Here is a 72,089-nt window from a genome sequence, read left to right as displayed (position 1 = left end):
GGTTCAACGCGTCATAGAGCGAGCAAGTCATTTCATTGGATGAGAGGCATACTACGAGAGCTGGTCAGAGGGATGCGTTCAAATGTAGTCAGTAATTTGAGGAACTGTCGAAAATTAATGGCGACCGCAGATAAAGTTGAGCTCGAAAATCCTCCAGCATCATTGAAGTCTCCGGTTTGAGAACATTTTGGTTTCGCAGTTACGTACAAGGATGACGGACAAAGACAGGTGGACCGAACCAAAGCTGTTTGTCGGCATTGTTCAACTAAAATTGGTTACGCGGCTGGCAATACATCAAGCTAGCACACTCATTTGAAAAGGCATCACCCGAACGTGAATATCACCGGTACCAAAATAAAACAGACTGAAGTGCAAACCCAACTCCCGCTCGTATGTTAGCCTCCACCACTCGCAGAGAGTTCAGACCGAGCCAAAGCTATTACAAACACCAAATATCCTTATGTTGCCATGTTAGCAAAGCGCTACCTGGCTGTATCTGCTGCCTCTGTCCCTAGAGAGGGTGTTCTCCACAGCAGGAGACATTGTTAGTGCCAGCAGATCTGCCCTTTCAGCAAGCAATGTGGACAAGTTCATCTTTCTTTAAAAAAACATGAAAATACAATGACAAGCAAGTCCTAATGTCAAGTTGGCTGCTTAGGAACTAGTACAGTACAGTTCAAATACAGATTATTTCAGTGAATCGAAAAGCTGCACCTTAATGTTTATTTTATTTTAGTGAAGATTCACAGTTTAATAAAAAATAAAAAACTAATAGTTTATGTTTTGTGAGTACTAGTAGCCTACAGTAAAGTTCAAATACAGATTATTTCAGTTCATCGAAATGCTGCACCTTAATGTTTATTTTATTATATTTTGTATTTATTTGAGTGAATACATTATTCACAGTTTAATAATAATAAAAAAAAAATATATATATATATGTTTTATTTTGTGAAAAAAAATTCTGCTGTACCGAAAACGTACCGAACCGAACCGTGACCAAAAAATCGAGGTACGTACCGAACGGAAATGTTTGTGAACCGTTACACCCCTAGTATATATGTATATATATATGTATATGTATATATATATATATATGTGTGTATGTATATATATGTATATATATATGTGTGTATGTATATATATGTATATATATATGTATGTGTATGTATATATATACGTGTGTATGTATATATATATATATATATATATATATATGCGTGTGTGTGTATATATATATATACGTGTGTATGTATGTATATATATATATATATGCGTGTGTGTATATATATATATATATATATATATATATATGCGTGTGTATATATATAGTTGTAAGTCACTTTGGATAAAAGCGTCAGCTAAATGAAATGTAATACCGTGTTAAATTCAACATGTATAGGTCTTGTTTATTTCAACAACAAGAACAAGAAACTGCATCCATCTTCTTTGTTGTTGTTGAGTGTGTGAAAGAACATTATATCACAAGATGGATGCCGTCGTGTTATTGTCACGTGTGTGAAATTACTATAGATGAACACACTCTTACACCAAATAAATAAGTAATAGATACAAACAGAGAGAATCCATACCTTTCCGGTGACGGAGGTTCATAATCAGAGTCATTACTGTCCCCTTCGTGCGTGACGAGATCACTATCTTCCGACGGAGAGTCCTGAAATACGATGTCCAATGCCTCCTCGACGGACAAAAAAGTCTTCTTTCTGGCTGCCATTGTTACAATGAAGACAAAGAAAACAAATCCTGCTGTTTCGCTGATCGATCTGCCGTTCTCTGCTCTCCTGTCGCCGCGGGACATGCTATGCTACGCTATAGCCTAGTATGCAGCGTACAAAGACTGGGTCGTGCGTAAATCAGCTGATACTGCCTATATTTATACTTACGCAAACTCCTATCTCTGGAACCCATTGGTCGATTTGGGTGATTGACACATTTTTTGAATCGTTAGAGCCAATCGAATCGAGTAGCAGTTTCAAATTACGTAAATACGTCATGCCTGCGGAGGGGGAGCTATGCGTAAAAAGCAGCTCCCGCAGCTGAATCCACGGACTGTTAATCGTTGGACCTACTCTTCTGCCGTGAACATGGGCGTCGCCTGGGGTAGGCATCCGGGGCTTTAGCCCCGGATGTTTTTTCTTTAGCCCCGGACAACTTCTCCCTCAATAATATAATACATTAACCTACTTTACCTATAGGACAGACGGCAGGGATGTAATTTCCCATGTTCATTGAATGCAACACAGAGGCAAGACGATGCCACCAGACCAATCAGAGAGTTGCATGGACATAAACGTGTTTTATTGGCTGACAGGTACGTACCTCTCCTCTGTGACAATGTTTAAACTTTAAACTGTCAGCCCCGGACGCGGAGATTCTGAAGATGGACATTAGACATTTCTTTAATAAAAAAGACGGCAATTCTCAGGTGGTGGCTCACACAACAACCCCAGAGCCACCACCTGAGCCAGATGAACAAGGTATGTACCTGTCAGTAAACTTACAAGTTATGCGAACATGTAAGCAAAGCATAAATTATAGCTACGTTGACGTTACTTTGAATCGCGCGGGTAAGCTAAACCGTTAGCAAGTAGCTATAGCTAGCCAGATATATTAAATAAACACTTTGTCATACAATCTAAATGTTGTGTTTTTTAGCGTTACCTGGTGATTTCAAAGAAAGCTCTCTGGGAAATGTTGACTTACTGTCTGTGTTCGACATGAAGCTAGAAGCTACCTTACAGAAAGAAGTACACAGTTGATCCTGATTCCGGAGTCCTGTCAGTTAAAGTGTTTCATAGTTAGCTTAGCTAAGCATCAACCTAGCACTGAAATATATGGATGTTATGTGACAGTATTTCTGAGGAAAAGTCAGCTGAAATGGTGGCATAGTTGCCACTGCTTTACGTGTCGACAGCATGTTTGAACGTATTTGCAGCAGTAAATGTGGCTGTCTGGCCACTGACGTTGCCATAACAACACCTGCATTTAAATGTGCAACCTCTTTTTGAGACAGATTTTGCATGAAAATATAATTATTCTGATTGATATTCCTATTGACAGCTAGTTTCTATGTGAACATTATGAGATGGACAGCCAGCTAACAAGCTTTTTATACAAATATTTCAGATCAAAGACAATCCAGTGGGGCTCCTGAAAGGGGGCAAGGGACACTATGCTCCCAAATATGAAGCCTTGACCCGCATCTTAAAATTGATATGATCAAAAAATGATCTGCATTGTCGGAGGCCTTTTTTCCTCATGATCATGTCAAATTGTACAGCTTTCCTTAGTGTTGAATGCAGAAAGATGACTATAGTAGAGTATTAAGTGAAAATGACTATATTAAAGTTTTAAGTAAATATATTAAGTGAATTACTCAAACTGCATTTGTATAGGAATGATTCTGTCCTATTGGCAGATAAATTCTCTTAATAGTGATATCTACAAGAGGTTTCCAATGTAAATTTAACTATTTTCAATTGGTTAGTATTACATTTTGTGACAGTGTGGTGACACTCATTTGAATGAAGACACATGTGTGTATCTTGAAATTCATTTATTTGACAGAGCTGGAAACTGATTGACTTACATACTTGTTTGTGTTTACCTACACAGTCATCACAGATGAGCCAAACAGAGTAGAGGATGAAGAAAGGAGAACAGGAGAAAGGGACACACAAGAAGGAGATGCAACAGACAAGAACAACAATGGAGACAACAATGAACAGGAACACCAGAACAGACAAGAGTCAATGAGTAACATGACTGATTTAGGGACTGCAGATACAGGGCCAAGGCAAGTGAGACATCACTGCTTTCCATCCAGCATGTTTGGCCAGCAAAAGAGATCATTTCAACCGCAAACAGCAAGAGATGAGGGATTATTATTTCCTCCTTCCATCCCTTTTTTCTGTTTAATCTGATTACTAACTACTTCTAATAATTTGACATAGTTTATGATTTAATTGGAAAATGAAGTGTGTTTAAATAATAAACCCGTTTCTGATTCTTTTATTTCTTTTTGACATATGGGTGTTGAGAGATGTATCCATATCTCTTAATGTTGCTCTCAAAGTGCACAAGATTGATGCTTTTGACTACAGTATTTAAAAAAAGTTCCTGGGGGAGCATGGCCCGGCCCCCCCAGCGGAGGTGAGTTCCCCCCAAAAGAGCACTTTATCTCTGCCTATGTAACTCCGGTGTAGTGTCCCCTCAGCAACAGATCACTCAGAGCTGATTACTTTCCTGCATTTCAATGGACAGCATATAAAAAGGACACGTGAGCTGCATTGCTTAAGAGATCCTCACATGCTATCTCTTTTACAAAATAACAACAAAACAAAACATCAGTGATCGTATAGTGGTAGTATATTTTTCACAAGCAATGTGAAACATTAAACTTATACAAACTGGTGTAGAAAACTCACATACCTGCGTTGATCTCCTGGAGTGTCTCTACTCTTTCTTCTCCACATCTCTTGTCCACCATCAGAGATTGCAAACATTTCAGAAACAGCTAGAGGTAGGGGACAAACAACTTGTTCGCTGGGCATGTCAAAAACCTCCCTGCTTTGATCAAGACTTTAGGGAGCCTTTCAGCCCCTCTAGTAAAGGGACTGGAAAGCAAGCTTTGAAAATGCAGTACCATCTACATGCTGTCATGTTCCAGACACTGCTCTCCACCACTCAGGGCCTGCACAAATACCTGCAGAAAGAAACAATTGACTTGGTGCAGGCAGTAGATTACAAAACAGCAGTTGAGAACACACTGAAAAGTTACCGAAGTAACGAGAAAGCACATGAGGTGTATGACAAGACCAAGGCCTTGTGCAATGATCTTGATATTCCCGAAACTGTGACACAGAGGAAGAAGCGTAGAAACATGGAAGACTTTGTAGTCAAGGCATCATGTGGAGCAATGTGAAACATTAAACATAAATAAACTGGTGTATAAAACTCGCATACCTGCATTTCAATGGACAGCATAAAAGGACTCGTGAGCTGGGTTCTGGTGCTCAGATTAACTCTTGATGATCACGTTGATAAATCATATAAAACAAATAGCCAATCACACTAAAAACATGTTGCTGTGACTGTGAGCATTAAACAATTAACATTAAGCTAAACAAACACAACAGTACGTTATTGTCCTTATAAAATAAAAACATACATTTTGTCCACCGATATAATACAGGCACCTTACCCTCAAGAGATCCTCACGTGCTCTGAGAATCTCCCACAATCCATTGCTGTAACAAAGCTAATGCAGGCACACGTTTGTGACACCAGATGGCGCAATTGTGTATGTGCATGTGGGGAGTCTTGCAGTAGAAAATTTGACTGTAGCGCCGCCACTGTGGGCTAAGCCCCGAATGTTTCCAGGTCCAGGCAACGCCCCTGAGCAGGACTATAGCAAAATGCAAAACAATTGTAAAATGCAGTGATGACCTGTTTATTATTTCAATCAGTGTGTTCCCTTTATAAGACACAATCAGGCTTTGATTATGATTTATGCTATACACATAGCGGCTACACAGATCACTGCATGACTGCTTTTACCAACCCAGTCTCACGGCATTTCGTGTTCACCAACACGATTTTTAATCTATTGATTCGTGTTCACCAACACGATTTGCTCCTTTTTTTCGTGTTGCACAGCACGATTTTAAAAGCAATGTATTTCTACTGCCTGCAGCACGTCTTTTTCTCCGGTCGGGTCGTGGGAGACCGGAAGCTGTGTGGTTCATAAAAACATGTTCTTACTCAATATCAAGCCACAATTATTGCTTTTATTTTAAATCGTATAATTTCGGACTTTTGTTGCCGTCTGTGAGGAAAATAAATGGGGCTCAGAGCCTCAGAATACGGAAATCTGTATTTTAAAATATTTTTTTCCTTCTAATTCGTTATTCTTTTCAAAATAACACACTGTTATTTACTCACCAATAACACACAATTATCCTTGCTTTTATTTATTGGTTTAATTCCATAATCTCTGGCTTTTTTGGCGTCCGTCAGGAACTGAATTTCAAAATAAAAATAACCGGAAACAGACGTAGGCATTTCGAGCGATTACCCAAGATCCTCAGCTATGGTTTTAAGCTCGCTTATTGGATGTTTTAGCCGCAATGCATGCTGGGATTTGGTGTTTGTATGATATGAAATCCGGAAAACATTTTAAAAGAATAAAATAATACTTAATTCCGAGCGCTCTTGCTTTTCTCTTTGAAAGTCATCACATAACGGCATTGTAATACACGGTTCGGCTGCATTGTATATTACAGATCTGCCGTAGTTCTTTATTTATAGAGCCCTGATGAGAAGACCTTTGGAAAAACTGAGAAAATGCCGCCGAAACGGAATACTTGACGTGGATCATAAATATATTCAACAATTAAACAACATCTTCAATTTCTCTTCACACAATACGTCTCCTTGCAGTATCAACACTAATTCGGCTGACTTTTACATTTGATCTAATTCACAGATAGGTTATATTTACACCATAACGGTGCACAGCTGATATAAAAGGACTGTAGTTTTTAAAGATATTACTGATTTTCTTTGAATGTAAGAATGTAAATACTGAGTCTGAAATAGTATAGCAATATGCTGTAAAATTATGTGAAAGCATGAATAAAACTACACATCTTCAGATGTTGTACATACATAAGTGTCCTACACTAATAATACAAAGTTATGGCTGTGTGTACCTTGTGTGCACCGCCTAGTGGTTAAAGCACGTTATTGAATTATTGTGTTTTATTTGATTAAAACAATATTAAGAGTACATACTTTCATAGGGGGAAAGTATAAATATAGAATATAAAAAATCAAGAAGATACTATAAGTGATCTCTACAATAAAACAGTTTAGTGCAGAATGTACAAAGATATTAATAGGAGGAGGTGTAAAACAGAAAAACGAATTCACCTTTATTTAAACATTAAATAACAGATTAAGGTCTTCTTTTAAATAAGAAAAAAACTTTGGGGGTATCTATCTACAGATAAATATTAAGCCTGACAAAGTACTTAACGTCTAATATATTGCTTTCCTGCAATGTTAACTATGTTGAAGCACTTATTTTAACTTATATTATACATATGAATGATACTCTTATGTATGTAGATAGTATAAGAAATGTGCAGAATATGACAGTTTAATGGTGGAGGTACACACATATTGATAGATGTCTTGTAATGCACTGTTGAGGAAGCTGTGACCCAAGTGTTTCATTCATTGCATAACTACACCGTAGTTGTGTATATGATATGTCAATAAACCTTTGAAAATCTTGAAAGGGATGTGCAAAATAGCCATAATATACAGTCTTTAATTAACTATTAGTAGAGAATAACGAGTAATGAATATACTTTATTACTCGTTTCCATTCATGTCAATTGCAGATACATGTTTAGTCTTCTCAAGCACCAACTATCAAATATCTCTCCTGATTGTTGGCACTTGACAATCACCTTACCTGAATTTTACTCAGGTGTAACTAAAGTCTGATTTAAGGGTTGTTATATTTCACATAATTAATCAGAATCTGCAAAGTAACTCAAATAAATGCAGTGGAGTAAAAATACCAGGTTAACCTCTGAATTGTAGTGGAGTAGAATTACAAAGTATCAATGAGCTGTCATGTGGGTATTAATGCTGCGCATTATGGACACAAGCGATTTTCACCCATTTATTAATTATATGTTTTACATTTGATAACACCAATGTGTTTAATACTGGCAACTTCTAATTGTGGGAAAAACTAAAACGTTCAGTAGAGACGTCCCATAGAACATTTTGCGAAACACAATAGCCAGCATGTGTAGTTCTGGGGGGGCGTTCAATTCCAGTTTTGGATAGTCTGGCGTGGTTTCGTTCCATTTCACACAGCTGTTTGACGCTCTCCGTAACCTTACGGGGACTGTAGTCCTAAACGATAGCTGGGGATTATGGGTAGTGTAGTGTTTTCGGCCATCCTAAACTCAGAAATGTTGACAATCACAATGATGCTCGAAATGTCCCTTATAGGCCTACGTCTGTTTCCGGTTATTTTTATTTTGAAATTCAGTTCCTGACGGACGCCAAAAAAGCCAGAGATTATGGAATTAAACCAATAAATAAAAGCAAGTATAATTGTGTGTTATTGGTGAGCAGTGTTGGGACTAACGCGTTACTTGTAACGCCGTTACTTTTGGCAGTAACTAGTACTCTAACGCATTACTTTTTTAATTCAGTAACGCAGTTACCGTTACTACATGGTGCGTTACTCCGTTAGGTTTTTTATATAGTCAACAGCCAGGCGAACAGAGATGAGAACTGTACTTAAGTACTTGAGTAAATGTACTTAGATACTTCCTGTGTCACATGCGGAGACGGGCTGTGGGCGTGTTTGTGTTGTTTACTAACAAGACTATCATGGCGGCGGCGGAGCTCAAGTCTAGTTTCTCCACCTGGAGATATTCTCACTATTTCACTTTTGTCGAGCACAAAGAAAATAACTTTCTGTTAAATGTAAGTTGTGTCTTGGCGGGTCAAAGATCCTATCTACGGCCCAAACCAGTAATTCAAATCTCTTAAAACATCTGCAAAAACAACATGCTGGGACGAAGCTAGTAGCTAAGACCACAGAGACTCAGCCGACGCCACTCCACCTCCACCTAAGCAACAGCGGCTGGATTTTAACCAAAGGGACTGCTGGCCAGGGAAAAGTCGATAAAGCCATTGCACGGTATGTTGTAGAACACATGCAGGCTATTGCTACAGTGGAGTCACCCGCTTTCAGGGAGCTAGTTAGCATGATAGCATGTCCGGGCGGCACACGGCATATGGGACGGAAAACTTTTTCCAACTAACTGGAGAAAGAATATACAAAAATGGAAAGCCAGCTAATATCGATGCAATCCAGATTGCATATAATGCATGTCAAGTTGATCAACAGGTTGTATTATTCTCCAATGCAATAACAGTAGGCTACTGAAATGAAGGCTATAAGGGCATTAATGGGAGACATTTGTTCAAGTAACGAAAACGTTACTTTTCACAGTAACGCATTACTTTTGGGTTTAAGTAACTAGTAAAGTAACTGAGTTACTGTTGACATGAAGTAACTAGTAATGGTAACTAGTTACTGGTTTTCAGTAACTAGCACAACACTGTTGGTGAGTAAATAACAGTGTGTTATTTTGAAAAGAATAACGAATTAGAAGGAAACAAATATTTAAAAATACAGATTTCCGTATTCTGAGGCTCTGAGCCCCATTTATTTTCCTCACAGACGGAAACAAAAGTCCGAAATTATACGATTTAAAATAAAAGCAATAATTGTGGCTTGATATTGAGTAAGAACATGTTTTTATGAACCACACAGCTTCCGGTCTCCCTCGACCCGACCGGAGAAAAAGACGTGCTGCAGGCAGTAGAAATACATTGCTTTTAAAATCGTGCTGTGCAACACGAAAAAAAGGGGCAAATCGTGTTGGTGAACACGAATCAATAGATTCAAAATCGTGTTGGTGAACATGAAATGCCGTGAGACTGGGTTGGCTTTTACACATACATACATAGCACCCTGCCCTTCCTGCTGAACTCTTCCTGTTGCTCTACCTGTGCCTGCTGGAGAATGAAGAGCCTGCAATGCATGCATCATGGAGTCGGCAAAAAGAGCAGCATCTTCCATACTGCCAAAGTTCAACCCCCACACGTGTTTGGGATCCCGCCACTGATGGAAGTTTGGAGTGGCTTGGTAGTACTTTATCCCTTTGACAATAGGATAGTTGATCACCACCTAACAGAGAGGAAGGATTTGAGACCTTGGGGGTCTTAGCTCAGTCTGTCACAAACACCTTACACATTAAGAGTTATGCAAACTAATTTGACTCAGATGTATAATGTATGATGTATCTGTCAGTTTATACAGATTATGACACCTCAAAGTTTAGGTAATGTTATTGTGGCAGCGGGTGTGGTTAGAGTGGCTCAGCTGATCAGAACCAGGTAAAGAGTCACTAAATAAAAGCATGCTGGTAGGGAGATCCACTGACACGGAGCAGCCTTCTTCCATTCTGCAAAAAAAACAACAACGTTTATTAAAAATTGCCGGGTGGCAGAAACTGAGGTATTCCACAAAGTAACATAAACAATACAGCCGTCCTTTATTTCTTGAGGCTGCTTCGTGTCAGTGGATCTCCCTCTCAGGACCCAGACTACTGCAAGGAGACCAGAACCAGGTTACCAGCATGCTTTTATTTAGTGACTCATTACCTGATTCTGATCAGCTGTCTGGCCTCCAGTGGTGACACTGTATTGGACAAAAGGAGCACATTCATTAATTTCCCAAGTAACATGTAATCTAATCGCAGGGACATACAATCATCCAATCAACCTTCAGACTGAGTCTTTAAGCAACCTCTGACAGTACGCCATGTTTGGTGTGAGATGTGAGAGCAGGCTGAAGAAGCCATATCTCAACAAAACTAAAAACTACAAAAGTATGGGAACAAGCTTTGATTTCTTATTTCTATTGAATAGCTGCTGGCATGTATGTATTGCATAGATAGACCAAATTCAATTATGAGGCTAATGTTGAATAGGTTATGCTGTGTTTTAAGCAGGGGACTAAGCAAACTTGAAATATTTTCATTGAACTTGGTGAAACTGAGCTAAACTGGAATTACAGCTGAGTTTGTCATTCTATTGTTTACCAAGTGAGTTGTTCCCTCAGAGTGTGTTGTACCTGCTGGTCAGCCTGCAGTTTGCGTCCCACCACTCTGAAGGTATTAGCCCAGGGTGATGATAGATGTGGACTCGGCTGATGGAAGGAGCCTCAGATCCCGCTGGCACCCATCGCTTGTGGACATCATCATACAGCATGACTGTTGCTCTTACTTGGCAGATACTAGACTCTCTTTGGGGAGGAGAAGTTATGAAAAATGATGACATGATGCTCATGCTCATTAGTAAAGAAAAAAAGGTTGCTAAATGTGGAGGGAAACAAATGTGTAGTGTAGTGGCAGTAATGTAGATATGGACACCTGGTTTTGAAGCGGTAATGCGTGAATATTCATATTTAGTCTATAGTCTTTGTGTGGAGGGCACTGCACTGTGTATGGTGTAACTTCCTCTCACTCAATATGTAAGGATATATATAATAATCAGGTATAATTCGAACACCAGACAAGAACATTGATGTTGTGCACATTTTTTTTTAAATGGTCAAGGTTTATATGAGCTGCTAACATTGTATAGCATAGTAAAAGTACAATACATAGTGTAATCTGTATTAATACATATTTTAAACCTTTAAATGCATTTTTTTTAAATCTAAATCAGCAACAATAATCAGTGCAGTGAAATAATACAAATTGGTTAGAAATGTATTGCCTTGAATATAAAGCGTTACAGGGAAAGACCATAGACTGTATATATAAAGGGGAAAGACACATCATTTATAATTTTACAAAAAAGTGACATCAAACCTCTTCTTTTAAAGCACCTCTATGATTTTGTCCGTTTGTCATAGAATATTCCTTTTACACTTATTTCATTACTTTACAGTCTGAATCATTATGACTATGAGTTATTTTGACTTAACTTGTTTTGCAAAGTCTGTAGCCTGTGGGAAATATTGACTTCCTGCCAAAATGTTTTTAATGATTTGACAACTTCCTGTGTTCGGCACAATGCTACCTAATATGGACTACTATTTATTTCTTAAAAACGTTATGTATAACTTACCGGGGTAATCAATTGTTAAAGCATCTCAGAACAGAGTCAAAAGTCAAATAAGAAAGGAAAAAGGGATTGAACGATCAATAACAATGAAACATGATATAAAAAAAATGCAAATAAACTACCAGAACAGCTAAGTGCATAATACACCTTTTACCCAATCCACAAATCATTGCACCTATGGTTTGTATTACTGTACTATATTATTATATAGATACAATTATAAATGTGTATATTAATATTAATGCATGTGATACAGTAATTGCTAAGGATTGATGTATTTGTTCCTTAGAGCTGGGTAATGGTGACAGATACATACTAGCTAAACACAATTTGTTAAAAACTATTCTGCTATGCACTCCAGAAATATAGCAGGACATTTGGTTGGAACGAAGAGGATTTTAAGCAGATAGGAAGCTTCATTTCTAGAGGTTTTTAGCTACGCGTGATGCGTTCTAGAGCAAAAACCTAACCCAAAAGCACAGCTTTGATTGCACTAACATTATCACCATTTTAAGACTTACCCCATAGTGTAGCTGTAGTCAGTATCCAAAGTTTCACTTGCTTTTCAACAATTTGTTTCTTCTCATGAAATGTAATCCTCCCTCCCAATACTGCACACCTCAATTGCTCTCTCGTGCACTTCTGCTTTTGTATTTTCATTTCCTAGACAGGGCCTTTTTCTCTTCCTGTTCTCGTCTTCAGCACATTTTGTTTTATTGTTATCTCCTCCTTTATCTGTCTGCATGTGACATATCATGTATTTCCTCCTGGTCCTTGGGTAGCAATGAAAGAACAACTGCAAACTTGTTTTGTTTTGAGAACACTGTACACATCTGTATTAAATATGATAAAAGTGAAATGCTCCACTATATATATGTATGTTTGCTTCAGTGTGTGTGTGAGTGAAACTAACACATTGTCAGTGACTAGCTGTGTCCCTTTAATAGATGTCTCTTGCGATCTAAGTGTCGTTAATTTCCTCTTACCTAACGATTACTCTACTGTTCCTCATTCTCCTAATACCAGGCTGAACATAATGTGCAGCATTTCACAATTTCAATAGATTTTAAGTTAACAACATAATCCAGTCAATTTGAGAAACATGAACACAGTCACTCCCAGTATTTCCCTGTTATTGAAATATGAATAATAGCAACACCAAAATCGCTTTTGGAAAAAATCCTCTGAGAAAGCTTCTTATTTTTATGTTTGTGAAAAAAAACAATAGGGTCCCTGACAATTTAAGCCCCAGGTTTACTTTCACACACTTGTATAGGACATTTTGAAAGTGAAGCAATACATTGGAAATGGTGGGTAGTGAGGGCTATGACAATACAGTCCATGGGTATGACAGGCAATGTGGTTGTGTGGCATACAGATGTACTGTAGCCATCTATTTGAGTAACCTTTGGTCTTTGTTTAGGCCTTGGTTCACACAGTATGTTTATATATAGACATTTGTATTCATTGGGATAAACCCCTTGAGATGCACCATCTTGTTTTGAAGGGGGTCCCGACAATAGCAACAACTTACAGACATACATAAACAAAAAGACAAAAAGCAAAACATGACACACAAGACAAACCAGTGAAGTGAAATTCAAGCAATGCACACAATCATTACAATTTGAGACAGTCGAGCAAATCAGTTTAATCAATATCAGTTATAACAAGTACAGACCAGTTGAAAGTGAGATAACAATGCATGTTTAAATAAACCCAATGATGCAAGAGATCTAATAGCAGCAGGTAAAGTATTCCAGTCTGTTGGGGCTTTGAAAATGAACGCTCTTCTGCCAATCAATTTGTTTGCAGAGGGGACAGAGAAATAAATCTGAACTGAATGTCTAACTTGATGATTTGGTGAGTAGGGTACAAAATACTGCTTTAAATAAGGGGGATAGTTAAGATAAATGCATTCAAATATCAGCTGAAGACAATGCGTGTGTCTTCTTACATTTAAATGTAAATGTTTCCTGGACTAACAGAAGTAGTTGTTACTTCAATAATGTTTGCAGCTCTGCTGTTGTGTTTGCTGAATAGCCTTTAATCCCATATTATGAATCCCTTATTTTCACACAGAAATGTAACACATTACTTTTACAATTTAGTTTTATTTATAATATTACACACATGCGAGCTATACAATTGTTTATTTTCTACTATTTTAATATTAGGTATGAAATTATTTTGTCTAATAACTAGAGCGCCGGGTCATGTTGTGACCGTCTTTTCTATGTTGCTGTGGGGTTTTTACATCAGTTTGGGGTTTAAAATATCAAAACAGTAATAAGTAATAAGCCAATAAGTAATAAGCCTTATCAGCCGAAATTATCAACAGCATTGCGTTGCCAGGCAACAGCTTGGGTTCATGTTCATTTACAAACTCTTCAACTAGAACCCTAGTTATATATATATATATTTTTTAGAAGGCCTCACAAAATACTTTAATGTAAATAAAAATAAAAATGTGAAGGAATGTGTGTATAACAAAATACATCAGTCATAAACAATACCGAAAACAGACGTAGGCCTATATATGGGACATTTCGAGCGTCATTGCGATACACCCACTGAACTGATTGTCCATAATCCTCAGCTATTGTTGAAGCTCGGTGATTGGATGTTTTAGCCGCAATGCACGTTGGGATAATGGTGTTTATGCGATATGAAATCCGAAAAAAAAGAAAAGTGAATAATACTTAATTCCGTGTGTGCTTGCTTTTCTCTTTGAAAGTCATCACATAACTGCATTGTAATACACGTTTCGGCTGCATTAAATATTACATATCAGCCGTAGTTCTTTATTTATAGAGCCCTGATTAGAAGACCTTTGGACAAACTGGAAGAACTGCTACCGCAACTGAATACATGACGTGGATAATAAATATATCAGCAATTAAACATCTCTAATTAAACCATCCAACACGAGCGTATAGATTGCAGTGGTGCGTCAAGGATCTGAGGTTTGTGATGAATCTCAGTGCACCGTGGTAGACGGTGTCCAGCGAGTGAAGGCACTGAGAAGATGCATTCATATAAACCACATCTCCATAATCCAGCACAGACAGAAAGGTTGCAGACACTAGTCTCTTTTTGGCCTCATAGGAAAAACAAGACTTGTTTCTAAAGAAAAAACTAAATGTATTCTTAATTGTTTCAAGAGTTCCACAATGTGTGGTTTAAAAGAGAGCGAATTGTCAATTATAATTCCAAGATACTTATACTGCAACACAGATTCAACCTCCGTCCCCTGCAAGGTGGTGATAGGAGGAAGGTTCAAGACCTTGGCTTTTGCTTTCGAGAACATCATTAGCTTTGTCTTGGCAGCATTTAAAACAAGTTTCAAATCACACATGTCGGATTGTACAATGTTAAAAGCATTCTGGAGCTGACAAAGAGCCTGCTTCGGGGTGGACGCAGAACAATACATAACTGTATCATCAGCATAAAAATGCAAATTTGCATTCAAAACATTGTTATTAAGACTGTTAATGTAAATAATAAATAACAATGGTCATAAAACGGATCCCTGTGGCACACCCTTGGATAGCAGAAGAGATGTTGAAGTTAAGCCTTCTGCCCGCACACACTGTGATCTGCATGAAAGATAGTTCTTGAACCAACAGACAGCCTTACCTGAAAGACCGATACTAACAAATCTTTGTAACAGTAAGGCATGATCCACTGTATCAAAAGCCTTTGACAAGTCAATAAAAAGTGCTGCACAATGCTGTCTATTGTCTAAGAAGTAAATAAGATAATTTACTACTTTTAAAGCAGCTGTTGTAGTGCTGTGTTTTTTCCTAAAACCAGATTGAAACTCAGATAAAATATTATTTATTGATAAAAACTCCTTCAGTCGGAAATTGACCAGTGAATCCAGTACTTTATTTAAAACACATAATTTGGAGATGGGTCTGTAGTTGTTTAGGTGAGTGGGGTCACCCCCTTTTAACAGTGGGAGAACAAAAGCAGATTTCCAAATAAGGGGAATTTTGTTTGTCTCTAAGGACAGATTAAAAAGATAAGCCAAGGGCAAAGCTATAAAATCAGCTGCTAACTTTAAAAAGTACGGCTCCAGGTTGTTAGGACCTGCTGATTTTCTTGGTTCCAAACTTTTTAGGGCTTTATGCACCCCTGAGACTGTTACTGGAATAAAATTAAACGGTTCACCCTCTCAGATACCACCGTCAGAGCGATCAGTGGCTCCTTGAGCTATGTTCTGTGAGGTAAACAGAGAACCAGAAGCAATAAAATGTTCATTAAAACAACCAAGCATTTCTGCCTTATCAGAGATTTGAACAGAGTCCTCCTTCACAATGCAATGTGGAAGCTCTATAACATTTTTGTTTCCAGCTAATGATTTAATAGTTTTCCAGAATTTAAGGGGATTATTTAGGTTGTCTGAAGTTTCAGTTAGGAGATGATCCGCTTTGGCATTTCTGATTTTAACGGTAAAGACCTGTACTCCTGGCTTTTGACCATGCCACATTGCGCTCGTGGAGTAAATCAGAAAGATCTGATGTGAACCATGCATTTTCTCTGCCTTTTACTCTGTAGTTTCTTAAGGGGGCATGCCTATCAACTATTTTAATAAAACCATCATAAAATAATGTCCAGGCAGTTTCAACATCTGCAATGAGATTGATTTTGTCCCAATCAAATAGAAACAGGTCGTGGAAAAAACCCTGCTCTACAAAATGTTTCATATCACGCTTTATGATGATACAGGGTTTTGTCTTAGGGACTTTTGGATTCCGTACCGTGGCAATGACACAGTGGTCACTGATGTCATTTGTAAATACAGAAGCAGGGGTGTATTTATGAGAAGCATTTGTAAGGATTAGATCAATTAAGGAGGATTTTTCAGGAGATTTCAGATTGGGTCTAGTGGGACTGCCAACAATCTGAAAGAGATTTAAGGAATTGCAGTATGTTTTAACATCATCAGATGCTGGTAGCAGCCAGTTCCAGTTAAGGTCACCCACAATGACAATTTCAGTATAGTTAAGACTGGACAAAAGCTGCATTAAAGATGGTAAAGCGTCGCTGACAGCTGAAGGTGGTCTGTAGCAACCAACAACAGTAATATGGAGCGCTTTGGATACTTCCAAGTCAAGAGCCAAAAGTTCAAATTGTTTTGTCAGTGACTTAGAGAGAATAATTGTTACATGAAACTTCGATTTAACATAGACTGCAACACCTCCACCCTTTTTAGGTCGATCAGTCCTATACACATTATAGCCATCAATGCAAATATCCTTGCTTGAAATTGATTTGGTTAGCCAAGTTTCAGATATCACTATTATATCAGCATCGGTTGAATGTGCCCAAATACGAATCATATCCATTTTAGCAATCAAACTGCGCACATTCAAATGGACCAGATCTTGATTTAAAATCTGCAGGGGTGTTAAAATTAACACAAGATTCTAGTCCAGGGTTAGGTTGCACATTTCCTGAAATCAACAATAAGAGTACAATTAGACACCTATAGACAGGCCTAGGTGGACTTTTTGACGGCTCTCTCTTAGTGTTTAAACCTAACACAAAATTATGAACATGGCTTGAAGAAATAATAAAGTTGTCTTGTAGAGCCATAAGGCTAATCAGACGGGCCAAGTCCACAGATCCGCACTTGACAGATGCGGGAGAGAGGGAGAGGGGGCTCAACATCGTGCCCAACGGACTGCAAGAGGAGCGCGTTCCCCGGCCTGGTAAAACCGGGGTTGGGAGAAATGGACGGGATATTCCGGTCCCGTGGGGACTTCCCACTGCTCAAAATTAAAAGGGATAGGACAGCCAAAAGCAGTGACATAATTAAAATCCCGCGAAACGTGGAGAACCCGACCAAAACAGCAGACTCTTGAGCTCCACGCCACAGAACAAGTTAGTGCAGAACAAAATCAGGGTCAATCCCATATAAATCCGTTCCGGGAATTTTCAACCACCCGATCAGCTGGGGACGATGCGTGTCGTGACGTCACATGTAAACAGGAAACCCGACCCGATGCATCGCTGGTTGCAAAGTAAAAAAACTGGATGAGTAGGGATCGTAACACAGTCAGATGCACAATTAAAAAAGCCAGGAACTTCCCTTTAAGATGAGAAAAAGAATTGGACCCATCAAGATCAACGATGTGTAGTCCGGTTGCCGAGTTGAACAGGCTCCAATAGTCCAATTAGCCGGTATTTCCGCCGGTAAGTCACACTACTACATTTATGATTAGGATTTGAGATGTAGCAGTTGAAAAATTGAAAGTGTCCGCCAAACAATTTAGATGTAATCACTCAATCATACAGACATACGGACACAGAACGAGACCATCTTGGGAGTGGACCAGAGAGCAATACAGAGAAATACACTGGACCATGTTTATTCTCCTTTCCGACATAGATATAAAGCTCTCCCTCGCCCTCCCTTCGGCAAATCAGACCAAATCTCACTGCTGCTGCTGCCTGCTTACAAGCAGAAACTGAAACGGGACAGACCGGTAACACGGAGTATACAACGATGGAGTGAGGAGTCAGACTCAGCTCTGCAGGATTGCTTTGCATCTACAGAGTGGAGTGTGTTTGAGGACAATAATATCAACACACACACGGACATGGTCATTTGCTACACTGGGAAATGCATCGATGACGTGGTACCGAAGGTTACTGTACGAACATTCCCGAAACAAAAGCCCTGGATAAATAGCGAGGTGCGTACCAAGCTGAAAGCACGCACTATCACGCACAAAGTTGGAGATTTGGATGTGTACAGCTCAGAGAGCTCAACAGCGCCCTCTGTGACTGGATCCTGAACTTCCTGACAGGCAGACCCCAGGCAGTGCGGGTGGGAAACATCACATCCCCCACCCTGATCCTTAACACCGGAGCCCCTCAAGGCTGCGTGCTCAGCCCTCTCCTCTACTCTCTGTTCACACACGACTGCATGGCCACACACAGCTCCAACACCATCGTGAAGTTTGCTGACAACACGACCGTCATCGGCCAGATCACCGACGGCAACGAGACGGCGTACAGAACAAAAACAGGTCGAAAAAACAGGTCGAAAACCTGACATCTTGGTGCCAGAATAACAACCTCCATCTCAACGTCAGCAAAACCAAGGAGCTGATTGTGGATTACAGGAAGCAGCAGAGAGAGCGTCACGCCCCCATCGACATCAATGGGACTACGGTGGAGAGAGTCAGCAGCTTCAGGTTCCTCGGTGTCCACATCACTGAGGACCTGGACATGGACTCTTCACATTACCAACATCACCAAAAAAAGCTTGACAGCGGCTCTTCTTCCTCTGCAGGCTGAAGAGGTTCAACATGGACTCCAGGATACTCTGCAACTTCCACAGGTGACCATAGAGAGTATCCTGATTGGCTGCATCACGGCCTGGTACGGCAGCTGCACCGCCCTCAACCGTAAGGCTTTACAGAGGGTGGTGAAAACTGCACAGCACATCACCAGGACGGAGCTGCCATCCATGGAGGACCTCTACTCCCAGCGGCTCAAGAAGAAAGCCCACAGGATTCTAAAAGACCCCCATCACCCCAGCCACAAACTGTTCTGTCTGCTGCCGTCTGGCAAGTGGTACCGCAGCATCAGGACTAAAACCACCAGACTCAGGGACAGTTTCATCCCACAGTCAATAAGACTATTAAACACCTGAACTTGAAACAACATCATAACATTAATCTGGCTGCTACTTAGAAATGATTTATCTAATATATCATTCCAATCACTTGCACTATTTCACTTTTTTACTATTTTTCTTTTTGTATAAATTTACTATTTACTTGCACCATTTTTTTTCTTCTGATTGTCTGTTTTATTGTGTTGCACTGTTGGAGGAACCTGTGACCTAAGATTTTCATTGTTATAACTACACTGTAGCTATGTACGTATGACCAATAAAAGCCTTGAACCTTGTAAATACTGAGTTGAGAGAATAGTCAGGGCAGGGTTTTGGGTGATGGGAGACACATCTATGGAATCAGAATTCCAATAGCTAACCGTTAAATGACGGACATATCTTTCTGTCTGTGATGTTTTACAAATCAGATATTAATGTGTACTAAATTATGTGAAATAATATAGCAATATCCTGTAAAATTATGTGAAAACATAAATAAAACTACACATCTTCAGATGTTATACATACATAAGTGTCCTACACTAATAATAACAAGTTATTATTTCATTGTTTGCTGTGTGTACCTTATTTGTAACATCTTCCGTCTTCTTTGTTGTTGTAATTAGTTGCTCTGACCGGAAACAAAAATGGCGGCGCTAGAATACAGTGACGTCATATGGTACCGGAAATACCTATAGGTGGCAGTAATGCAACATTACAGATGCGAGCTGCCGTTAAAGACACCGTAGTAACAGCAGAAGAAGAAGAAGAAGAAGAAGAAGAAGAAGAAGAAGAAGAAGAAGAATAAGACGAAGAAGAAGAAGAAGAAGAAGAAGTAGTCAGTGAAACTGCGTTCAATCTTTTGATATCACTAAATGTATAATATACTGGATTAGGAGATAACAGAGGAGCCTTTTATTAATATATATTGAGAGCTAATAAGAATAAGTATTTGACTAAAGCTAACGTTACACGGCTATCAGTAACCTACAACAAGACATACACACCTAACATATTCTATTTATATTCTGCTTTTTGTTTAGTTAATGGATGGGTTTCATGTTTTAGTTTGAAAGACAGGTTAATGTGGATTATTTGTCAACGATTTGTTAGGTTATCAACCCGCTTTACGTCCCCCAATGTATCTAATCAAATCAAATCAAGTTTTATTTATATAGCACATTTATAAACGATTTTTGGTCGAGCCAAAGTGCTGTACATATAATAAAAATAGCCTACAGTAGAGACACTTTACAGCAAATACAACAGCACAGATTGTTCAGAATATCAGTATGAGAAAAACGACACCCTCTGTCCTTAGACCCTCACATCGTACAAGGAAAAGCTTCCAGAGAAAACCCACAGTTTAAGGGGAACATGGGAGAAACCTCAGGGAGAGCAACAGAGGAGGGATCCCTCTCCCAGGACGGACAGACGTGCAATAGATGCCGTGTGTAAATCGAAGAGATAATACATTTTACAGCATATAGACCGAATGTTAGGAAATGCATGTGTCTGTAATAAGAAGATGAATCCACGAGGATGTCAGCTAATACCCCGCTAATGGTGGGTTAACTGTTTACTGTTAGCATACAGCTAACAGCTGTCACTGTTAGCTCATTGCTAAAGACGAGCTAACTGTATTTTAAATGGTAGCTACAACACCGAGATGAGCTGTAAATGTTCTTCGCTGATTCTGTTGGAGAAGCCGAACAATTAACATTAAGTCGTTTTTCTTAAACGCAAAACTCTCCATGATCTCAAATGAAGGCTGCGTTACTTAAATTAACTTTCTGTTTTCCAGTTCGCTAACATCACACACAAGCACTTTTTCCTCCAACGTGCTGTTCTCTTAGCTGATCAAACGCCAAGCTTGGATATGATGTATATTACATTACATTACATTGCATTTAGCTGACGCTTTTATCCAAAGCGACTTACAATAAGTGCGTTCGTCCAACAAAATACAACTTGAAGAAAACAGAATCATATAAAGTACATCAGGTTTCATAGAGCAAAAACATTTCCAAGTGCTACTCAACTGGCTTTAGATAAGCCAGTCCTTTATTAGTATATAAAGTGCTTCGTTAATAGTTCTATCGCTCGAAGTGGAGTCGAAAGAGATGAGTTTTCAGTTTGCGCCAGAAGATGTGCAAGCTATCTGCCGTCCTGATGTCAATGGGGAGCTCATTCCACCATCCTGGAGCCAGGACAGCAAACCCACGTGTTTTCGCCGATGGGAACTTGGGTCCCCCTCGCAGCGAGGGCGCAACGAGTCGTTTGGCTGATGCAGAGCGTAGTGCACGCGCTGGGGTGTACGGTTTAACCATGTCCTGGATGTACGAAGGGCCAGATCCATTCGCAGCATGGTAAGCAAGTACCAGTGTCTTGAAGTGGATTCTAGCAGTTACCGGAAGCCAGTGAAGCGAGCGTAGGAGCGGAGTAGTGTGGGAACATTTAGGAAGGTTGAAGACCAGACGAGCCGCTGCATTCTGGATGAGCTGCAGAGGTCGGATGGCACATGCAGGTAGACCAGCCAGGAGGGAGTTGCAGTAGTCTAGGCGTGAGATGACGAGAGCCTGGACCAGAACCTGAGTCGCTTTCTGTGTCAGCTGGGGACGTATCTTCCTGATGTTGTAAAGCGTGTATCTGCAGCAACGGGTTGTAGCAGCTATGTTTGCAGTGAAGGACAGGTTGTTATCTAGGGTCACACCCAGATTCCTTGCAGTCTGAGTCGGGGAAACAACTGAGGTGCCGATGTTGATTGTTAGGTCAAGAGTGGGACAATCTTTTCCCGGAAGGAAGAGCAGCTCAGTCTTGTCAAGGTTGAGCTTGAGGTGATGAGCAGACATCCACTGAGAGATGTCAGCTAGACAAGCAGAGATGCGTGCAACGACCTGGGTCTCTGAGCGGGGAAAGGACAGAATTAATTGGGTGTCATCAGCGTAGCAGTGGTAAGAAAAACCATGCGGGCTAATGACTGATCCGAGCGAGTTTGTGTACAGGGAGAAGAGGAGGGGACCAAGAACAGAGCCCTGAGGGACCCCTGTAGTTAATTGACAAGGGTCGGACTCAGACCCTCTCCAAGTCACCCTGTAGGTACGGTCTTTCAGGTATGAGGTGAGGAGGGAAAGTGCAGAGCCTGAAACTCCAAGTTTTTGGAGAGTGCGAAGGAGGATCTGATGATTCACCGTGTCGAATGCAGCAGACAGGTCCAACAGGATGATGACAGAGGAGAGGGATGCAGTTTTGGCAGTGTGCAGTTCCTCCGTGACAGCAATGAGAGCAGTTTCTGTGGAGTGACCTGCCTTGAAACCAGACTGGTGCGGATCCAGAAGGTTGTTCTGATTGAGATAACAGGAGAGTTGTTTAAAGACAGCGCATTCAAGTGTTTTAGACAGGAACGGGAGGAGAGAGACAGGCCTGTAGTTTATAACATCAGACGGGTTGAGAGTGGGTTTCTTTAAGAGAGGGTTTACTCTTGCCTCCTTGAGACTGTTTGGAAAGTGACCAGAAGTTAGAGAAGTGTTGATGAAATGGGTGAGAAACGGTAGAATATCAGGAGCGATAGTCTGAAGGAGGTTTGAAGGGATAGGGTCCAGAGGACAGGTGGTAGGGCGGGCAGAGGTAATGAGGGTAAGAACCTCACTTGGAGAGAGAGGGGAAAAGGAGGTAAGTGTGTTGGTGGAAGGAGGGTCTGGTGACCCAGCGGTGAGTAAAGGTGAGTCAGAAAAAGAAGAGTGAATATCATCAACCTTTTTTTCAAAGTGGGTAACAAAGTCGCTTGACAGAAGTGAGGAGGGGGGAGGGGCTTTTGGAGGGTCCAAGAGGGTGGAGAAGATGGAAAATAGTTTTTTAGGATTGGAATAGGAAGATTGGATCTTATCTTGAAAGAAAGTGCTTTTTGCCTGAGAGATCGAAGCAGAGAAAGAGGAGAGGAGAGCTTGATAGGTTAGGAGGTCGTCACGGTGTTTGGATTTCCACCATTTCCGCTCTGCTGCCCTAAGGACGGTTCTATTAGCACGCAGTGCATCATTTAGCCAGGGAGCAGGAAGGGACTGACGAGCCTGCCGAGATGTGAGAGGACAGAGCGAGTCCAGAGTGGATGAGAGAGTAGAGAGGAGAGTTTCTGCAGCAGAGTTTGGAGGCAGGAGTTGGAACGAGTCAGAGGAAGGGAGGGCTGAGAGCACCGACGAGGCAAAGGTAGAGGGGGAGAGGGAGCGAAGGTTACGGCGGATAAGTGCAGGATGAGAAGAGATTTGCTTGTTATGTTTGGAAAGGGATAGAGAGAATGAAATGAAGAAGTGATCAGATGTGTGGAGCGGGTTTACAGAGAGGTTAGAAGTAGCGCAGTTCCTTGAGAATATGAGATCAAGGACATTGCCAGCTTTATGAGTCGGTGGGGACGGAGACAGTGAGAAAGCAAAGGCGGTTAACAGAGATGTTAGTTCGTCTATCTTCCCTGTCTGGAGGTTGAAGTCTCCGAGAAGTACAGCGGGAGGGCCAGTTTCAGGGATGTGTGAGAGGAGATTATCTAATTCCTCCAAGAAGTCCCCCAAGGCGCCTGGTGGACAGGTAGAGAACAACAATGGTTAACTGTATAGGATGGGTTACTGTGACGGCATGGAACTCAAAGGTGGAAGGAGTAAGTTAGGTAGCTTGAAGAGGGAAAAGCTCCATTTGGGAGAGAGCAGGAGACCAGTTCCACCTCCTCTGCCAGTTGGTCTGGGTGTATGGGAGAAGGAATATGCTGTGGAGAGAGCTGCTGGGGTGGATGTGTTGGATGGAGTAATCCAGGTCTCAGTGAGAGCAAGGAAATCCAGAGACTGCAGGGAGGCGTAGCCAGAGATGAAGTCAGCCTTAGGAACAGCTGACTGGCAGTTCCACATGCCACCTGAAACTAGATGTTGGATCTCAGTGGAGCATGTGGTATAGATAAGAGCAGGCCGGTTATATCGATTACGAGATATACGGGGCCAGTGATAATTGCGAGAAGACACATAAACAGGAATGGAGAAAATACACATGATTATAGCATGAAGGGCTAAACGACCAAATAAAATGAAAAAAAAAACAAAACAAAAAAAACACCAGCGATACTTAGCTCAATCAAAGTAGGATTTGCCTCCTCTTTGCCTCCCTCGTGACTCCCACAGGACTCTAATGTATTTGCCAGTCTTTGACTCCCACAGGACTCTAATGTCTTTGCCAGTCTTAGCCTGTCTGACGCTGGAGCTGACGCTCCAGGAAAGTGCTACCTAAAATGGACACCTGATTGCTGAGTTCTCACAGCTGTGGGGCAACGTCCCTTTAATTAGTTAACTCTCTGCAGCTGGTGGCCCTCAAAAGGAAATCTAGACTGGCTTCCTCCTGGTTTGTTATTGTCTTTTAAGTCAATTACATTAAACCCTAAGTTATAAAGTTATGAGTTTAACCCTTAATACAGTTACACCTACTCAATAAAGCTCTTAGTATTCTACAAATGTTTAAATCAAAGTTAACCCTAGTAGTCAGTTAGTTCACTTTTAAGGTTTCAGTCAAATGACTTTTCCCAAGTTTCTGTCTATGTATACCTGCACTATAGTGTTTGCAGGGTGCTTTATGTACTTGCTTTCAATGACAACCTTTTTTTAAAATGTTATTCTATAAACTACTGACTATTTCTCTGTGTTGGAACTCAAGAAGCACTGGAATGGAATGGCTGCCATAGAGATTGAGATTTAAGGAACACTTGGCCTCTTATTTTTTTCCAGAGCTGTATGTTTAGGACAGCAATAAGCAATAAGAGACATTGATACATTTTAAAATCATAAGTGCATAACGTGTTTTATTTATATTGAAACCAAAATAAATATGATCCATAGCTTTCCATAAATAAAAGCTAAGGTCATATTTGTTGATGAATAATTTATGAGTGGTAGTGCTGTGTTATTTCTGTTTTTTAGTCGGAGTGATCTGGGTGACATTTACTAACATGATTACTATAATCGGATTGTGGGCCACACATCATCAAATTCCCTTGTTTTCTAGGTAATTTAACATCTCGTCATAAACCGATCTCACACTAAAATAGGCTATACTTTCACCAGTGGCGAACCGTCAGGGCCTTCAAGGTATTCAGAGAATACCATGGAACACTCAGATAAAACAAATTGAATTAATTCTATAAATAAAATGTATATAAAATGAATAAATGAGAATGGTATCTGTGTTGTTGATCTGTAATATTACAGTGTTACGTTGATTTGTTTGTCCTTCTCGGACCATGCACTACGCATTTCAGTGGTTTTGTGTTAGAAAAGAAAGCAACCAATCAGATCTTGTTCTGTCCTCTGGGTAGAATATCCTTCAACCAAGGTATTCTATATCCTTGATGGGGGTGGGTGTGTGTGTGTGTGTGTGTGTGTGTGTGTGTGTGTGTGTGTGTGTGTGTGTGTGTGTGTGTGTGTGTGTGTGTGTGTGTGTGTGTGTGTGTGTGTGTGTGTGTGGTGTGTGTGTGTGTGTGTGTGTGTGTGTGTGTGTGTGTGTGTGTGTGTGTGTGTGTGTGTGTGTGTGTGTGTGTGTGTCTACAGAAGGTCCAGTTGTGATAGACACGTTTCGCCACTGACTTTCACAGAATGAAACCACTTTCATCAGAACATTATTATAATGACTAAATGTGTGCCTTTTATTTTAGAATGTCCTTTTACTTTTATACAGGTGCTGTCCTGATTTTATAAAAATAACTGAGACTTGAACGGAACAAGAATCCACTGTTCCCCTCCCTGACCTCGTGTTCCTTACCCTCTATGAAACACATCTCCAACCATGAATGAAGTAAATATAATCAGAGAGGGATGGCTTCACAAAAGAGGTAAGGAGGAAGAGAAACCGTAAGATGTCATTCTCACTCGGTCTACCTGTATCTTAAATCTAAAACTATTAACAGATCTAGCATAACAAGTCATCTTAAAATGACAGATATGTTCCTATTGATTGTTATTGTTATAATTGCATCCCATTTTTGACCCAGGTGAATATATCAAAACATGGAGGCCGAGGTACTTCATCCTGAAAAATGACGGTTCCTTCATTGGCTACAAAGAGAAACCTGATCTTAACGACCAGATTTCACCTCCCCTCAACAACTTCTCAGTGGCAGGTCAGTTCTCCAGATGGTAAAACATCACTCCGAACGCCATTGCTTTCTACTCAAAGCTATAAGGCTGTTTTGAGTTCCAAACAGTTAGACTATCATCAGCAGTTTCTGTTAATATCCTCATTGTGTTCTTCACAGAGTGTCAGTTAATGAAGACTGAAAGACCCCGGCCTAACACATTTGTAATCCGTTGCCTACAGTGTACCACTGTCATTGAACGCACCTTTCACGTGGACAGTAATGAGGAGAGGTAAGAACAGGGTAAAATATATGTCAAGCAAGCTGACATTTTGTGCAAAAAATATTGGGAAAACGTTTCAAGTGATTCATCAAATGGCATTCAGCTGTATTTGTGTGTCAAGCACTCTGCAATACTTGTTGTATTTGTTTGATGTAATGCCTGACAATATTTGGGATTTTTGCCTGTCAGAGAAGAGTGGATGCGTGCAATCCAGTCGGTGGCAAATAGTCTGAAGATGCGAGAACAGGAGGAGGAGGAGGAACCAATGGATCTGTTTGGCTCACCCAGCGAAAGCAGCCTGGAGGAGATGGAGGTGTCTCTGACCAAGAACGGCTCCAAAGTGGTGAGAGGATCAGATCAGAGTTTCCGTTAGAATTTATTTTTGCCGGTCAACATGTCCGTTAAAGTTTAAATCTTCCGAACAAAAGGAGAAAAGTGCTGGTCAAAGGTCTTCTTTGTTATTTATTGAGCTTTAAAACAAATTGATAACGACTCTATATAATAATATAAGAATAATAAACGGAGCCTCTCTTTTACTCTCCTGACAGCCCGTCAGTATCCGTCTCATGCAGCTGGCTGATCCAGTAATGAGTGACCCGACAGTAAAGAATAAACATATCTATGACTAGTTTAGGTAGTTTGAGAGGTTTTTATAATAGCTAAGTGTGATCTTCTAACTTGAAGTGTGAGTTTGCTCTGCTCACCTGTCCGTCACAGCGGGCGGAGCTGCAGGTGATCCGGTAGAGCTGCGTGTTTCCGTCAGCAGCAGCTGATCTGATCTCTGATCTATTATCTCTCTCTCCCGTCCGATTACTTCACTCACGTTTATGTCCATATCGATCAGATCTAGCTAGTTCTAGCTAATGCTATGACTGCCTGCGTATCAAAGGACACCTAAACAATAAGCGTTGCTTGGCAACGGGGTGTGGCGGCAAAGTATAGCGCAGCATTATGCATTTGTTTACATGAGGGGTCAAAATGTCCCCGTCAGGAGGATAAATATATTTTTCCACATTAAATGTTAGACATTAGAATTGACTCTTCTTGTCTGACACATCAGTGGCGCAACTGATGCGGTATTGCGCTAAGGGGAAATTATTCTGACTGGACATTTTGACCGGAGTGATTTAGATTTGCCATTTTACCGGTCTTAGTCCGGTAATTACCGGCTAACGGAAACTCTGGATCAGATGTGTGTTTTAAACATATTGAGCTGAAGTTTCAGATCAGTGGGTTTACTACCTTTTTATTTAAGGAGTGTTTAAATTAGCAGTCCATCTCCAGACAGTTTTCCGTTACATAAGATTAAAATGTGAGATTTTTCAGTTTTAATTAGTACAGTGCAGCTCAATAAGAAAAACAACTAGAAAATGCATTTCCTGCTGAAAATGTGTGCGAATGCTGTAAGCTGTGCAAATTTGTTGCTGAACTAAGCTGAAAATGCAGTAAGCAGGATACAGGAAATCTATAGGGCTTTTATTTTTGAAGGGGTGTGAGAGGGGGAGAAAAAAAAATCTCTCCCTGTGTGCCTGTCTGTCTGTAGCTCTGTCTGTCTGTATCTGTGTGTGTTGGCTGTCTACTCTTATTGGATGATGTCACTCAACTGTGTCTGCAATTTTGCCTCCTGTTCAAAAACTATTGATTGATTGATTGATTGATTGAAAAGTTTATTAACAGCTTGTATATTGGATACAGTACAGTACAGCTCAAAACATACAATTGTTAAGGGGATACAGACCAGAGAAAGACTTTCGTCTTGTTTACATCAGGGTCCCCCATTTCCAATTCATCATATCATTTAAGACATATAAGACATACAGATGGCTTATTTACAATTTACATACATGTGGTTTTTTACATACAGATTGCTTATTTACAATTTTCATTTTAGATTTCGTTCTAATACATCCTAACCGGACATTTAAGACATACCAAGTCTACAGATGTACAGTTAGTAACAGAGTCTAAAATGCGAGTATATACATAGATGGGGGGGGGGGGGGGAAGCTGTCCATTGAACGACAGGTTGAGATTTGTACCATTACCGGGGCCACTATGGCTCTCATCAAAATAATTAACTGACAGTAAGCATGAAGGAACCCTGATGAACACATCTGTGTTTTTTTGTGTTTTGTGTGTAAAATGTGGAGATGGCAGCAGTTTGTCTAAAATTTACTTCTTTCTGGTCTGAAGAAAGATCCGGACACATTTAACATGGGAGTCTATTGGGAAGCTTGGTGGACTTTTTGTCACTCAGATCACTATTAGGCCAGAACGGTGGGTCAGTTTGATATGATGAATCAATTGAGCAGGCCAGACTAATAATGCTCCTGAAATAGAGTGTATATTTTGGGTGTGAGAGCAGTTTTAAAATAATCTTTCAGAAGATTTTAAAGACCCTCTACACAAGTGATGATGTCACACACTCTAGCCCTGAAGAGTCTGTCCCATAGACACCCATTATAAAATCTAAAACGGCCTGAACATTTACCAAAACTTAAACGTTGATAATTCAAGAACTGTAAAAGATATCAAAAACCTGAATACAACTTTAATAGCTGAATGTCTTGTGACCATTTTAAAGTTGGAATGAAGTCTATAGCTGAAAGTATGTGGAAAGAGTAGCATTTTGCACACCGTGTAGGTTAAAGAGGATTTGAAGTGTCGTCCCATTGAGTTTCATGTTAAAAAAAAGAGTTTAAAACGCTGAATATTTTATAAAGTTTCCCATCATGTGCTGAAAAGGCTGAATATTTTGATGTTTGAATGGATTCTGTAGCTGAAAGTATGCTGAAGTTATTGAGAGCTAAACTTTTTGTTGAAATAATAATAATAATAATAATAACTAGAAAATGCATTTCCTGCAGAAAATGCATGTGAATGCTGTAAACTGTGAACATTTATGGCTGAATTTAGCTGAAAATGCAGAAAAAGCTGAATATTTTATTAGTTGAATGGTAGCTGCTTTTAGCTACAAAAACCAAGTAAGTGTGTTGCTGAACTTAGCAGAGAAATGCAGAAAAGTGAAATGATTTGAATAAAATTGTTACAGCTCAAATGCATTGCAATGACTTTGTTGAAAACTTGAAAGTGAAATGTTAAACTGGAAGAGTAGGACAAATAGTGAAGAAGCTTAATATTTAAAAGAAAATGTTTAAAAAAGGTACAAACAAGTAAGTAAGTCAAGTTTATTTATAAAGCGCTTTTCACAGACAAAGTCACAAAGTGCTTGACAAAACAATAAGACATCCATATAGGACACGTACAATGATCAATGAACCCACATGTTAAAAAGTCATAAAAGCACCAGAGCATAATTTAAGACACAATAAAAACACAATAAAACAAAACTTACAAATGAAATTTAAAACAAACGAAAATAAAAACATAGTATTAAATGGAATAAGACCAAGCACACCGGTTACCCAAACGCCTGACCAAACAGGAATATCTTTTAAATAGTTTTAAAAGAGTCAACAGACTCCGCAGACCGTAGATGAGCAGGCAGAGCATTCCATAATTTAGGAGCCACTGCTGCGAACGCTCGATCACCACGGGTCTTAAGGTGGGTACGTGGGACAGACAGTACATTTTGCCTGTGAGACCTGAGTGGGCGGGCTGATGTATAAGGGTGAATTAAGTCAGCTACATAAGCAGGAGTCTGACTGTGCAAAGCTCTGTAGGTGAGAGTGAGGATTTTGAACTTAATCCTATAAGCTACAGGGAGCCAGTGAAGGGATCTGAGTATCGGGGTAATGTGGGACCATTTGTTTGACCGGGAGAGAAGTCTTGCAGCTGCATTCTGGACTGACTGCAGACGACCAAGGGCAAACAAGCTGAGAGAGGAGAACAACGTGTTGCAGTAATCAATGCGAGATGAAATAAATGCATGGATAATCATTTCTAGGTCGGGTGTTGAAACTACAGATCTCAGTTTGCTAATATTTCGTAGGTGGAAAAAACATGATCTCGTCAGTTGCTTAACATGGGTATCAAACGATGCGGATTGGTCAAATATTACCCCTAAGTTGTGCAGTTTGGAGTTGGCAGCAGAGGAATAAGGTCCAAGACTTTTCAGAATCAAGGGCGTAATCCTTTCTGGTGCAACAACCAGAACCTCCGTCTTATCAGCATTCAGTTGTAAGAAGTTATCTGCCGTCCAGTCCTTAATGGCACTAAGACATTCTAAGAGTCTCGATATCCTAAAAGCCTCACTAGGTTTGAATGAAATGTGGAGCTGGATATCATCCGCGTATAAGTGATATGTAATGTTAAAACTATTTATGATTTGTCCTAAGGGTAGCAAATATAGGGAGAATAACAGAGGCCCCAAGACCGAGCCCTGCGGGACACCACAGGACAGTGGAGAGGAGTCTGACACAAAGTCTCCAATCGAGACGGTGAAACTTCTATCAGCAAGATATGATGCAAACCAGTCTAATGCTATGCCAGATATGCCCACCCAGTCACGTAACCTCTTGATCAGGATATGGTGGTCTACAGTGTCAAACGCCGAACTTAGGTCAAGAAGTACTAACACAGAGCAATCAGCCACATCAGAAGCCATCAGGATGTCGTTAGAAACCCTCAGGAGAGCCGTTTCAGTGGAGTGCTTTTTCCGAAAACCTGACTAGAACTTATCGTAAATATTGTGCCTCTCCAGTGCAGCAGTGAGTTGGTTGGCCACGACCTTCTCTAGAACTTTTGAGAGAAAGGGTAGTTTAGATATAGGCCTGTAGTTCACGGGCAAGGCTGGATCTAAGTTAGATTTCTTTAATATGGGCTGAATAGTGGCATGCTTAAAATAGGAAGAGACACATCCTGTAGACAAGGAAGTATTAATAATAGTTGATACAGTACTGCAAATGGTTGGTAAAACTTTTAAAAATAGTGAAGTCGGTGTTACATCCAGGGGGCACGAAGATGGCTTCATTTTCCTAATTAAATCCATCAGGTCTTGTGAGTTGATAGGTTCAAATGAGCCAAGCATATCATGGGATGGAGATGGGCTAGAGTTGGGCAGTGAAATCCCAGGATTAATACTGGACCTAATAGATGCTACCTTATCTACAAAGAAGATAAGGAACTTGTTACAGTCATTATTCGAAAGACATGGTAATGTAGTTAGTGGCGGTGAAACAATATTATTAATTGTGTCAAATAGGATCTTGGGATTTTTCTTTGAAGAAGTTATTAACTTAGCAAAGTAAGCAGTCCGAGCTTCTTTTACTAATGCATTAAAAGACAATCTTAGATCTTTGAGATAAAGGCGATGCACTTCCAGCCCAGTGGTTTTCCATAGTCGTTCTGTCCTGCGACACTTCCGCCTCAGGCAGCAGACAGCATCCGTTATCCATGGAGAAGTATTGCAGATAGCTCTAGTCCTATCCTTTAGAGGTGCCACTATGTCCAGTAATGTGGAGCAATGATGATTAAAAGACTGTATTAAAAGCTCTACATCGATCATGTTAGTGTTATTATCACTGCAAAAGTGAGCTGCGAACTGATCAGCTGTACTCTGTGTAATAATGCGTGAACAACGTAATGATGTTTTGAGGCACATGGGGTCGGTTTTTACAGATAGATTAAAGAAAATACATTTATGATCACTGATCAGTAGATCCTCACAACGGATGTGATCAACATCTAGTCCCAGAGAAAAAACAAGGTCTAAGGTCTAAACATGTTACTTGAAATTAAAAGATTCAGTAATATTAAGAAATTCAGTAGCTACAGAATTTGTGGCATCATTAATGTGCAGGTTAAAATCACCTACTAATAACAACAACATGTATAGCCTCAATGTCTTGAAATAGCTGAATAAGTTAATAGTTGAATGGTTTATAGCTGAAAGTAGGCTGAAGGAGTTAGATATTAAATGTAAGTAGTAGTGAATGAATGTTTACAAACACCTGTGTGTGTAAGCCCAGAGATCAAAGGTTTCCATGGTGATGAAGTTCTTGAACAAATAATAATACAAACCTCCAGTCTGCGTGTCTGCTCTGATTAGATGATGTCACTCAGGTGTGTGGCTCCAATCTGCCCAGCAACCAACTGCAGCACTGAGTCCCATAAGAATGCATTGAGGATTATATCTGACAATTTTGCCACCTGTTCAAAAACTATGGCTCCTATTAAAAAAATGACCAGACCGTGAGCATCAGGGAACCCCATTGAACTGAAATATGTTTTTTTGTGTGGTAAATGTGAAGATGGGAGCAGTTTGTCTAAAGTGTACTTCTCTCTGTTCTGAAGAAAGATCCGGAAATAAATAATACATGTTAACTAGGTAAAATAAGATATGAATAAACAACACAAATAAAATAAGTTACATTCATTTGTTATTGGCTATGGTAGGTTATTGGTTATGTTCACATACTTATTTGATTACATCCACTTGTCTACTGTAAGATGACAACAGAGACTTTCGACCCAAACCCAGCTGTTGACTTGTGGATGCAAGCAGCTAATCGCAGACTCAACCAGAGAGAAAGAAGTAGGCCTACATCATCAGCTACCATGTCTGACAGAGAGGGAGACAGTGAGGAGAACAGTCAGGAGGGTAGTCAGGAGAACAGTGAGGAAGACATAGAGGAAGACATAGAGGAAGACATAGAGGAAGACAGAGAGGAAGACAGAGAGGAAGACATAGAGGAAGACATAGAGGAAGACATAGAGGAAGACAGAGAGGAAGACATAGAGGAAGACATAGAGGAAGACATAGAGGAAGACAGAGAGGAAGACAATGAGGAGAACAGAGAGGAAGACAGAGAGGAAGACAGAGAGGAAGACAATGAGGAGAACAGAGAGGAAGACAGAGAGGAAGACAGAGAGGAAGACAGAGAGGAGAACAGTGAGGAGAACAGAGAGGAAGACAGAGAGGAAGACAGAGAGGAAGACAGAGAGGAAGACAGAGAGGAAGACAATGAGGAGAACAGAGAGGAAGACAGAGAGGAGAACAGAGAGGAAGACAGAGAGGAAGACAGAGAGGAAGACAGAGAGGAAGACAATGAGGAGAACAGAGAGGAAGACAGAGAGGAAGACAGAGAGGAGAACAGAGAGGAAGACAGTGAGGAAGACAGAGAGGAAGACAGAGAGGAGAACAGTGAGGAGAACAGAGAGGAAGACAGAGTGGAAGACAGAGATGAAGACAGAGAGGAGAACAGAGAGGAAGACAGAGATGAAGACAGAGAGGAGAACAGAGAGGAAGACAGAGAGGAAGACAGTGAGGAAGACAGAGAGGAAGACAGTGAGGAAGACAGAGAGGAAGACAGAGAGGAAGACAGAGAGGAAGACAGTGAGGAAGACAGAGAGGAAGACAGAGAGGAGAACAGAGAGGAAGACAGAGAGGAAGACAGAGAGGAAGACAGAGAGGAAGACAGAGAGGAGAACAGTGAGGAGAACAGAGAGGAAGACAGAGAGGAAGACAGAGAGGAAGACAGAGAGGAAGACAGAGAGGAGAACAGTGAGGAGAACAGAGAGGAAGACAGAGAGGAAGACAGAGAGGAAGACAGAGAGGAGAACAGTCAGGAGGGTAGTGATGACAGCTTGTAGGATTACTGGTCGTGCTAATGTTGTCTTGTGTTCACCTCTGCATGTGTGTTCTGTGTTCACCTCTGCATGTGTGTTCTGTGTTCACCTCTGCACGTGTGTTCTGTGTTCACCTCTGCATGTGTGTTCTGTGTTCACCTCTGCATGTGTGTTCTGTGTTCACCTCTGCATGTGTGTTCAGTGCCGTGTGTCTGGCAAATAAAGTCAAGACCCCTCAAAAGTTACGGTTTATTTCATTTTAAGGATGAGCACCAAGCAACATCTCCAGGTGCTCCTTTGAGAACCAGGGCAAAAAAGTGATGTGCACCCCTGCCTATAAGTCACTTTAGACCCCTTTTATAACAGATATTTCCAACATGTTATTTTTCAAGTTATTTGTTTTTAATCACTTTTGTGATGACTTTTGATCTCTTTTAATATGTTTAACTAGAGACTATAGTTTACCGCTATGTAGCAATAATATTCGACTGGCTGTAACACTAAATCTATTCACCTGTTTAATAAAGCTATTCCCAACTCTACACCCACTACTGTGTCACAAGGCTAAGGGATATTCATTTTGTGTTAAATCTGCAATAACAGGTTTGTCGCCACTTGGGTGTATCTGATTAAAAAATACATGCCATTGACTTATCATATCCTTTTTAATTGAATATGTTGTCAGCTTAACGATGAACTGAAACTCGATTAAGCTGTAAAGCTGAGGGAGCTGCAGTTTCAGTTTCTCCATTTCTTTGTTGCTTTAACACTACCAGGTGTTGAGGAAAATATTGCTCCCGAAAATTCCATTACACCAGGGACACCTGTCAATTGTCACATGTTTTGTATTTTACATTTTGGTTATTATTATAGATTATAGGTGCTTGAAGTTGATTTGTTTCACCATTCTTCTTATTTTTGTTTATACAAAATCTAACTCATTCAGATAAGGGCATAACAATTTTACTCATATTAGGTTCTGGGCTGCTCGTTAAATTCAGAAATACCTAAGAGCAAAATCTTAATGAAAACGGTCCTTTTAAAGCATATTCCTCTTTGGAACAAATTAGTTGTTTTTAAGAGGCCTCTATTAAATTATCCATGGATGTTACTGGTCCAACATTTAGTACTGTATTTGTATTCAAACTCACTTAAATACAACTTTATAAACCCACAAAGAAGATTAGATTTTGGGCAAGTAAAACAGACAGACATTTATAAGCAAGAGAGCTTTTAACTCCACTGACTGAAGGTGAGGGGCCAAGGCGATGGGGCCATCCAGTGATTTTTACATTGTTATTCGTGGCTGCTCTAGACAAAAATATCTGAGAAGGCAGGAACAACAAGTGGAATTGAGTTTTAACAATATAAGTTTGGGTAAGACTGGGAGAAAGTGACCCCCAATGGACCCTATTCATTTGGTCAGACTCTAATTTCAATAATTCAAATACCAAAGTGGTTTATATTTAATTAGAAGAGTACATTATATAGTTAGAGAAATATTTTCATTATCAGTTGTAAAACAACAACAAACTACCAAGTGCAGGAAGAATGGTGTTTGGCAAGGTCCTGAAATTATGATCAAAATGACTCTGTTGAAGGGTGTATTTTCTCAGACCTTTTTTTTTTTTTAATTAAATTTGCAGACATTTTCACAAAAGTATTTCAAATCCTTATACCTAGTGAACTTTCTGACCGGCCGTGTTTACATTTCAGACGATGAGTGACTTTGAGTACCTGAAGCTTCTTGGAAAGGGGACGTTTGGGAAGGTGATTCTGGTCAAAGAGAAGTCTACCAGTGTACATTATGGCATGAAAATACTGCGCAAAGAGGTCATCATAGCCAAGGTAAGTGTGTGTGTGTGTGTGTGTGTGTGTTTTTTTGGAGAGTGTCATGGTTGAAAGGGCGAGATGGAGGGGGATGCGCAGCCCCTGTACAATGTGTGACATCTTAACAGCAGCAAATGTATATTGTGTAAACCGTTGACAGAGCTTAAGCTCAGGGGAATGTCGGCCCTGCACTAAAATGATCAACGTTGTTCCCTGGTTGTACCCTGGTTACCCTGGAAAATTGGGCACTTGGGAAGGCTTGTTGGAAATGTTGGAGTGAATTCTTTAACAGTAGCTGTAGTGTCACTGTGGCACAGACTGTACCGGTGGTGAACAGCTGTTAGAAAAGTGCAGGTGTTCAGAGCAGAACTCCCTGTCGGAGCGGCAGAGCGTGATGTGCAGTGAACTAGCTAACTAGCATACATTGTGACTATCTGCTAACCTTAGCTGTAGCCTTCGTTTTCTAATCGTTTTTTCATAGACTATAAACAGAGGTGGTGGAAGTACTCAGATCTTGTACTTAAGTAAAATTAGAAGTACTCAGATCTTGTTCTTGAGTAAAAGTAGAAGTACTCAGGTCTTGTACTTGAGTAAAAGTACCAGAGTGTAGGAATACTCTGTTACAGTAAAAGTCCTGCATTCAAAATGTTCCTCAAGTGAAAGTAGAAAAGTATTATCATCAAAATATAGTGAAAGTAGCGACAGTAAAAGTAGTCATTGTGCAGATTGGTCCATTTCAGAATAATATATATGATATGTTTTATAATGATTGATCATGAAAGTGTTCTCAAAGCTGGTAAAGGTGAAGCTAGTTTGAATGACTTTGTATACTGCAGGGTAGCTGGTGGATTTACTCCAGGTGGAACTAAAGTCTGATTCAACACTTGATTAGATTTCACATCATTCATCCACATCTGTAAAGTAACTAAAGGTATTACATACATGTAGTGGAGGAGAAGTACACCATGTACCTCTGAACTGTAGTGGAGTAGAAGTAAAAAGTAGCAAAAACATTGAAATACTTAAGTAAAGTACAAGTATCTCAAAATTGTACCCAAGTACAGTACTTGAGTTTATGAACTTAGTTACTTAACACCAGTGGCTATACAGATAGAAAGACTAAGCCTTGCACAGAGGCATGAAAATACATTTTCAAAATTCTCAACAGCCAAAATAATAAACTGACTGCTACACAATTAAAATAAATGCTTTTATATATTTCTATTAGATGTGACTCTTTGGCGTTTCTGTTATTATTACCTGCTGCTTTAGTTGTTCTGACTGCTAAAATCCTCTGTTATTCCTATTCCATATTGAAGCCGATATTCCATGGGGGGGGGGGGGTGTCGGGGGCCTCAGATCCTTGTCACCTTGTCACCTTTTTCTTACCTGATGAGTTTGCATCCCTGAATTGATTTGAGCACCCAAATAATGTGGCAAGTGTCCAGCCTCTGATGATGCCATGCTGGGGTTTGCTGATTAGTAGCAGAATAAAGTAAGGGACTACTGCAGTATTTATTATGTACCTTCCTGTAACCCAGTTTTTTTGTATATTTGGACACTTTACACTTAATAGAGATCATGTCAAACAAGATGGATAGCAATTTGATGCCTCTCCTCCCTTTACATAAATCTTAACCTTTTCATCTTGTGTGTTTTCAGTATTCCTGAAAATGATGTTTTTGTTGGCAGGATGAAGTGGCACATACAGTTACAGAAAGCAGAGTGTTACAAAACACAAGACACCCCTTCCTAACGGTAAGGACCTTTAGGATCACAAATGACACAATAAATAAAGCATGTACATGCAGTGCCGGGCCTCTCAGAATGGGCAGTCAGCTCTGTTTTGATCTTCTTCATCAGCCAAATTGTCCTCAGGTTAGTCTGAAATTGCTCGCTGAGAGACATGTTTCACCACGGTTCTTTGTATGAATAGTGAATTGTTCTCACTCCGTGTCTTCTAGCCACATTGTGTTATATTGTAGCAATAGTATTGTAGTATTGGTGTAGTACAAGACTTAAATCCAGAATTAAAATAGTTTATTTCCAATTGATGAATGGATTGCCATGACCTCTGTTTTTAGAAACCTAGCAACAGTTGACAGAGTGGGTTACTCTAAGAATGTTGATACAACTGCTGATAGAGAAAGTTGCGAACACAACATGACCAACGTACAGTATCCTGGATGATGTTTTATAGGGAAGTTGGTCTATATTGGCAGCATGCCATTGGCGACAGGCCACATTCGTTTTATTCGTCTTTGTAGATTTTTAATAGCTTTTTATTCAGAAACAGAAATTCATCACCAATCATTTGTGTCCGCAGACACTGAAGTATGCCTTCCAAACTCACGATCGACTCTGTTTTGTAATGGAATACGCCAATGGAGGAGAGGTGAGACTTCACATACACGTTTCAACGTCACATGGAGATTTGATGTCACAGTGTGCCCTGCCTATTGAAACAGAGCTTCTCTATAAGGTGTTTCCCTCTGTGCTCTCATTTGTTTCAGCTCTTCTTCCACCTGTCCCGGGAAAGAGTGTTCACAGAAGACCGGGCGCGCTTCTACGGTGCTGAGATTGTGTCGGCACTCGAGTACCTCCATTCACGTGATGTTGTTTACCGTGATCTAAAGGTAAATACTCCAATCAGTTCTAAAATGTACAGTATTTATGCATGGTTTATAACATGACTTTAGAGAAGATAATGTGATGAAGGATTCTCATTTTAGATTTAACTATCAAAGTTTAGACAATTTAATAAATAAGCTTTTAGTTTAGTCCATGTTGATTATCAATTAAAAATAATCCAGAGACCTTTATTGCATAATCATCTTGTGGGTTGAAAAAAACGTTTTCTTATATATGTTTTTCTCTTGAAATGGAATGAATCTCTAATGTGTCTCTGGAAGATGGAATAAGCATTTCCTCCTGACGGGAAATAGTTTTTTTAATTTCAATTCTGTGTCCGTTGCACATTGTCTGGCCAGATTTGATCAATGTGCAGCAATATGATGCTCCTTATCATATATAGTTTAATAATAACCCTAAACAATGAATCTATAGCTGGCTACTCGGTTCTGATTGACTGCAGGGTATCCATCAACCCCTGATAAAGACATTTTCTAGTCAAGTTGTTCTAGTTAAAAATGGTTAACCCTATTTAATAATGCACTGGCTGTGCAAAAATAAGTAACCATGACAACACCTACAGTTGCAATCCAAATTATTCAACCCCCATTGGACATTAGGTTTATTGGCAAAATATATCATTTCTCAGCTGTTTGCTATAAACAAATTACAAAATAACTGTTTAAGTAGTTCAATGTAACTAATATGACAGGGTTTTTTTTTTTGTATCCAAATTGAACACAAAATGCTACTTTAAATGACTACTGCAGCCTCAAAATTGTTCAACCCCCTGTCTTAAGCACACCTGGTGCAACTAATACAGGGCTTCATTTGTTCAGGTGTGCTTGAGACAGAACACATAAATACATGGACTGGCTCTGGGTTTGTTGAGTGACCTTCGATTGCATGTTAGAAAAATAATTGTCCAAAAAGTTCAGAGAAGAGGCCTTGCACAAGGATACAAAAGGATTTTTGTGGATACAAAAAAATTGAAAATGACTGAATGTTCCTAGAGATATAGTTGGAAGCATACTTGGCACGTTCAAAGTTAAAGGAACAGTGGCTACACTACCTGGACGTGGCAGAAAGAGGAAGCCATGAGCGGCTGAAAGACTTGGTGTCAGCAGGCACTGAGGTTTCAGTTTGCACAGTAAGGCGCATACTAAGCACTGAAGGGCTCCATGCCCCAACCCAAGACGTACAACACTACTGATCCAAAAGAACAAGAAATGGAAGATTCTAGAATGGCCGTCACATTCACTGGACTTGAACCCCATAGAAAATCTCTGGTGGGAGTTGAAGAAGGCGGTTGCAAAACCCAAGAATATTGCTGAACTGTAGGCCATTGCCCATGAGAAAGGGGCTAAGATTCCTTGTGAACACGTGTCTGGCTATGCCTCACATTTGCAGCGGGTCAGAACAGCAAAAGGGTGCTCTACTAAGTTCTGAAGATGCTTGTCATGAAGGGGTTGAACAATTTTGAGGCTGCAGTAGTCATTTAAAGTAGCATTTTGTGTTGAATTTGGATAAAAACTTCTGTAATATTAGTTACATTGAACTACTTAAACCGTTCTTGTGTAATTTGTTTATAGCAAACAGCTGAGAAATTGTTGATTTTGTCAATAAATCTAAAGTATAATGTGTTTTGTTTGCAACTGCATTCCAAAATATATCTTAAATGAGTAACCATAGCAGCATGTGGTTACAATTTGTCGTAACACATTAAAAAACGGTGTCAATCCAAAAAGATTGTGGTGTTATAGGATCTCAGCGCAGTGCACACCTGTCTAACTGAAAACTACAACATTATTAGCCATGTTAATTAATTTTTGCGCTGTTGGTCAGTGATTTTGCATTGACTCAATTAAGATGTAATCAAAACATGATGAATTCTAAGCCTAGAATGTTTCATTATATAAATGATCATATCATTTAGATCTGATGTGTTTGTCATTTTACTCTCTGTCAGCTGGAGAATCTGATGCTGGATAAAGACGGCCACGTAAAAATCACTGATTTTGTTCCTTTGTAAGGAGGGCATTACCCCTGATGCTACCATGAAAACGTTCTGTGGTACTCCTGAATATCTGGCTCCTGAGGTAAGGTACTGACATGTTCAACATGTGCCACCCATCTAGAGTTGAACCTCCACACAACCACTACATGCATTATATTAACTACCACGATTAGTTAAGGAGCATTTGCGGCAGATATAAATACATTACCCACATATTATAGGGGGAGGAGGGGCACGATCACCCAATAGTGACTCATGTTGTACTTTATGCAAGGAATGAAGTACAATAAGAAAAGTACAATGAAAAACATCTACCCTAATTTCAGAGAGTGTCCTTTTAAATGTAATTCATAAGAATGCATCTATAACCAAAGGCCCTGATATTTTTATGATTTTACTTTTTTTTAAAAGTAATATATTACACTACTTCGTTACTCTCTAAATAAAGTAACTCGTTACTTTACTCGTTACTTTACTCGCAGAGTTACACTACTCCGTTACCGACAAAAGTAATATTATTACAGTAACGCGTTACAACTCTGCTCATAGCTATGAAAAATCTACAGTGCCATTCTGTGATTCTCCAAATTCTACAGATGGCCAGTCCGCCACTGCTCACAAGCTTATTAAGATCCAAAGCTTTAGTGCGTTTTGAATCAATGCTGAGTACAGCCAAACTTGACAGTCTCTTCTCTGTCATTGTTGACCGAATGCTTCTTGTTTTTAGGCGGCGGAAGTGACGTAATCTGCCACCCAGGACAAGAGACAAGCATATTAAATGTATTATTTTCGGTTGTGTATTTGTGTTTCCAGGTATAACATTTAAGTTATAATAACAATCATTTGTGGATTAATTTCATTAGGGTATTTGAGTTTGTTTCAGATTAACTTTTGTATTTGATGTTGCAACTTAAGAGAGACAAAAATCACTAAAAGATCTGGTGGATATCTGACCAGTATTTATATATATATATATATATCCTAAATGTTCTTTGGGTTTTATCCACAAATGCAACAGAAATAAGAACTGTAAGTTATTATTTAATAATCAAACCATTATAATTGAAATATAAGTATATTTCACACATTTTAATGTTGTATGATATAGAGTATGATCTCATTATTCGTTAATGAACCTCATATTTGTGACAAGACGTGCGTGAGAGGAACTCTTCTCTATTTAGGGCAGTGGTTCTCAAAGTGGGGGGCGCGAGAGACCAGGAGAAAAAATGGTTATTAAAAAAAAAAAATTAAAAAGATTTTAAATTAAAAAATTAAAAAAATCATATTTTGAAAAATTATTGATTCGAAAATAATATGATACAGTACTATTACGTCTGGGTGTCTGTGTTTCATTAAAGCTCGGCTCTGTGTGTGTGTGGAACGAGCCATTTTGTGTGTGTGCGCGAGCGAGCGAGAGAGAGAGCGCACCGGTACCGGAGATCGTTGTTGTTAGCTTCTGGTTTTTTTCAACAACAAAGTGGAGGAGAGTCCTCTCCTGTCAGACTGAGAGACTCAGTGAGCTAAAGGACTCTCAGTGTTATCTCAGTGGGTCTCAAACGTTTTGGTCACCATTAATATAAATAAATTAAAAACAATTATGAAATACTATATGACATTAAAAAATGTATAACGTTTAAAAGGGGAGTGATTTGTAAAATATCGATAAATAAATAGTAAATCCGTTTACAGTTCTGTGTTGAGAGATGTATCCATACTGTAGATCTCTTCATTTTGCTCTCAAAGTGCACCAGATTGATGCTTTTAACTTCAATATTTAAAAATAAATCTTCCCGGGGGAGCTTGCCCCCGGACCCCCCTATGTGAGGTCCACACACCACCTATAAAAATAGCACTTTACCCCTGCTTACACCTATATGCCGTGAGCTGATTATTGAGCCTTCATTGTAACAGTTGCTGGAACACTGTATATGCGTGGCGAGTGTTGCAGTAGAACATTCCTCTGTAGCGCCCGGTACATTAATGGGAAACCCTAAATGTTTGAGAAGCCTCTATGAAACGTCAAGCTACCCCACAGTACCCCCAAAATAAATCTTTGGCGCCGCCACTGAGCCTGACTATTTGTGTTGGGGGGGGCCCGACTTTTTTTTTTCTCCAAAGGGGGGGCCTGACAGAAAAAGTTTGAGAACCACTGATTTAGGGTAAACGTTAAACTTTTAATACAAAAGTTGCCGACTTCTCATCTACGGTTATGTCACTTCCGCCGCCGAAAACCCAGGAGGTATACGATCTAGCACTACACACACACACACACACACACACACACACACACACACACACACACACACACACACACACACACACACACACACACACACACACACACACACACACACACACACACACACACGTCTCACACGCTAACACAGTTATGTGTGCTGTTATGTTCAGTCATCGTTCTTATGTTAAACATGAATATATTTAATGTACGTATTTCTTCTTTCATAGCAATTTTCCTTCATACTTTCTTGCCGTGAAATAGGTCTTAAATTCTATTCAAAGTGGTCTTAAAAAGTCTTACATTTGAGTTGGTGAAACCTGCAGGAACCCTGTATATAGATAAAAGTATTCACACACTCCTCTTAATCATTGAATTCAGGTGTTTCATTCAGTCCCATTGCCACATGTGTGGCACTTAGCCATGCAGTCTGCCTTTACAAACATTTGTGAAAGAATGGGTCATTCTAAAGATCTCACTGAATTCGAACGTGATACTGTAATAGGATGCAACAAGTCAGTTGGTGACATTTATTCTCTCCTAGATATTCCACGATCAACTGTAAGTGGTATTATTGCAAATTGGAAACGTTTAGGAACCACAGCAACTCAGCCACAAAGTGGCAGACCACATGAAGTTACAAAGGGGTCACTAGGGGTGTTGAAATTAATCGTTTCTACGATGCATTGCGATGCGGAGGATTCTGCATCGATGCAGTCACAGAACATAATCGATTATAGCGTAATAACGTTGCTTACTGATTTTCCGGCCGCGGCTGGACAATAATGTTCTTTTTTTCTATCACACCAATATCAAATTGGTCAGTGACGCAAAGATCATGCCTGACTGCGTTGTGCCGACTCTAAAGTTTGGTGGAGGAGGGATAATGCTATGGGTTGTTGTTCTGGGGTTGGCCTAGGCCCCTTGGTTCCAGTGAAGCGGATTCTTAATGCTTCATCTTACCAAGTCATTTTGGACAATTCTTTGTGGAAACAGTTTGGGGAAGGCCCTTTTCTGTTCCAGCATGACTGTGCCACAGAGCACACTGTGTGTCTGTATATTCAGCGGGAGCTGGAGGCTTAAGAGTAAAGTTGTTATATATATAATACATATAATGGCACTGTTCTAGCGGTAAACACTTAAGAAAGAACATGTCAAGCTACAGATGTAGCACTCCAGATCAGACTCAAATGGGTGTGTCCCAGTCAAAAGCCCAGCGGATCCCAGTGGCTGGGGGTGTTGCCAAATTGCTAGAGGGCATTGCCCAATTTCCCCATTTGTTCAATTACAGGATTTAACCATGAGATGGCGCTTCATTCACAAAATACACAAAGACAACTGGTTGTTGTCGACCTTAGTCTGTTTGCAATGTTTGCAGCCCTGCAGTTGTGTTTGCTGAATACTGTAGCATTTAATCACTTATTTGTTACTGTATGGTTTTCACAAGCTACTTTAATGAAAAAACATCAATATTTTAGATCAAATAAAGTATATAGTTTGCTTTATGCAGTATATTTCTTGTAATATTGTTGGGGTGTTTTTACACAGTACAGTAGATTGAAGTAAATCAACTTATACATTAAGATAAGATAAGATGGACCTTTATTAATCCCGTGGGGAAATTCAGTAGTTCAAACAGCAACAGGGTGAGAGTGAAAAACAGGACAGCACAGATTCACACAGATTAATAAAATCAAAAATAAGATGAGCGATAAAAATAATAATAATGAGAAACTATGAAATAAGAAATGAATAAAACTAAAATGTAATTATCATATCATATATTATAATGTATTGTATTATTAAGTAATATCATACATTAACCCCATTATAGCAGATAACACATTGAATGGATGAACACATTTATGCATCAATAATTACAACAGAGTATTTCTAAATACAAGTTGTAAAAATACTTATATGTATTTAATATTAACCCTTTGGAGTCGACCGTCACGCCGGCGTGATCAGATCACATGACCTGTTCAAGCCGGTGCCGCATAAAAACAACAGTCCGGACAGCGTCTATCGTTTTTCCAACCCAGTTTAGCTTTAACCACGCCCACTTCCGCATTACGCAAGGATCGACGTAGCTCTACGCGATAGCGTCATAGACTTCTTCTTCGGCAGTTATAGCGGTCGCGGTAAAGCAGGATATTGAATAGTTGTTTTTTGTCTTTCCAAAGGATTTGTTGACTGAAAGTAAACGATCCTGTAATCAAAGCCATATCGAAGATTCCTGAGATTGTATTACTGGTGTTTTATCATCTATAAATAGCCTGTGTGCATCCTCAAATGTCGTTTTCAGGACAAACAAAAGACGTTTTAAATATCTTATCAGCTGGTGTAAGTGCAGAATATTGAATATAACCTTGACTATTACTGTGTATTTCATTTATCTGACAGCATTATTTAATGATACTATTTTATATATATATACACACATTTATTCATTTATAAACATATATATATAAACACACACTTATATGTACTCACACATGTATTTATTCATGTATACACACAGATGTATTCATTCATTTATACACACACTCACATATATACACTTTATATTAATTCATTTGTACACACACACATACATATATATATATATATATATATATATATATATATATATATATATAAACAAAACAACACAATATAATAAAACAGTTGCAATAATAACATAATATGGTATGATCAATTCTACCCTTTTGTTTTTGCTCCCATATTTCAATTAAAAGATATTTTTCAAAATCAATATTGGTGGGGGCTCTTTTGCAAAGATAATCAATAACACCACCTGACAGTTGTTGCAGATTATACAGCGTACTTGTTATTTACACACATGTGCGATGGTCCCAAAAAAGCCAAAATCTGTACTGTAAACAAATATATACATTTATTAGGCACTCTGAATAAGGGTTGACTGTGTAATAATCATGCCTGTTATTAATGTCAAATGTTATATGTTGTATTATATAACAAAATAGACATTTATAACATATTATAAATGTCTATCTTTAAATAAAAATATTAAATAGATACCTTTACATCCTAAACAGAAGGTCAAAACGTTAATATGTTCCATGACAAACAAAAAACGAAACATTATAGGCTATATATACAGATGTTTGCTAATGTATCCCTCTTATATCCATCAGGAATTCATATTAAATGATGAATTAACATTACCTCAGCACTGCATAAGTGTGGTCGTCAGTCATATTGACAAAGAAGCACTATTATATTGTATATTAATATGCGGCGTTTAAAAGGATGGTATTTCGCTTGTCAGATTCAGATTGTGCCGCGTCTATGACGCTATCGCGTAGAGCTACGTCGATCCTTGCGTAATGCGGAAGTGGGCGTGGTTAAATCTAAACTGGGTTGGAAAAACGATAGACGCGTCCGGACAACGTTGCCGTGTGTTTCTGTCGAAAGTACTGGCTTGAAACTATATCCCAGTCTTTGTTTCATGCAAAAAGACCCAGTAAACACGGAGATACGATGATATAAAGTTAATACATTTCAAAAGTATGAAAAATGGAAGCACATATTTGAATATCTTCGCCGTATTTGATCATTTTACGAAACGGAAAAGACTGGAAACTGTAGATCCTGCTCAACAGGATGTATTTACCAGGGAGGGGGTGAGGTAATCAGGTAAACGGAGTGATACGAAACGAGACGAAAAGAGACGAAGAGGGACGGCGGGAACCGAAGAGAGACGGCGGGAAATGGAGAGAGACGAAGATATACGAAGACAGGCGGCGGGAGACGGCGGGAGACTGCGATTGAAGTAAAGTGACAGACAAACATTGAGAATTTAGATATAGTTAGATACATTTAGAGTTTTGAAGATTCAACTATAATGAAGAGAACTCTGAACGTGAGTCAAGCTATAAGCTTGTTTTTTGACATGGAGGAGGAGGAGCCTGTGATGTTGCCCTCTATGTCGTAGTTGACAGAAACCGCTATGAAGCGTGGCACAGATAAAGACAGAAAAAACTGATTTTTGTACATAATGTGTATATATATATTTGTATTATATTTATAATAACACTTTTGCCTTATCAGAATGAAATCCCATGCTACCTCAATCAAACTTTCACATTATCATAGTGACATCCCATGTATATATTTCCAGCTTTTAAATGGTTTCGTTGTGTATGTTTGTGTTACCTATGAAAAATAATATCATTTTCAAAATCTGTTTTACGTTTTTTTTGTGATTTTGGGTCCAAAATGTTCATATAGTAGAAGATCACTGCTCTAAACAAAGTCAAAAATATATTTAAAATATAATTAATTATGATGAATACGTTAAGTCTTGTTCATTGTTTTTCACTTTTATTAAATGTTTGATATTTCCGGTGGAAATGGTGGACTATCGGACATTCAAAATGCAGCATATTTTCACTCTTACACACATATATTCTCCTTTTACATACATACATTTTCACTCTTACACACATATATTCTCCTTTTACATACATACATTTTCACTCTCACACACGTATATATTTACACTCACACATTCATACATTTTGCTCTCATATTATCATATTTCAATGCACACATTCATATATTGTCACTCACACATTCATGCATTTTGTTCTCATATTCATATATTTTAATGCTCATATTTATACATTTTGCTCTCATGCGAAATGTACTAAAACAAAGTATGTCATGGTAGTGGTCAGCTGTTAAACACAAAAGTGTATCTTAAGGGCTGTAAATATAATAAGCCTGTTGTCAATTTTAGACACAGGCTTATTATATTTACAGCCCTTAATAACATTCATTTTCTGGACTCAATGTGTGTCTTGGCCGTTTTCTTTGTTCCAAGCAAACGAGTGCTTTTTGTTTTGAAATCACTTCCGTGAGTTTCGCGGGCCTCCCCCCTCGCTCCACTGACCATTAGACCATTTAGTAAGGTAACAAGCAAAAGGGCAAAAACGCCTCTCAGACGCTCTTCCGTTTACTTTATTAATAAAGAAAAACAAATGGTCCGTAGATACACGGACTCATATAGCCTATGTATGTATACTGTAAGGAGAATGTATGTGCGTGAGAGGACCAGTAGGAATTACGGCATAGAAATATGCAAACACAAACCTACAGACTGGGGGATGGGAGATCACAGGAGTGGGGGGGGGGAGAGCTGTGGAATGTGACCCTTGGGAGAATTCCTCCACACATTCCGATGGCCAATTCGTTTTAAACAAAGAGTTCGCAACACAGGACAGCATGGGCAACATGGGGGGTGGGGGCTGGTGAACGGTCTGGTCAATGTTTGTAAACACAATCCCCAGGATGTGTCCTAATCAAACCAAAAGAGAAAATGCAGATATCATTCTCTCTCTCTCTCGACTCGCTGGTATCTCGAGCTGAGCGCTCATTGGTGTTCATACTGCTCACAGGCTGGGCTGCTGTGTATATCTAGTGTATTCATATTGTACCCCTCCTCACTGTTTATTCATCATTCAACCATTTACACCTCCCTTTTTTCCCGTCAAGAGGTTGAAAAAGATTGAGTCCTATGTTTCCCATTGGTTCCCAAATCTGAACATTGACCAGTGGTATAAGATCAGGAACCGGGTAAATGAGAGACTGAGGAGCCCCCGGAAAACAGATCCCGAAATAGCTCGTCCTGGTTTCCGCAGCAGATAGGCCTACAGTATGGTGTCTGTTATGTCAGTTATTTTAAATAAAACGGTGAAAACTGAACTTGAAAATTGTTTCCTCTTTTTATTTTATTTATCATTTTCGGGACGGGGAGACGTGGGGAGACGTGTGTGATTAAAAATGTATTTGCAGAAATGTAAAGTGATCTAATTAAGTTCTATTCATATTCTTGACGGGAAGAGCAGTGTAAATGGGTGGCCATATGCATTTGAAAAGCAATATAAATCACACAGTTATTATACAATAGGCTATAAAAGCACCATCGATAACCATTACCTTTATCCAATTCAAACTTTGGACGGGAAAAAAGGAAGGTGTACATGGTTGGGCTATACTGTAGGCCTACTGTATACATACAAAGGCCATTCAAGCTAGAGTTATTCTGGAAATGTTCACATCAGGCACCTTCAAGTTAAACAATACTACAGTAAACAATTAACACAGTAAATTATGTGGATTACACCACATTTATTTCGTTAAAAATAAACGAAATATGATTTTGTATGAATGATTAAATGTAGGGTGAATTGCCCTAATGTGGGACATTTTTGCATTTCAGACTTCGGGAATATATTGCGATATGAAGCCGATACAATAAATCAAAATCCAGTAGGCTACCATTCCGAAATCCCCAGTAATATTAGACACTAATAATACAGTAAACTATTAACACTGTACATATTATTGTTTGCCCGTGGGATTAGGATGATCGGTAGTGAGACCCGTGCTGCATTTTCCTCCGGTCGGATGTGATATAAAAACAAAGCGATTATTTTTGTTGTTGTAAACTCACGTGGATTAAATGTAGTGCATTCATTTCAACTCGCGAACATATGATACATTAAATGATCGTGAGGATGATGATTGAAAATCGTTTGTTTGAGCCTGGATGCATTTCCTGATCTAAAAACATAGCGATGGTTTTGTACTTACGCCAACGTGAATTAAACATTATTTTGTTAAATAAAAACATGGAGATGTTTAGTAAGTGATTACATGTCTCTTATTTAGCACAGAATATGATCCTATCCGTGACATATGGATCTTAACAAATATCCGCTATATCAGATACCTGTAGATCAGCTGTTTATTTCACATGGGTTCCAGTGTGGCAGCTTTTTAATCACGGCTCCCCCTGGTGGATCCATGATCCATTGCAGCTGGTTTCATTATAATTAAATGTATTTATCAAGGGGGCGTTTCAAATCCTGCGGGGGGGTTTTCCTTTTCAGCAGGGGCCCACCCAGTGCCGATCACGGACCCGCACGGGTAGGCGTCTGAAATGAAGCGCTACATCTGTATGAGCTGTATCAGAAACAATGTGCGGCGTGTTTTGGGAGTAATATGCTGTGTGTTTACATTAGCAAGCATGCTAACACTCAGAGCTAACCATGGAGCTAACGCTGTAGGCTACTGGAGAGAATATGTGTAATGTAATGTCCTTGTGGTAAACCCTGCGAGAGAGAAAGGTTTGAGCTCCATACTGTTTCAGAAATAAAGCTTGGTTAGTGGTTAGGAGCATAACATGGCATTTAATCACCGCAGCATTTAGCTGAGATCTCCCGGTAGCAGAGGAAAGCTGCGTGATGTTACAAAGGGGCGTGGCTAGCAGAAGAATCAGCCTGTTTGCAACAGGGCTGCAAAAGAGGGGTATGAGCAGAGGCAAACAAAAATGCACAGACATGTTTTGTATAGGTATGGCCCTACAATATATTTTTCAAATATAGCATAATAGGTCCACTTTAAGTGGGGTGTGATATTTTTTTTAATATTGAAGTTAAAAGCATCAATCTGGTGCACTTCGAGGGCAAAATTAAGAGATCTATGGATACATCTCTCAACACCCATATGAAACAGAACTGTAAACAGTTTTTTTTTTTTCTTTATGGATATTTTACAAATCGCTCCCCTTTTTAAAACTGTATTCTTGTTTTACTGTCATATAGTACACCTGTTTTTCATGTATTCTCTTATTTTGTTATAACTATAATGATCATATAAAGGTGTGCCTTTACCTCACTGAGCTGAGGTTATCAGAGCCTCTCAGTCTGACAGGAGAGAGCTCTCTTCCACCTGGTTGTAGAAAAAGCTCCTTATATCCGTTAGCATAGCTAGCTAACCAGATGCTAACAACAACAATCCCCGTTACCGGTGCTCTCTCTCTCCCTTGCTCGCGCACTCACACAAAATACGCATGTGTACAGCTCCTTATGGGTACTGCAATTTGAAGTGCTGGAGAGGCGTTCCGGTGCTAAACTCCTGTATGTGACGTGACATATACCATGTGATGACACGTTACGCTCGTGTTGTGTTCAAGGAACCTGACCTTGACCAGGAAACACAGGCAGTCGCTTGTTTAATTTTTGTAAATTGTAAATGAGGCAAAAAAACAGTACTTTTGAGTAAAAGCTGAAGGCTTAAATGTATCATTGGAACACCTCAGTTCATGACTCTACTGTACTCAAAACATGAATTAGTTAAGTGACGTTTATATTTATATAAAACCGTTCCTAGTCTGAAAACTCAAAATCACCTCTCACTGTTATTGTTGTGCTTTGTAATCAGGCAAATGTCTGTTTCTCAGGTCCTAGAAGACAATGATTATGGACGGGCGGTGGACTGGTGGGGGCTGGGTGTAGTCATGTATGAGATGATGTGTGGCCGCCTGCCTTTCTACAACCAGGACCATGAGCGTCTGTTTGAGCTCATCCTCATGGAGGAGATCCGTTTCCCCAGGAATCTGTCTCCAGAGGCCAAGGCACTCCTGGCCGGCCTGCTGAAGAAGGACCCCAAACAGAGGTAATGAACCCGGCTCTTCCTCTCACTTCACTTTGGAATTGCCTACTTAAATCTTACATGATATTGTTTGGACTGACAGGTTGGGTGGCGGTCCCAATGATGCCAAAGAAGTAATGAGTCACAAGTTTTTCATTACCATCAACTGGCAGGATGTGGTACAGAAAAAGGTAAGACACTCTGGAACTGAGCTTGGCTTTTTAGTCACAGAAGCAGAGCATTTACTTGCCTATGATTTTAGACACTTTAATCAGGTTGTAACAATATCAACTCCGATTTCTGCTCTGATGCATGTTAAAGAAATGCTCACATCCTGAACCGTGCTGCTGAGTACAGAAATACTGAGCAGATTTAAATCATCTCTTTGGCTTTGGATTGATTAAAAACGTGTATTCTATATGTTTGCTGGATGTCTGACATGCTTATAAAGCATCGCCTTTTTTATCTTCTCCCCTTCCTGTGCCAGCTCACACCACTATTCAGACCGCAGGTGACGTCGGAGACGGACACGCGGTACTTTGATGATGAGTTCACAGCGCAGACCATCACGCTCACCCCCCCGGACAAGTGTATGTATGACTGAACCTGTTCCCATGGTGACACTCAGGGTTCTTGACTGGAATGTACCACTGACTTGTGAGGTCTTGTTCTTCCAGATCACAGCTTGGACTGCGAGGAACCTGGCCAACAAGCACATTTCCCCCAGTTCTCCTACTCTGCTAGCATCAGAGAGTGATAGCATCTCTCACACACACACACACACACACACACACACACACACACACACACACACACACACACACACACACACACACACACACACACACACACACACACACACACACACACACACACACACACACACTCGTCAGGATCTAAGTGCCTTGGCTGGCAGCCATATTGTTCTTTAGTAAATCTCTTCGTCCACACTATGGGCAGAGCCTGGCCACACTGGCTGTACTGCATCAAACTGGACTTCAGTACCTGACAGTCATCAGCACAATGTCCTATCAACAACTACTGCTGCTTTTACAAACTGTAAATCATTTTGAACACTCTCCTTTTTATAGTCTTTATGGAAGCCATACAGTTTTCTTCTCTGTTTCAAGTGCAGAGCTAGCTTTGACAAGGTTTGTATACGATGGAGGAAGCAGTGGGAGTTTGTGCTTCTTTTTTTTGTAGGCAAGTGTGTGCTTTTATCTTTTTTTCTTCATTTTTCCTTTTCATGTTTCAGAAAATAGGGGACATCAAAATCAAATTGAATCACATCAGTTTAGTGAAATTGATTGTGTTAGCGTAGGAGGCTTGAATGTGACTTCATACACTGATTGCCCAATCTGCATCAGAACAGCGCATTGATAATTCCATTTATTTGATCAAAGTGTCTCTTGGTGGATAAAAGCTCTGAGTGTTAGAGACAGGCTTTCCTTTGTGGCTGTATGAAATGAGAAAAACACATCACCTGCATAAATTGGCTCTTATCTTAATAATATGGTCTTTGTTAATAGATCATATGTGACATCAATTGGTGGGAATTGAGAATACCTTAATGCAAAAAGGTGTATGTTATATTTTTAATCAAGTTCTATTTTATGGATTACACTTTTGTTGAAGTTTTTTTATGATAAGCAAAACACAAACCATGCAGGTGATTTAAGGGACTTAATGAGCATTTAGTGATTTAAGCAGACCTAACCTTTTTTAATTTTTTTTTCAATGAACTATTTTCATACTGTGGCTGAGAGCTTCCTGGATCCGGGTAGCGCTTGGAAATATGTGCATTGCATCAAGTAACAAATCCGTATCTTCATTCAAAATGAATAGCCCTATTGACTTCTTCTGTGATTATAAATCTATAATAGATTTATACTATTTTGTTTTGACAAAGTTCTTGCAAGGCTGCATTCAGACAACATTAAACATTGGAAGACTTCAGCTTTTATTTTGGTTTAATAAGGGACAAAGTAAAGTATTAAAAATGCATTGTATCTAGTGGTGCACGATAATTATCGGTCCGATATTAGGAATTATGACGTCATCCCGATAAACCCGATAAAAGTATTAATAGCCCTGATAATATACAATATATTCTTTGGGTAAAAAAAAGAAAAAAATACTGCGGTGTGGGTGGATTGGGATGAGGGGCGCTTGTATTTCACTCGGCTCCTCCCGTTTTGCCAGTACTGTGGTATTAGTGCAGGGGTGGGGAACCTTTTTCCTCTCAAGGGCCATTTCAATTTTTTCAACATCCTCCGAGGGCCGTACAAATTATTGACCTCTGCTTAAAAATCACAGCACTTTCTTTCATGGTGTGCAAAGAAAAAGCAACCTTAGTCCAGATATCTTGCCATGACTCGCGTATGCATGCACGTGCACGGTTGTGGCATGACCACCAAACAGAAAGATATGGACACAAGTTGTGTGCAAATGTATTTAGTTTCCTATCCATGTGAACATGATTTAAGTGGGGGGGGGCATAACCTCCTCTAGGGGGGTCCGGGGAACATGCTCCCCCGGGAAGATTTTTTTAAATATTGAAGTCTGGTGCACTTTGAGAGCAAAATGAAGAGATCTTTGGAAACATCTCTCAACACCCATATGAAACAGAACTGTAAGCAGATTTACTTTTTCTTTATGGATATTTTACAAATCACTCTCCTTTCAAACTGTATTCTTGTTTATTAATAACAACATTTTTTTACTGTCATATAGTATTTTATACCTGTTTATTTTATTCTCTTGTTTTTTGATAACTATAATGATCATATAAAGATGTGCCTTTACCTCACTGGTTGGAGAAAAAGCTTCTTATATTCGTTAGCATAGCTAGCTAACCAGATGCTAATAGCAACAAAGTTATTGACTGTATGATCAGAATGACAGATGAACAGATCGCCACTGGGCTTACAACTAAGACACAGCCACGCAAAAACTGCAGACTGTATATGGTACGGACCCTATGGTACGGACTTATGGGTAGGCCCAGAGCCATATAATAGAAGAGTTATGACATCTCCGTTCACTCCAATGGACCACTTTTTTACAGCAATGGCGGATCGTGGAGACTCTCAATCGTTCCCCGGAAGTTAGCGCCAAGGCTAGCAGAGCTGTAGAGTTGCAGCATAATAGACCGTTCGTGACGGACTTTTAAAGGTAAGAAGAAGTTTAAAGATTTATATTGCGGATATTATCAGTACATCTGATTCAATTGAACATGTGTATTAAAGGATGTCAGTGGATTATCCCTAAATTAGTAGATTTAGGGAACGTTTACAGATAACAGATCAAGCTAGGATACCGAAGCAAGTTAGCAACACACGTTGAACAGCCTTTTAATTGTAAATTCCGTTCTCTTAATGTCTATTTGGTCCAACGTTGTTGAATTAGAGAAGAGGGGCTTCTAAACGGGATTGTATGCGGGGGTGGAGGGAGTTACATATTAGATAAATATAACTTTGGTGCGTGTAAGAGTGAGTGTTTTTAGCAGAGCCATATTGTGTCCTTGTGATTATGTTGATTATTACCTGTGTGTATAATGTTGCAGCTCAGCTGATTTTGGATTGATGGCAAAGGGAACTTAAGTGAGAGTGAAAACACAAGGTAAGTTTAATACTGCTGTTTTATATAAGTAAGCATACTACACATGTATTCTATCACTGTATTATATAAGTAATCTTGTTAGTAACCTACTGTATGGCAGGTGGAGGGGCAGTGATGTTACAGGTGGAGGAGCAAAACTGCAAGACTGCAAACTCACAAGACAGAGAAATCAAAGTGTGTTCTCCAGAGAAGAGGTTGATTTCACTTCAATTTTTTCATATTTTCTAAAGATGTGGAAATGGCACAAAAAAAAACTTGAGAGCTGTAACCAAGACAACTGTAACAACATGAGTAGAGAGCCACCAAGGTTTTTCAAGTCCCTCTCTTACTCCATTTTGCCAACCCAAACTTCCAGGTACATGACGGGACACCTTGCTTGTTTTTGTTGTTTGCGCTCCTCTGGCAGGTGGAGGGCAGTGATCCCTTCCCTTCTTCCCTCAATCTTTGACTAATGTAAGTAGAAGACATGGCACTGTAAATGTTCGAACATTTAAAATATTATACCACTTAAAAATAAGAAATATTACTTTTGTTACTAAGAGTTCATACTTATTATACCTGTGTCACCTTTCACACTATAGCTGTGATCATGAGCTATGGGCTTTGTAGATACAGGTCCCGGGGTGAATCGTGGTGCAGGGGCCCTTCTCTTTTTGACCACAGGGCGATGCACGAAGATGGTGGGTATAGCCTCTGCTCTCAGCCTAGTCTTGCCCTTTTTTGTCTTGACAAACTGGTTTGCATCAAAATGTGCCTGCGGAGTGACTTGAGGTTACTTCACACACAGAACAACTCAGTTTTGTCTGCCCACATACATATTCCATAGTGGTTGAATACACAGTATTAGGAAACACTTTATACTTACTGGACATGTTATACTCATTACATACTGTATATACAATATGACCAAGAATGTGAGACAACTTTATAGAAATTCATATCACATATGTTACTGATGCCATTTGTCACACTTTGTTAAACTCACAAATAATAAAGTTCCATAACTTCAGTTGGGAACAAAGACCACACCTTATCTCTTCAAGGCAATTTCCCATCCAATAGGTGTGCTATATAGGTGTGTATAACCCTTTCTCCTGTCTGTTTATCCCTCTTTCAGCACAAGAACCAGAGGGGGATTCAATGGAGCCTGAATACCTGCACTGAGACCCTCACCCTGCACCCTGAGTCTCAACTCTGTGTTTTTCAAGCCTTTCCCTGCATGTTTTTTGTATTAAACAAAACATTAAGCTTTCCCAATGGTGTGGTTTTCGTTTTGTGAAAAAGTGCAAATGCAGTGTTTGTATATAAATCACATATTTTGTTGCTGTTGGTCGTGAAATTGCTCCTGCTTCCTCCGCTCTGTGTCAGTGGGGAAGCTGTACATTCGTACTCCTTTCTCTGAGCGATTTGAGCATCCCCAGGCAGCACAGCAAACCATGGTGGCGACTAGGAGGCAGCACAGCAAACCATGACAACAAGGAGGAAAAGGCACAGACAAACTGCATGATATGCTATTCAATATTTATTGAATTCCATGTATTTCAATGGATGTTCCTAAAACAACACATTTAACATCATCATCATCATCATGCTGCTGCTGCTAGTCCTTTGATAGTCACCTGTCGGTCTCCTGTCCTTTCTGAAAGCCATAAAGATGACATTAGTCATTTAGATAACTTGTGTCCTCAATTACCATGGGATTACTGAAACTACCATGAATTTAAGAAAATGGTAGACATTAATCTAATCTGAATTGTAAAGCATTACTTTAGATCCCCTCCCTCTAAATATATCAATACACATTAGAAAGTGATGCTCCTGACTACCATACAAGTTTAAGAAGATAATATTGGTTTTAAAGAATTCAAAGCTATAAATAAACAGCAACAGGCTCTTTAACCAAGGCACTGTTAGCCTAACATGTAAACTAGTTGTGCACACTAATCCTAATATTATCACTTAATATTAGCAAATTCTATTTTATTTTTTAAAACATATTGATGTAAATACATACACATATCGATTTGTTGTATAAATATTGCAAATCAAAACCTTTATTCACTAATAATTACCAAAAATCGTAGTTCTATCTCCTGTTATCAATGCATTCACATTGCCCGCCATGAACTTCCGGGGAACGATCCTCTTCTACATGAACCACGTGACGATAACCGTTTTTGGACTTCCGTTGTCGTAACTCTTCTATTATATGGCTCTGGGTAGGCCTACTGCAATTTTTTGAAGTCCCGGAGCCGCGTTCTGGTGCTCTCCGTCAGCACTGCACCCCTGTCAGACGAGACATATACCACGTGATGACACGTTAGGCTCGTGTTGTGTTCAAGGACCATGACCGTTGCCAGGAAAAACAGGCACTCGCTTGTTTAATTATTTTGCGGTCTAGATTTCTTTAATTTTTTTCTTTTTTGCGTGTGTTTATAAATTACCTCGAGGGCCATACCAAATGGTCTTGCGGGCCGTATACGGCCCGGGGGCCGGAGGTTCCCCACCCCTGTATTAGTGGTTTAGGAAGAGGGGAGTTTTTCACAAATCCAGCGCTCCCTAACTCATGCCTGGCTGTGACGTAAATGGTGTGCGGCCGTGAAGCCAGGACAGTAAACAAACATGTCGTCGGTAGTATGGGACTATTTCAAAGTTTCAGAGTTAGATAGTTCGCTTGCTATTTGTATTAACAAATGCAATGCAGAAGTTCCACGAGGAGGGAAAAAGGCAACGAGCTATAATACTTCCAACCTGATTAGTCACCTGAAACATCGCCATCGCTACGATGGTGTGTTAAAAGCGTACGAAGACGCCTGCGCTGCTAAACTAGCGGCGAATCCAAAGCCAGCTGCAAAGGCACCGGGGCTTTTACCTATCGACGAGGCTTTTGAAAAAGGCAAGAAGTTTGCCAGAGACGACCCCAGGGTTAGTTTTGTTCATAGTAGTAATGCTCATGTCATTTGCTCACTACTAGTCTTTTTTTTACCACCAGGTGTGCAAAAACTACAGGTACATTTAATATATATATATATATTATATTATTATCGGTTATCGGTATCGGTCTTGAGAAGCAGGAAGTTATCGGTATCGGTTTCAAAAAACCAATATCGTGCATCCCTAGTAGCTTGGTTTCACGTGACGTCACACCGTTGCGTTCCTTTGGCGCGAAATTCCATTGGAGGTCAGGAAGTAATTTTCTACAGAGGATCTAGCTGCTGTTACCATTGTGAAAATGCCGGTGTGTTGTGTAGTTTACGGTTGTTCCAATCGATCCGGCCGAGAGAAAAACAAGAGGTTTTACCGAGTGCCGAAGGTTGTCGTCCATAAAGCTGAGCAATTTAAGAAGCTAACCGAAGAACGCCGGATAAAATGGCTTTCAAACCTACATCTGCGGTCGGGAGGAGCAGAGTCGTCTAATGCACGGGTCTGCAGCGACCACCTCATCAGAGGTATTAGCTAACTTGGTTTTTGTGGCTTTGTTTAGGTATTATTGGGTTGTGGTTAAATGCGTATTTACTTAGTAATACTGATCATGTTTAAGTTACCTGTAGTCTAATATGGACTTTGTTGGGACTTTTTAGGGTGCCCTAGCGCTTTGGGTGACGTTGAGTCGGTAGACTGGGCTCCCACTGTTAGCCTCGGTTACCACACAACAAGTAAGCCCAGATCAGAGGCATCTCTTCGACGAGAGCAGAGGATAGAGCTCAAGGAAGACCAACAAAGAGAATCAGAATGTGCAGAGGCTTTGTTGGATCTCCTGCAGACAACCGAGAGCCCAGAACCGACGCAGCCCCCGTCTGACAGCCCACAACCAGAGGACACCAGTGGGATATTAAATGACCAACAAGGTCAATTAACCACCAGCATTATTATTAAATATTACAAATGTGATTGTCAGAAAATCAATGCAAACTTTGAATTAGGTTTAGAAAAGAGAGCACTAACTTGAGAATCTGCAATAATTGGAACAGAGAACTTGCATGTCTGTAAAAAGGTTGTCAAAAAGATAACTTCACAAAAATTCACATTCATATTTGACTATTTTAAATAACTAATTATGCTTGCTACTGCTATATTGTATGCAGATGCAAGATGCCAGACTGATTTAACGATGGAGGACATCGAGAGGATGGAGGATGTTCTGAGACAGAACACAACAGAGCTGGGAGATCTTCGGACAAAGGCACTGGACACAAAGTTCAACCAGGAGTCCTTTGAGAACAACGAAGAGAAGACAAAGTTTTACACCGGGCTCCCCAACTTCTTAGTTTTACTTCAGGTTTTTCAACTGTGCGAGCCCTACATCACCTGTGGCCCTATGTCTGTGCTCTCCAAATTTGAACAGTTAATTTGAGTTTTGCTGAGGCTGAGACTAAATCTCCCTCTGAAAGATTTGGCTTTCAGGTTCAACATCTCTCTCTCCACTGCTTCTAGAATTTGGCATAAGTTAATTGACATACTTCACGAGAGTACAGAATTTATAATTGAGTGGCCAGAGCGACATGTACTTCAAGCTACAATGCCAATGGGATTCAGACAGGCATTTGGATGTAGAGTTGCTGTGATTGTTGACTGTTTTGAAGTTTTTATTGAGAGGCCCTCTAATTTACTAGCTAGAGCACAAACATGGTCCAACTACAAGCATCACCATACTGTTACATTTCTGATTGGTGTTGCTCCCCAAGGCTATGTTACCTACATATCTTGTGCCTGGGGAGGAAGAGTTAGTGATAAACAGATCACAATACAGAGTGGGCTCCTAAACCTGTTACCTGGAGATATTGTCCTAGCAGACCGTGGGTTCGATATTGCCGATAGTGTGGGATTTTACTGTGCTTCACTAAAGATGCCTGCATTCACCAGGGGGAAAAGTCAGCTGTCAGCATACGAGGTGGAAGAGACAAGAAAAATAGCTAATGTGCGTATTCATGTTGAAAGAGTCATAGGATTAGTCAGAAGAAAATATCAGATTCTGCAAAGCAGAGCTGTGCCCATAGAGCACATGCTAACAAAACCAGGTGAGGCACTAGCATTAATTGACAAGATTGGGGTTATTTGCTGTGCCTTGTCTAATCTGTCAGTGTCTGTCGTCCCATTGGAGTAAAGTCATGGAGCTGTAGTCTTGTAAATAAGAAACCATGTATTATTCAGTATCATTTCATCTTTTCAGTAAACATCTTTTTGTGTTCAAACATCTTGTGTTCAAGTCTTTTCAGTAAACATCTTTTTGTGTTAAATTGTGTAGCCCTACTCAATATACAACTTTCATCTACATTCAGGCTTAATTCATTCAACAATATTCTAGAGATGACAATTGGTCTGGTGACGCTCCCATGTATGGCCATTGAGGGTTATTGTAAATGTAAATAAGAAACCATGTATTATTCAGTCTTAGTATCATTTAATCTTTTCAGTAAACATCTTTTTTACAATAGCAATATATCACACAGCCCTACTTCCTCTAGTGAGTGTGGTCAGTGAATATGAAGGTGCTGTAATGCAGGTTAAAGAGCTGCCACTGTGCAAATGTTACGTTCCCTTGTAAATATAGGGGTACAAAGGGAAGTAGCGACACACAACATAACCGGCGGAGAGGAAACTGATCTCTGACGCCATAAAGTGGTCTTTTAATTAACACAACGAAAAAGGGCTCACCAGCCAACTTGTCAAACAAAGCTTAAGATAAGGGGAGAGCGACTGCAACCTTCCTCATGTCCTATATGGAGGCGCTGATTGGAGATTGGGAGCACCTGGGGAGATCAGAGGGAGAGAGAAAAAGACACCCACACACACCCAAACACCAGCACCCACTACGGCACGTAATAATAATGCAACAAGGAGAGAACCACAACTTCCGGGACCAGGACAGACCACAGGTGCTGGTAATCACGCCTTCTCTCCCTCCTGATCATCTTGCAACTGAAACTGAAAAATGGAACAGCAGACAGGGAGAGGAGGCTTTTAGTCACTTGATAGTTATGCACTAACATGTTCTTGTGGAAAAAAATGAGCACACCAACTCTTTATGACTTTTACCTTTCCCCTTGTAAGTTGCTGTCCCAACACTTCAGGGAGAACACATAGTCTGAAGAAACGCTCAACTCTGGGAATGATGTTGTCCCACAGGTCCACATCACGCACAATTCTCTCTACAAAGAGGTCATTTTTAGTCCAGACAACAAAGTCGCAGTAGTCAACATCAACGAGGTGGAGCTGAGCCTGTATTTGATGGTAGTAGGCATGTCTCCTGTCCAGCTTCACAGTGCCTCCATCGTTGACGAGACAGAAGCCCTGTTCTCCAGCACACAGGCGAAGATTGGCCTCCTCATGTTTGCTGTGTGGGCACTAAAAGTTCAATGAAAAGAAAAGTAATATATTGTACTGTAAATAAGTGTCTGCAGCTCAAAATGTATTGGGAGAGGATCCCCAGACTCAGGATCACGTCACAATCCTATACTTACCCGCTTTACTGTAGCACAATACTGAACAAATAACTTACCTTTATCTCACAGATACCAGTTCCATGGCAGGTGCACGTGACACATCCGTCTGGCGACGCTCCCATGTATGGCCATTGAGGGTTCAGCCAAAGCCCGCTGTCTTTACAGCTGAAACCCTGGTGGTGCAGACTTTGTACTCCTTCATACTGCTTTCGGGCACACACACACACACACACACACACACACACACACACACACACACACACACACACACACACACACACACACACACACACACACACACACACACACACACACACACACACACACACACACACACACACACACACACACACACACACACACACACACACACACACACACACACACACACACACACACACACACACACACACACACACACACACACACACACACACACACACACACACACACACACACACACACACACACACACAGTATTTTTATGCATTGAATATTTTGTTTTGTAATGATAATGAATTTAGTTATAAGTTACTTGTACTGTAACTTACTGATATACGTGATCTAATCAGCGTATACCACGGGTAGAATTGTAAGTTACTTTTCACAACAAGTCGGTATCCCTCCGCGTCTGAGAAAAACTGTATACAGTTTGCTTTTCTGATTGGCTCCCTAATCCCTAATAAATACCTTGTTGCAGCTGTAGAGAACTTGTATGCCTCTGGGTAGCATATGGACTTGATCAAGGACTTTGATGGCTGTGCAAGACTAGTCTGTAGAACCTGCTTCAGTCTTGAGGCTGTGATCCTTCCTGCTCTTTGGCTAAACCATATTGCTGATAAGCTCTGGTTTCTGGTCTCCTCCTCTACTGCCTGGACCTGTGGCTGTGTCAGCTCTTCCTGTCTGAAGTCCTGGCATGCATTCTGCAACTCTGTTGGGGATAGCTGTAGCATCTCTGGTGTCCTATACTGAGGTAGTGGTTTAGGTAGCTTGCTCACAGATTTAGGGACACATTCTCTGTAATATGGTTCCCTGGACATCAGTGCAGCACTTCTTGGGGAATTTCTGCTCAAAGTCTTGAAAAACTGCATATACCTCTCTGATCCTCGCTCCAATTTTGAACCCTGGACTGTGGGACGCTGAAATGTGTGCTTCTCACCTGTCCTTCCAGCAATGGCATCATCCAGTTTTTGCTTTTTGGATTTTGCGGATGAAAAGTCTATCATCGCAACTGGAGCAGCAGGAATCTGCACATGTGAGAGACAGACCAACATGTATGTGAACATACATGTAGGTGCAGTGTAACAATGAGACAGGCAAGGACGGCATGAACAGCTGACTCACCACTGGGGTCTGAATACCTTTTTGACATGTGATGGCATTAGCCACTTGCACTTCTCAGTGGTGCAGGATGCAGTCTCTCTCATCTTCACACCTGCTTCGATTGCAAACAGAACTGCTCCAACATGTGAGCAGGATTCTGACAAACTGTATAGACAGAGACATACTAGAATAACTAGATTGATCGTAAAAGCTAGTAATGGTATAACATGAATATTATAGCAGGCATTATTTTGTCTGAGCTTAAGTGTTGTGTCAAATATGCTTTGGGTTGGGATATTTATTTTATGACTTACCCAGCCATACAGTTACAGTGTGCTGTAACAACCTCTCCATCTTCTTTAGCTACAATCCACGTTTTTAATGGTGTTTCTCCAGACCTCTGGGAATGGTTGACCTACACAATTGAAGCTCCAGTTCACAACTTGCGAGTTGGTAACATACATTTAACAACATCACAAGCAACACATAACCAGATGGTCTTGGTAAAGAGGTTGTTTTTAATATTAACCTCAACATAGAGTGATATAAACAACGTGCAGGCTGTTCAAAGGCTCTGAGCTGTCTATACACACAAAACACAATATATCCTAAGCTAAACACATAACAAACATACACATATATACACACAAAACACAATATATCCTAAGCTAAACACATACACATAACAAACATACACATATATACACACACAACACACTCACATGCCAGTTAATGCTGAAGGCAAGGCGACAGCCGTAACACTGCCTTACATGAGTCCATGTAGCTAAAGTTAGCTAGCTAGATGTCTCCTAATAATGCTACTTAGAGGTAAGAAGGTATAGGTAGTTAACACTCACCCGGGCAAAAACAAGGCGACATTTGTTTAATGCCTCTTTGGTGCCGAGGTCATTCACCCATCCACACACGAAGTAATTGAAAGCTTCCAGGCTTTTATACGCTTTCATCTGGCTAGCCGTGTAGTAGGAGGTATGAAGGAGGAGGTAGCTGGTGATATCCATCGCCTCAACAGCGGGCAAATCGGATAAATCACGAGAAAAGTCGTTTTTTTTTCAGCTGATATGGATCGTATCCGATGTGTGCTGTGATTTTTTCACGATATCTGCGGCGTGCAGGTTCATTTAATTGTTTGACATAGTCGGTGTCCTCCATAATTCCTGCGTTGATGAATGATTGCGTTTTCACTTCCTGACCTCCACTTGAATTTCGCGCGTCATAGAAGTCACGTGACTGAAACCAAGCTATTGTATCTGTTCTAGAGACGTTAAAATCGTTTTTGTAAAAAAACACCAAACAAATTCATAGCTTTCTCAGAGCACATGTTCAAATGTTCTTAACATTCAAAGTCACATCTGTAATATTTCAAATGTTCTACTACATCTTGTCTTTGTAGCCTTTCTTTAAAAGTAGTATTTCCTTTAGATTAAAGCTCCACACTTAACCAGTTTCAAAACAGGTTGACAATTCCTACGTTTTAATGTCATCCTAGCTAGTGTGTCCGTCATCTTTAATGACATTTTAGTGTGCTGAAAAGGTTCCCATATATCCACACAGCTGTGCTCAGACTGGACTGAGGTTTTTAATTTGGACATTTCTTATCTGAAGAGCTAGGACCCTATCCAGTGAGCTGAGTATATCATTAACATGGTCCTTAGAAAGATGCTGTGTTTGAGTGCAATGGTGACTTGAAAGGGTGTCTTTATAATATTTTCAATTATTCTTATCTATATTTAATATCTGCACATCAAATGATCAAAAGTTATACTGTACTTGAAAATTCAACCAACATTGTATCTGTGCCACGATGTGGAGTCACTAGTTAATGAATGAATGAAGAGCTTTCCTGTTGCTCATGGGACTTTATCACCTGTGTTGCTCTGAAACGATATCACTTCTATTTGTTTCTGTCTTGTTTTTGCTTGTTTTACGCCCTCATCCTTCCTGTACCCTGAACCTTCTTCTCCTCAAACTCGGAAAAGTCATAATGGTTGAAAGAAATGTACGTGTTTTCAGTTCCATATTCTATTCAAATAATTCATTTATATTTGTCTTTGAATGTTGTTTTAAAAGACAGTTGAATACACATTTTGAACTGTCATAATACAGCCACATGTTTGTGTTCTTTGGACAGAAGTTGCTTTACACAATCATTTTAATCCTGTTACTAATAATACATATTTTCTGGTTTTGGTTGACCTACTAACTGTGCCAGAATATTCAGAGATACAACTCTCGACTAAGCTAATTTGCAGGAAAACCACGTTGTTTAAATGATAAGGAAAGTCAGCTGTTGCAGGACTGTGTATGACTGAAAGGTGTAGGGATGTCATTCCAGAATTGTTTCCAAGTCCACCCAATCATACTAATGTTCTCTTTCTTAAAAAAGGGACATCACTCAATTATCCAAGTGCTGCTTCAGTCTATTTACAGCAGGGGAGTCCAAACTACGGCCCGTTGGCCAAATGCGGCCCACAGGCCATTTTGAATCGGCCCTCAGCTAATTCAAAAAGTATAATGAAATATGGCCCACAAATTAAACTTGTGCTTGTTTTGTATTGTACTTCCTAAATATATATGTAAAAATATATTACACAGTATTCATGTCATCCCACTTTCAAATAAATTCAGATAATTCAAGTATTTTCTAACATAACTAAGTTGATGAGAAAAAGCCCAATTATTTATTTAGATAAGAAGCTTGAAATAGACCCTTCACATTTCCTCTTATTATAAGCAATCTGAGGCTTCTATTTTAAGGAATGAACCCCGATGGAGAGCTGTGATGGAGGCTGTTTTTTTCTTGAAGTATATTCAAGTATCAATCGCAATTTTCCTAAATTTGATTGATTGTCCTTACTGATAAGGCACCTCACCTCTAGTGAGTGGCCCAGCCCTTCGTATATTTTTCTATATGTGGCCCTCGGTGAAAAAAGTTTGGACACCCCTGATCTACAGTGTCAACTAAAATCTCACCTTGACGGCAATTACCTTCATGAACAATTTCAATCTGGTTCACGCACTCACCACTGCACTGTAACCGCTCTACTAAAGGTCATCCACCACATGCTGATGCTCCGTGTCCTTAGCGCTGCCTTAGACACCATCAACCATCCTCATCACCCGCCTCCAGTCCTCCATTGGCATTACCGACAACGCCTTCTCCTGGCTTAAATCATATCTCTCTAACAATTCATTTCCATCAACTGCAAATACCCCTCTGCTTCAGTCACCCACGGTGTCCCCCAGGGCTCTTATTTTATGTATTTATTTAAACAAGGACCATGCATACAAATACATTAATCTCAGAAAAGAGATGAGATGATTTATGCCATATTTGTATGGGCTTAGATCAGTCTCATATTACACAAATGCACACTGAAGGATTCACAATTGTATTTCAGGATCCACATAAATGTTTGTGGTAAAACTTTATATTAAGGTACACCAGTTAACCATCAACTACTGTAGTTGTTCATTAACATGCATATTAGCAGTATATTGGCTCTTTATTAGTCATTACAAAACACTTATTAATGCCTTATTCTTATTCATGACCATATTCTACAAGTAATAAGCCATTAGTTGAGAGTTTTTCCTCAATAACCCTCTAATTAGTGCTGATTTATTTCAAGTAAGGAAGTTGTTGTCCATGAGTTTTGGTCTTAATATGCTCTGCTCAATATGGGCGTAATAAGGCAGTAGTAGCACAAGAATAGTAATTCTCCCATAATAACACTTAACAAATATGATCTATTCTTATGTAACAAGACATGAAACTATAAGTGTTAATTAAGTCTAAATAACTCAAAATTAGGTATTTATATCTAAGAACATGTTCCCTATTTTAAAGTGAAGTCTTGTTTATAACCAATAAGCTAGTAGTGCCAAAACTCATGAACAACAACTTCCTTACTTGAAATAAATAAGCACTAATTAGAGGGTTATTGAGGAAAAACTCAACTAACTTATTACTTGTAGAATATGGTCATGCAGAATAAGGCATTAAGTGTTTTATAATGACTAATAAAGAGCCAATATACTGCTAATGCATGTTAATTAACAACTAGTTAATGGTGAACTTGTGTACCTTAATATAAAGTGGTACCAAATAATAATATAAAATATTGTATTTGCGTGCATTTCCTGTTCGGAAATTGGCTCTACTGAGCGTGGCGGTTTTATTTTGTAATTATATAATAATTGTAATAATGTAATAATTCACACCGGACGCGATGCGAATAATCGCTCGAGTTTCACCGCGGCTGTCAGCTGTGTTTGCTCGCCTCATTAATCTGTGTCAGATTCTCGAGCCGTATCTGGCAGTGCAACACTCACAGTGTCACATACTGTATGCAGAAGTATTATTTTAAGCAACACATTAAGTTGATGAAACACTCGAGACAAATGTAATGAAAGTCAGATCGTGTTTTAGACGGGGCAGTGATATCATAAACCTGTTAATGTACTTGTGGGGGTAGTTTCAGTAGAACAAAAAACATTTGTATCACTCATTGAGATGAAGTGATACAAATGTTTTTTACCACATGTTACGGTGGCTGTTACGGTGTGCAGGAAGCAGGACCCAAATGCAGATTAGAGTAACAATAATTCCTTTATTTCAAGGCTAGATATAGGCTACACAAAGACAGCACGGCACACTCACCGATGAACTGGTCATAAGACAACCCGACAAAGAGAGACAGAAAACCCAGAACTTAAATACACCCAGGACTAATCACATAAACACGAGACAGGTGAGGAGGGAGGAGAAAACACAGAGGTACCAGGTGAACACAATCGGGTAATCGGGGAGGGAAACAGACAGAAAGCAAAGAGGCAGGAAACGGGGGTGAACACTTTACAAAATAAAACAGGAAACCCAAAGATAGAAAAAGACAAGAAAAACACCAACACAGACAGATCCTAACACCACAAGTTCTTAATAAAACTGACACTCTTGGACTCGGTACTAGTTGACTGCTACCAGAAATAAAATGTACTTTGTGAGTAATCCTCTGTCAGAGTCCCCTCCATAGTACATAATGCATGTTTTCTGCTATCTTTGATGAATGATAAAAATAAAATGTTACCATTAGTTCTTAATGAAATTGATACTGTTTGACTTTGTATTAGTTAGCCTACTACTTACAATACATTGAAGTACTTTTACTGTGTACTTTTTGAGAAATCCTCTGTCAAAGTCCCCTGCTGAGAACAACATCAAACCACTTCTGCTAAGTTTGATGAGGGAATTATTTGTATTGCCATTAATTCTTCGTGAGATTGATCCTGTTGGACTCAGTACTACTGAAACTACCCCCACAAGTACTATGAAGCACTTATTGTGTACTTTTCCAGTAATCCTCTGTCAATGTCCCCTCCTGAGTACAAGAATGCATGTTTTTCTTTTAATAAGCGTTAAAACATTTCTTCCTGAGACTGATATTGTTGTATTTTAAGAGGATGGTATCATGATATCAGCAATACTTCCAGTCAGTACTCTGGCAGCAGCATTTTTACACCTTGTAAAGTCTTTAGAGTCTGGCCTGGATAGCTGGTCACAACTATCCTTCAGCAAAGTAACACTCTGTCACATGGTTTCCCTCTTATGATGCTGCTGTCTTTTAATATATAATTATTCCTCCACCGCTAGTACGTTCCTCTTAGATTCTTCAGTCTCATCAGCCTCATCCTTCCATCAGTCCCAGTCAACGCCTCCAGCACACTTCCAGTGTCTGATTCCATATGGTATTGTCCTGATGCTGTAAGGGTGATGCCCCATGATCACAAAATGACTCATCTAAAGTCTGAGTGCCAAGGACCTCATATTATGTCTGTCATTAATGTTACATCACCCATTATAACATGTTCTTTCCTTTTTTCTCTTCTCTTAACTGAATAGTCCTGTCTTTAAGTATAACCAGGGGTGGACTAACCATCTGGCATACCGGGCATCGTCCCGGTGGGCCGTTGACCCAATGTGGGCCGGTCCTGTCTGTTTTTTTCTCTAAATTCCCTCCAATTGGGCCGGCCAATTGGCTACAGAGGGCTAGCTGTTGCCAGCATCGACACATATTATTGGTCTATTGTTTGTCATTGTCAATCAATCATTGGCTGACAGGCTCAGAGAGCCCTGACAGTGCTGTCAATCACAAAACAAACCAGGGTGGGGCGGGACCTCATGGCATGGGCGGCAGTCGCGGGACGGGCTGCTGCTGAGCTGAATATGGATAAGCGGAAGAAACGCGTGGGTGGCGCTGAAAAACTGCGACTTAAAAAGATGAAGTCTCTGGAGGTGGAGGCTGCTAAATATTCTAAATTGACGGACCTATTTGGTGCCGGGGTCACCACCCCAGCAGGTGCTGCTGCGCCGGGAGACGAGCGAGTGGAGGCATACATGGTAAGTAACGTTAGCCTGGGGCTGGCTAGGCTACATTTTTGAGACATGTCCAAAAATTGTGATGTGACCTAATTAACTGCATAGTCCTACTTGTGACAACATATTAGCCCAGAGTTGAAGGGCTGTGAATGTTGGTAGTTGTGGTTGATTTTGTTTAAATATGCTGAATTGTGATATTATGGGTTATTATTGTTCAGATGATTTAGCTAGGCTATCAAAGAGCTGCTAACGTCAGCCGTCTCTTGTTGCCATAGCAACAGTAACCGTTCACATGGACCAACGAGCTGTAAGTAGAGATGCAGAATCAAGCTGTATTGTAAATACAGATGAGATACTTTGAATTTTTGCACAAAATACAAGTAAACCTATAGGAAATAATTAGTTTAATTTGCAATATTTGCTATTGAATTTATTGTAATCTTTCAATTCATTTATTGTTTACTGAGGTGATAACTATTTCATAATTTGTGTGTAACTTTAATTTCTGTGTAAATGTGTTACTTTTACTGTAGTTTTCAAATGGCTGTGTATAGTGCTGTCTTGAGCATTTTCAGGTATTGTCACAAAGATCTGACTTGTTTGCATTGGAAAACACTAGTAAGTGTCATAATGAAAACATGGCAAAGCCACTAGTGTTGTTACGCTCGCGAACGTTTAGTTCAATATGAACTCATCTTTTATCTTGTACATTATTCTGTGGTTTTGAGTTATTTCCCCATCCAATGATAAATGCTTTCCCTATGTCCAGCCCAGACAGGTTCAGGGCAAGTCCAGCTGGTCAATTCAGGGAGAGAGCCAGACCAATTCAGGCAGCCCAAAGACTGCACCACCTGAGAGGGAAAAGGCTGTAGAGAGTGAGGAGTGTGTCAGCCCAAAGACAGGATCACCTGAGAGGGAAAAGGCTGTAGAGAGTGAGGAGTGTGTCAGCCCAAAGACTGCACCACCTGAGAGGGAAAAGGCTGTAGAGAGTGAGGAGTGTGTCAGCCCAAAGACAGGATCACCTGAGAGGGAAAAGGCTGTAGAGAGTGAGGAGTGTGTCAGCCCAAAGACAGGATCACCTGAGAGGGAAAAGGCTGTAGAGAGTGAAGAGTGCGTCAGCCCAAAGACAGGATCACCTGAGAGGGAAAAGGCTGTAGAGAGTGAAGAGTGTGTCAGCCCAAAGACAGGATCACCTGAGAGGGAAAAGGCTGTAGAGAGTGAGGAGTGCGTCAGCCCAAAGACAGGATCACCTGAGAGGGAAAAGGCTGTAGAGAGTGAAGAGTGTGTCAGCTCAAAGACAGGATCACCTGAGAGGGAAAAGGCTGTAGAGAGTGAAGAGTGCGTCAGCCCAAAGACAGGATCACCTGAGAGGGAAAAGGCTGTAGAGAGTGAAGAGTGTGTCGGCCCAAAGACAGGATCACCTGAGAGGGAAAAGGCTGTAGAGAGTGAGGAGTGTGTCGGCCCAAAGACAGGATCACCTGAGAGGGAAAAGGCTGTAGAGAGTGAGGAGTATGTCGGCCCAAAGACAGGATCACCTGAGAGGGAAAAGGCTGTAGAGAGTGAGGAGTGTGTCGGCCCAAAGACAGGATCACCTGAGAGGGAAAAGGCTGTAGAGAGTGAGGAGTGTGTCAGCCCAAAGACAGGATCACCTGAGAGGGAAAAGGCTGTCGAGAGTGAAGAGTGTGTCGGCCCAAAGACAGGATCACCTGAGAGGGAAAAGGCTGTAGAGAGTGAGGAGTGTGTCAGCCCAAAGACAGGATCACCTGAGAGGGAAAAGGCTGTAGAGAGTGAGGAGTGTGTCAGCCCAAAGACAGGATCACCTGAGAGGGAAAAGGCTGTAGAGAGTGAAGAGTGTGTCGGCCCAAAGACAGGATCACCTGAGAGGGAAAAGGCTGTAGAGAGTGAGGAGTGTGTCAGCCCAAAGACAGGATCACCTGAGAGGGAAAAGGCTGTAGAGAGTGAGGAGTGCGTCAGCCCAAAGACAGGATCACCTGAGAGGGAAAAGGCTGTAGAGAGTGAGGAGTATGTCAGCCCAAAGACAGGATCACCTGAGAGAGAAAAGGCTGTAGAGAGTGAGGAGTGTGTCAGCCCAAAGACAGGATCACCTGAGAGGGAAACAGCTGTAGAGAGTGAGGAGTGTGTCAGCCCAAAGACAGGATCACCTGAGAGGGAAAAGGCTGTAGAGAGTGAGGAGTGTGTCAGCCCAAAGACAGGATCACCTGAGAGGGAAAAGGCTGTAGAGAGTGAGGAGTGTGTCAGCCCAAAGACAGGATCACCTGAGAGGGAAACAGCTGTAGAGAGTGAGGAGTGCGTCAGCCCAAAGACAGGATCACCTGAGAGGGAAAAGGCTGTAGAGAGTGAGGAGTGTGTCAGCCCAAAGACAGGATCACCTGAGAGGGAAAAGGCTGTAGAGAGTGAGGAGTGTGTCAGCCCAAAGACAGGATCACCTGAGAGGGAAAAGGCTGTAGAGAGTGAGGAGTGCGTCAGCCCAAAGACAGGATCACCTGAGAGGGAAAAGGCTGTAGAGAGTGAGGAGTATGTCAGCCCAAAGACAGGATCACCTGAGAGAGAAAAGGCTGTAGAGAGTGAGGAGTGTGTCAGCCCAAAGACAGGATCACCTGAGAGGGAAACAGCTGTAGAGAGTGAGGAGTGTGTCAGCCCAAAGACAGGATCACCTGAGAGGGAAAAGGCTGTAGAGAGTGAGGAGTGTGTCAGCCCAAAGACAGGATCACCTGAGAGGGAAAAGGCTGTAGAGAGTGAGGAGTGTGTCAGCCCAAAGACAGGATCACCTGAGAGGGAAACAGCTGTAGAGAGTGAGGA

The 72,089-nt window shown here is 40.1% G+C and overlaps 3 protein-coding genes and 1 long non-coding RNA gene across 10 annotated transcripts in view; 2 read left to right on the top strand and 2 right to left on the bottom strand.

The window, feature by feature from the left end:
- Window positions 1-10,176: 10,176 nt before the first annotated feature.
- LOC117545104 (vasodilator-stimulated phosphoprotein-like) lies at window positions 10,177-12,452 on the bottom strand. The gene is made up of 3 exons (XM_034214821.1): window positions 12,279-12,452; window positions 10,760-10,930; window positions 10,177-10,324 (listed from the first exon to the last, which is right to left on the bottom strand). The coding sequence occupies exons 1-3, from the start codon at window positions 12,281-12,283 to the stop codon at window positions 10,273-10,275; spliced, it is 228 nt and encodes a 75-aa protein (XP_034070712.1). The 5' UTR covers window positions 12,284-12,452; the 3' UTR covers window positions 10,177-10,272.
- A 13,666-nt stretch (window positions 12,453-26,118) lies between these two features.
- On the top strand, window positions 26,119-52,255 carry LOC117544558 (RAC-beta serine/threonine-protein kinase-like). Its single transcript, XM_034213754.1, is given in 14 exon segments — window positions 26,119-26,246; window positions 26,406-26,534; window positions 26,670-26,781; window positions 26,962-27,115; window positions 36,019-36,150; window positions 37,825-37,890; window positions 38,459-38,527; window positions 38,646-38,768; window positions 40,733-40,783; window positions 40,785-40,862; window positions 51,295-51,509; window positions 51,589-51,676; window positions 51,973-52,075; window positions 52,163-52,255. Coding segments are annotated over 14 exon segments (1,446 nt in total). The 5' UTR covers window positions 26,119-26,200; the 3' UTR covers window positions 52,243-52,255.
- An 8,232-nt stretch (window positions 52,256-60,487) lies between these two features.
- Window positions 60,488-63,849, bottom strand: LOC117544632. 7 transcript variants are annotated; one of them, XM_034214045.1, is made up of 7 exons: window positions 63,730-63,849; window positions 63,187-63,287; window positions 62,894-63,037; window positions 62,709-62,796; window positions 61,606-61,755; window positions 61,143-61,451; window positions 60,488-61,031 (listed from the first exon to the last, which is right to left on the bottom strand). In XM_034214045.1, the coding sequence occupies exons 4-7, from the start codon at window positions 62,730-62,732 to the stop codon at window positions 60,993-60,995; spliced, it is 522 nt and encodes a 173-aa protein (XP_034069936.1). In that variant the 5' UTR covers window positions 62,733-62,796; window positions 62,894-63,037; window positions 63,187-63,287; window positions 63,730-63,849; the 3' UTR covers window positions 60,488-60,992. The 7 variants fall into 7 exon arrangements, 6 of the variants coding, with proteins under 6 accessions (XP_034069936.1, XP_034070108.1, XP_034069846.1 ...); XM_034214217.1 differs by having other exon boundaries at window positions 61,606-61,752; XM_034213955.1 differs by having other exon boundaries at window positions 62,911-63,037.
- Window positions 63,850-69,135: 5,286 nt separating this feature from the next.
- The window catches only part of LOC117545238, a 12,075-nt gene continuing 9,121 nt past the window's right edge, over window positions 69,136-72,089 (top strand). Inside the window, exon 1 of the long non-coding RNA XR_004568803.1 lies at window positions 69,136-69,290. This is a non-coding gene — a long non-coding RNA (uncharacterized LOC117545238). The remainder of the gene's footprint in view (window positions 69,291-72,089) is intronic.

The sequence above is a fragment of the Gymnodraco acuticeps genome, unplaced genomic scaffold (assembly GCF_902827175.1).
Source record: "Gymnodraco acuticeps unplaced genomic scaffold, fGymAcu1.1, whole genome shotgun sequence".
In the NCBI taxonomy this organism is placed as follows: Eukaryota; Metazoa; Chordata; class Actinopteri; order Perciformes; family Bathydraconidae; genus Gymnodraco; species Gymnodraco acuticeps.
Note: the sequence above shows the minus strand (reverse complement) of the source record. Positions and strands in the feature narration are given on the sequence as shown.

Coding starts and splice junctions, on each gene's coding strand:
- LOC117545104 (XM_034214821.1), bottom strand. Junction 10,325..10,759: donor AACTGCAGGCTGACCAGCAG/GTACAACACACT, acceptor TGTCCAATACAG/TGTCACCACTGGAGGCCAGA.
- LOC117544632 (XM_034213878.1), bottom strand. CDS start 63,837: ATGAAAGCGTATAAAAGCCTGGAAGCTTTCAATTACTTCGTGTGTGGA. Junction 63,288..63,729: donor GTCGCCTTGTTTTTGCCCGG/GTGAGTGTTAAC, acceptor TCAATTGTGTAG/GTCAACCATTCCCAGAGGTC. Junction 62,797..62,910: donor TGCCATCACATGTCAAAAAG/GTATTCAGACCC, acceptor TCACATGTGCAG/ATTCCTGCTGCTCCAGTTGC.